This window comes from Natrix helvetica (genome assembly GCF_964273705.1).
Source record: "Natrix helvetica genome assembly, chromosome: 2".
Lineage (NCBI taxonomy): Eukaryota > Metazoa > Chordata > Lepidosauria > Squamata > Natricidae > Natrix > Natrix helvetica.
In genome coordinates, this window is record NC_138552.1 from 95,847,615 (window position 1) to 95,919,703 (window position 72,089).

Sequence of the window (72,089 nt, forward strand, 5' to 3'; positions counted from 1 at the left end):
TCCTGGAGATTTATTCCAGTCTCAGCAGAGTTGAAATTCTGAAGACCTTTTCATAAGGGTAAGATAAAGCCTCTTCCTAGCTGAGGTTGGGAAATGTTTATATTCTGCTCCTGGCAACCACAATCGTGAGTTGCCATTGCTAACTTATTTTAATATAAGAGGGGGGGGAAACATCCTAAAGGCAATCTATTCTATGAACATCATCACCATTATGGCTCTATTTTAGATGCGAAATAGCTGCCCCATTGGCCTCGCACAAGCCAGCATTGCGTATTTTCCACTACAAAATGCAGAAAAGCAATGTATATCAGAAAACATTTTGGTAAGGAAATAAAACCTGCTAGGTTACTGCAAAGCAATAGCTCGGCTACTTTGCAGTGAAAAATAATGAAATAAGAACACCCACCATAACCTACATTGTATTCAAGGTCAGGGTAACGCATGTGAGCAAAAATATACAAAACAGGGACTGCCATAGACTGATGCCTTCTACTCACATTTGCATAAAACAAACAGTCCTGAAAAATCAGGGTGAGGATTTTTGGCCCCACTTTAATTGCTGATGGGTTAGACGAAGTGAGGCAAGCAGAAGCTAAGAATAGTCAAAACAAGTTAAAAAAAAATAAGAACACAGTTTCATAGTACTTCTTTTAGTTCAATTAATTTGTTTTTGTTTTTCTGTAAGAAATGGCTTCATCTATAAAATGCAATTATGTGTTTTATATTTGTTGTTTCTTTGTAATTTTCCACTTTTTAAAATTTTGGATGAGGACGTAATAGTTTCACATTTTCTTTCTTTCCCCCCCCCCCTTTTAACATTGTTAAGCTTGAGGATAAGATGTTATGCTGAATATTTAGGAACAGATATAATGCCTCTCTAGGCAAACTGGCTTCTCTTCAATACAATTCTTAGTTTTAATGGCCAATTCGCCCCCACCAAAAGGAAGAAATGCTTTTAAAAACTAATATGTAAAAAAGTGAAGAAAAAGAGACATATTTTCGGAGTATAAGATGCACCTTCCCCTCCCTAAAAGAGGGTGAAAATTTGGGTGCCTGTTATACATTAAATGTAGCCCCACCCACCCACCGGCCCCCACCCTTTGGCCTCTGCCTCCCAGCAATTTACCTCCTTGCAGCAAATGGGGAAAATGGGGCCTGCGGAAGCAGCAATAGGTTATGGCAATTTCTGCAGCGTGAAACAGCTGATAATCGGGAGGCCCAGGTGGGAATTGAAAGTGAAACTTGATGTTTGCTGCATGAAGCAAATTGCTGGGAGGCAGAGGCAGATTTTTTTTTCTTGTGCTAATCAGGCTGCTGGCTGCAAGGAGGTAAGTCAAAAACTATAAATGCCTATAGAATGTTCAAATTATCGGACTTATTTTTTAAAACACTGGTTTATTATTGTTCTAGACAACTTAACAAAATGAAGAAGATTTTTAAAATTTTAGCTTGATCTGAAGAGGCCCAGTGCTACTGTATCTTCTTTTAAATAGCAGAGAATAATGTATACTTCCAGAAAGTCACATCAATTTTAACAGCTTCTGTACAAGTATAGTCTGAAATGTAACAGTGTCCTGATGTCTAATTAGACCCTGACTTAGTCATGTTTGGAGTAGACCTATTTAAATTATTGGGAGGAGTTAGTGTGACTACATTTAAGAAAACTTTCTGGCATTAATATACTGCCATAATGTACATTTCTCCAATTCTTTGCTATTTCTATGGGTCAGGCACACATGCATAGAAATACACAACAAACAGTGTATATTGTCTGTACTGCTCGCTGTTTGTTGCAAGGAAGCAAATTGCTGGGAGGCAGAGGCAGATTTTGTCCCCTTGTTTTCCTCCCCAAAAGCTAGGTGTGACTTATACTTTGGAGTGTCTTATACTCTTAAAAATACGATAGCTGAGTACGCCATCCAGTTATTTCCACCATCTTATTGAGTTATATCTTGACTGTGCTCCTTCAACATGGCTGTTGAAGAATTACTGGCAGGCAGGCAGGGAGAAATGTCAGTTATTCCACATTCCCTGAAACCCTTCATGTATATTTTTTTCAACTTTGGTGGTTTTAATCATCAGCAAATGGAAAATAATAAAAAAGGACTGACTTCTTTTTTTTTCAAAAGTTCATTGGCTGTCCTGTCAATACACCTTGAGTAAGAAAGATAAGAGATTTAAATTAGTTTGTCTTCTTTAAACACAGCAAGGCACAAATCTGTAAACCAGCAGGCTCCTGTCAGCAGCTACTGTTTTGAAGAAATACATCTTATTAACTTCTGATTGAGCAAAAGTAACCACAAGCAATTTACCAACAAGTATTTGCTCAGGTCAACAGAGGCATCAAAAGCCACTTCCCCCACGGCCCTCCGCTTATTTCCTTTGCAGCCAACTACAGCAAGACCCCCAAATCTCTATAAATTGAGCTCCACATCTCTTTGACTTGAAAATCCTCTCTGCTATTTAAAATTTTTAATCTGTTTTGCCCACCTGCCACTGCATGAATAAGGATTCCTTCCTTCCCTCCCTGTTTCCATTCCCACAACCGCGTTGATAAAAGAATATCATTATTACTGGAGCTAACATCCAGAATAAAACAGTATTTAAAAGAAATTGCCATGGGTTGATAAACAACAGAAGACAGAAGGGGGCAGGGAGATTGGATTTGGTACTTAATTTAAATTTCAAATCAGCTTTGCAAAGGAAGCTCGCTGAGAGGCAGTATCTCATTAGCCCAACTGTCAAGTGGGTTTGGAGTTTATCTCGATAAAGCACAGATTGATTTAGCAACATATATGAAGTGCAAGACTGCTTCTTCCTCAGCTGTTGAGATTCAATTCATTTTTCAGGTTCTGAAGCAAGCTGTCTTCTGAAGCCACAACGTCACTCTGTGGAAAACTGGTAGGATTTATTACTCAAGGGATGCCTGTGCCGTGAATAGGATATCTCACACGTTGCTTGATTGAAGGGGTGCCATTTTTTTAAAAATGTGGGGCATTTAGCCTGCAAGTTCCTGGCCTTCACTTTATCTAACTGAGGCCGAGAAAATGAAACAAGAAGGTAATCCCCCATTTCATTAATCCATGAACACTCTTCTGACCTGGCAGTCAGAAGACATGATGAAAAGTCTGGAATTTTACAACATCTAGACTGATTTAACCATGGTTTCAATTGGGAAAATGTGACAATCCTAGACTAGGCCAAGTCCAAAAATGCAGGGAATTTCTAGAAGCCTGGCACTCTGACAAATCAGCCATCTAGAGACATATAGACATTAACAACATCTATACAATATCCAAAAGACACACTCAACCAGCCCAAAACAGGAAAAAAAACACCTCTAGCACCTGTCCACCAGCAATCAGTAACCTGATCAGCATCCAAGGTTAACTTCTGACCAACAATCAACTAAACAATCAAGAAACTGCCAAACAGTGATCAGTAAACAGCCCAACCAAAGAATCTCTAAGACCACCCACACCCACAGAGATAGGCAAGACCCCAGAATATAAACTGACAGCAAACAGCACTCCTTACTAGCACTGAGGATGTTATCTAGTTTGGGAAAGGAAATGTCTGCAAGAAAACAAGCAAGCTCTGAGAGCACCAAGGGAACCCCCCCACCCCCCATTATATGAATGTTTATCTGGATCGGTACAGTAACATCAAGAACAGTTTGGGTTAAAGCAGGTTGAGAGTTCTGATCGAGGACACTATGCAGATGGCTTAGGTTGCCCAGTTGCTATGACCATTTTGAACTTCCTGGTGCCCTTGGTTTTAATGCTTTATTCTGGTTGCTGGATGGGCTCATGTTTATACATTTCATCCTCCTTTAAATCTTGCCTGATTGCAAATTCTTGGCCAGTTACTACTTCATCTCTATTTTATTTCCCTTATTAGGAAAGTTATTGATGAATGCTTTCTTCATGGATTCCTAAAATTTTTTAAATAAAAGTTTCTATCTAGGATGGCAGTAGCTCACAATCTCCAAAATGGCATCCTATTATTCAACACAATAAGATAATGTATTAAAGGAGTCCCTGCAGATTTTACTCCACTAGTGGTTGCTGATTATAGGATTGGTGCTATCTTCATTTCAAGGGCCAATGAGCTAGCCTTGTGAAAAGACATTTCCATGGTCATATGGCCAGCGTGATGTTAGAGAGCATTGTTGCCTTCCCACCAAAGTGGTACCTATTTATCTACTTGCATTTGCCTGTTTTCAAACTGCTAGGTTAGCAGGAGCTAGGGCTAGGATGGGAACTTACCCTGTGGCATGATGCTCAGGTCTCGAACCTGGGCTGTTGGCTTTTCAGCTGACAAGTCCAATGTCTTAATTGCTGAGCCATCACTGCCATCCAAGATAATGTATTGACTGTTTAAAAAAATCTCCTTTCTGGTATAGTTATAAAACCTACTTTAGTACACATCCTCAGGTAAGATTCACACATTGAGGAATGCTTATGGAAAGCTTCAACCTCCACCTCACACATTAGGTAGCTTGACAAATGCGGAGCAGCCAAGTGAACAAGCGGAGCTACAATAGTTGGCATTATAATATCTGAAGGCCCTTATTAACATCCTTCTTTGTGGCAGGATCACACGATGGGCTGAAAACAAAGGCCCCTTCCAGCTTTAAAGGCATTCATTTTGATACGTATGTGGAGACAGTTTCAGCTGCGTGCATGAAGTCAGCTTTCATTCAGCCTTTGGAAGTTGCCTGCCCATTTGCACATCAGACGTACTGTGTGTTTGCCTTGTCATTTTGGGCAAGGCTTCAAATAGGTGTTTTGTTTCAATGATGCTTTGAAATTCCTCTTTGAAGTATGTAAGACAGCCCTCTCCTCCTAAACAGTTGCATTGCTTAGCTCTGCATCTCTTCTTGTCATCCCTGTGAAGAAGTCCAGATAGGAAACACAGCCAGAAGAGTTAATTCGACTTTATTCTAAGGTTATATTAATAAAGTATTGTGCCATCTGAAAGTGCATTTGTTCTGCAGTCTCTTTGCAGACCATGAAACAAGGGAGGGGCCCTTCTTAGATTCTTGTGTTGCCCAAATTCCTTCTGCTAGCTAGGTTGCCATTTATCTGACCATTTCCCTGGCTGTGGAGATCATTTCCACATACCATTACAGATAGTCCTCAACTTACAACCACGATTGAGCCCAAGATTTCTATCGCTATGTGAGACAGTTGTTAAGTTTTGCCCCATTTGATGACCTTTTCTATCAAAGTTGTTATAGGGACGTGGTGGCTCTGAGACTAAGATGCTGAGCTTGTCGATCAGAAGGTCGGTGGTTCAGCGGTTCAAATCCCTAGCACCGCATAACTGAATGAGCTCCCGTTACTTATCCCAGCTTCTGCCAACCTAGCAGTTCGAAAGCATATAAAAATGCAAGTAGAAAAATGGCATCTTTGGTGGGAAAGTAATAGTGTTCCATGCATCTTTGGCGTTTAGTCATGCCGTCCACATGACCACAGAGACATCTTCGGACAGCGCTGGCTCTTCGGCTTTGAAATGGAGATGAGCACCACTCCCTAGAGTTGGGAACAACTAGCACATATGTGTGAGGGGGGGCTTTACCTTTTACCTTATCACAGTTAAGTGAATCACTGCATTTGTAGTAGCAATAGCACTTAGGTTTATGGCAATAGCAGACTTATACAGTGCTTTACAGCCCTCCCTAAGCAGTCTACAGACTCAGCATATTGCCCCCAACAATCTGGGTCCTCAGAAGGATGAAAGGATCAACCTTGAGCTGCTCAGAATTGAACTCCTGGAGTGAACAGTGAGTTAGCCCTGCAGTACTGCATTCTAACCATCACGCCACCACGGTTGATAAGTGAATCAGCTTCCCCATTGAGTTTCCTTGTCAGAAGGTTAGAAACGGGTATCACCTGACTGTGGGACCCTGCGACCGTCATAAATATAAGTCTGTTGCCAAGCATCTGAATTTTGGTCACAAGACCACGAGGATGCTGCAGCGATGTTAAGAGTGAAAAGTGGCCATAAATCATTTTTTCTCCCAGTGCCATTGTAACTTCAAACAGTCACTAAACAAACTGTCGTATATCAAGGACTACCTCTACACTTCTTCACGTAGTCCTGAAATCTATGGTGGCTATGGGAAGGGCCAGAAGAGACTCTATAAATGATGTCCAAGAGCTCGGTGGATTGACACTCATTATTGTGCATGGCCTCCCTCGTATGAAGTGCTTTTGGGAGCTGAAATATGGCTGTTTGTCCTATGCCTTGTCTGTGCTTCACAGAGTAATCTGGATGTTTTGCATTGAGCACAGGAGTGTCTGCAAGATGGCAGTAGGGGGGGGGTGTCAAAATAAGGCAAGATGACAGCTAGGAGAGTGCAACTAAAGCCTTGCTCTTTTTTTTAATTCACCCCCCCCCCCTTCAACTGATCCCACAGAGAGGCAGAAAAGTCACCAGTGTGACAGCGCTTCCCCTGTATATCCATCCCAAATGTACAAAAGCCTTTATCAACCTAAAACATACATTTTATGTTGTGTCCCCAGAATCCTGCAAAACAAATAAACAGAGGAAGATTTGACTGGCGCTACATTTAGAAGGGATTTGCCCTCTAGGCTGAACGGTGCCTTATAAGCTATAATTAAATTTAAATCAGAAGCCTAACATTGAGGGGCTTCTTCAGCATCGGATCGAGGCTGCTTTTCAATAAAGTTGCCCTTAACCAAATGCATAATAATCTGCATTCAGTTGCTGGGTTTTTCAACAGCATACTGCTAAATCTTTTTATCAGGCATCGGCTCACTTGAGCTTTCCGTATACAGCTGCAACATTCCCATGGAGAGAGCTCTGCTGTCGCCTCCACTTTCCAACCTAAGAAGTTGTGCTCTGGACTGCTTGCCACTGTAAGATTAAGCTCCACAGAAGTCTCTTTGGCACAACTGTTGTTGCGGCATTTGATTCTCAACATTCAAAAACCAGAGTGGTCAGTGGCAAAACTCTTTCTCCTGAAATTTTTAGAGAAGAAGCAAGTTCTGTCACCTTTGGGGCCGAGAACTCTAAATATGTATCCAAGAGAAGAATGATGAAAGTCAGAGGTTGGTGTCTGGCTGGCCAGAAGGCCCGTACAGCTCATTGAAGCGTATGAGGCCTAATCAAGCGTGCTTTACTTTATTTGAGGGTTAAAAGTTAACAGTTGAACCACATGGAGAAAAGTCAAAGGGTTTCTTTTGTTGGACAAATCTTATTATTGGAGGCAGAGTTGGACTTCTCCTGTGGGAATGCGGACTTAGGCAGATATTCATTTATGTGGGAAGAATGTATAAATTTACAATATATAACTATTAGAAATATTGTATAGAAATGATATGTTAACTACTCAGGTCTCCAATAAAGTTACTGATTTAACAGCCTCCAAAATTCTTTAGAGTTACAACAAACATATGAATTAATTAAACACTTATTTCAAATTGTAAACAGACACAAGCAAACACACAAAACTCAACTGACACAATGTAAACATAATTATAATGCTGACAGTTCAAACCAGGAGATTCAATCCACATCACTTGATTTAATGAACTCTTTCCCCAGGTCAACAAATACACATATCCATGCCCCTCACATGTTTCCTGGGTGACATCGGGCCAATCATTTTCTCTCTGCCCAACCTGCTTAATGGGTTGTTGTGGGGAAAAAGTAGGAATAGGTAGAATGATATGTACAATGCATCACCGTGATCTTCTAAGTAAGGGTGAGGCTCTGAAATAAGGAATAAATAAAGCATCATATTTTTTATTGATGCTTATAGTTGATTCTTCAGTGTTATTTTGGGGGGGGGGGCATCATCTTTGTATTGATGTCTGCAAAGGAGGGGGCAGGGAGGGAGGGAGGAAGAGAGAGAGGGGGGGAGCGGGGAGGGAGAAGTCATATGCATGTACGCACTCACAAAAGCTTCTGTGACATTTAATTCCCAGTGGCTCTGATTACTATGAAATTAAATTCATAACTCAAAGCGCTTCTTTTACTTTGGGGTGTTTGTTTTTTATTCAGAAGCACAAAACAAACCGTAAGAGCCTCTATTGTTTCTCATTCATTCTAGCCCTGCCAATTAGTATTTTCCCTCATCTATGAAAATTGCAAATTAATTAGCCCTTGGCCACATTGTTCTAAATATGTTTACTCAATAGCGAGTCTGATTCTTTTGTTCAGGCTTGATTTCTAGATGATCGGCAGAGGATTACAATCAGAGTTTACTATTCTATGCATGAAATCCGTTTGAATATTCAGCTGATTGTAACAACATTTAGATTTAGATTGTGTTCGTGTCTGTTGGTTCGCCTGGGGGGCTGGTGGGGGTGCTCTATATTAAAGGTTGCTAATAGAGAAGGTGTTACCACTGTAGTGATCTTGCTTTTTGCTTCTTGCCTTTGAATCTGATGTTTTGAATATTGCCCCCGACAATCTGGGTCCTCGTTTTATCAACATCAGAAGGATGGAAGTCTGAGTAAACATTGAGCCAGTCAGGATCGAACTGCTGGCAGTGAGCAGTGAGTTAGCGTGCAGTACTGCATTCTAACCACTGCTCCACCACGGCTCTTCTGTGCCATCAAGTCATTTTTTTACTCCTAGTAACCACATAGAGAGATTTTCTGTATGATGATCTGTCCTTAACTTGGTCTGTCAAGACTTCCAACAGTGGACCCATCACCACTATAGGTGAGTCCCACCACTTACGGCTGGCCATTGCTTCTCTTTCTTTCCACATTTCCCAGCACTAAAGTCTTTTCCATAGAACTAGGCCTTCATGCAATGACTCTGAAGTAAGATAAATAAATCAAGAGAGAGCTTAGAAGAATGTCTTCCTGCCTTCCTGCCTTCCTTCCTCTCTCTCTCCTTCCTTCCTTATTTATTTATTTATTTATTTATTTATTTATTTATTTATTTATTTATTTATTTATTTATTTATTTATTTATTTATTTATTTATTTATTTATTTATTTATTTCTCTATCTTTTCTTTCTTTCATTTTCTCCTTCCTACTTTCTTTCTCTTTCTCTCCTTCCTACTTTCTTTTTTCTCTCCCTCTCTCTCTCTCATCTTTCTTTCTCTCTCTCTTCTCTCTCTCCTTTCTCTCTCTCTCTCTCTCTCTCTCTTTCTTTCTTTCTTTCTTTCTTTCTTTCTTTCTTTCTTTCTTTCTTTCTTTCTTGATTTCAGGATATTTTACACAGGAAATAAAGTTGGAGAAAAGCAGGCTAGTAATGAGCTTGCACCTCATCACAGATTCTAAATTCAAATGTGGCTATCCGAGCTACAAAACTCCATTTTCTCACTCTCCTGTTCAAAGCAGTTGTTCGCATTAGTCATGTAGTCAATCTTCTCCAAAGTCGTGTCATGTCCCTGTGATATTTCCTGCATTTATAATGGCACATTTCTAGGCAGGCTGAACATGGATAAGAATTGCAGGGAGTCAAATGTTTCTATTGTGCTGAAGAAAAATAAAAAAATATAAAGGATGGTTGATACTTAAAAGAGGCAAAGGTTTTTGTTAGCAAACCAAGAAAATAATTTGAAGCAAGATTGGTTGCTTAGGTTACTAAAATGTAAAAAGACAAAACCTCCACCGTAAATGTTTCACAGATGATATTACAATAGTAATGTTCCTGAAAATTTGATTCAGTTCTGGTAAGAATTGAAGGAAGGTGAGGAATGATTTAAAGAGTAAAAATAAATGCAAAATGCCTCCTGTTCTCCAAAACAAAAATTTCTGACATTTTGCAAAACAAAACTACTGAGAGCAGGAATTTGAAAGTAATGCTTAAAAAAAATTACCTCCTCCATCTGGGGAAAAAAGTACTCTGTGGATGAGAAGTCCACCTTCTGTAAAAAGACAGACATAAAACCCCTCTAATCCCAAAAGTGAAAATTCTGGCAAAAAAGATTAAATTATGTATCTTGCAGAAAGGGTCAATGTGCACCCAACAAAGAACAGAACAGAACAGTGCCAATGTTTGCCCCATGATTAAGGAGCAAAAGAGGAGGCTGCATAGGAAGACATCATAAAATGGTAGCCACAGCTGCATGAGGGATGCCTTTTAAAAGCGCTGAACTAGTTATGTCATTGCAGCTTCCAACTGACTTTTTTGAACCCCACCCCACACTCAAGCAACCCCTGAATTCTGATGATATTAAGAGAAGTCTTTTTCAGGAAACACATTTTGAAAGATGAACGCAGCAGAGGACCGTCTTAATTCAAAACAACCAAATCCTTATGAAAAATAAGACAACATTCCATTCCTAAGGATTTCTTTTTCCCATTTGATACAATTCACCAAGCTGTCCTATGCAAAGCACATGTATGTCAGAAGGTTTCCTGATAAAATGGATTCAGAACTTAGAGAGGTTCATCTAGTTCTAGAACTAGAAATTCCAACTCCTAGAAGAATTCTAGAATTCTGGGAGTTGAAGTCCACACATCTTCTAGTTGCCAAGTGTGGAAAAAACACTGATTTAGTCTCTCTTCTGAGGTGGGTTGCTCCCAATTCAGCCTGGATCGGGCAAACCAGTAGTAGCGATGGCAGGAGGCTCCATATATATATATATATATATATCAACTAGGAGTTGACCGAAATGTTCAGGCTACAAAACTAGAAACTTTTTATCAGCATGAAGGATATGATTTTCATGAAGTCAATTCTATGTTCTGCAATCAATCATAATATTTTAGCTTTTCCTGCATCCACATGGATGTAGATTGTAGACACAAAGCTCTGCATGATTTCCATCTTTAAGTGATAAGATTTATTCTGCTGACATTCATAATTTCGTGCATATAAATGTAATAAATATCTATGCCTGTGTGGACCCCTAGGAGAATATCACAAATATTATGTATTACAAAGCTAGATTTTGAAATATTTCAAAGGGTGATGCATGTCAGTTTTGTAAAGAATATTGGCATGAATAGATGGACTGTTTCTATGGTAGTTATTTATTTGGGGGGGGGTGTAAAATCACATTTAACAACCAGAACAGTACAGAAGAAGATCAAATCTTTTTGTAGGTAATTTTATCTCAGGGTGGAAATACACACATTCAGAGATTAGAGTGGCCACTGAGAATTGGATCAATGGTAAGAATCATGCTATAAGTTCTGGTCATCTCTCCTCTCAGCTAATGTGCTTTTCTTGATGGATCTTTCGTTGAGCAAATCCAATATTGGGCTGTTTTCATCTCTAAGTATCCCAGGTCAAATGTCTTAAGAATGAAAGGCAGAGGTGAGAAATTGTTGGAACAGTTGTTGCCATATATGCCAATATGTACTATAGACAACTTTGGGACAGGAAATGCTGATTTCACACATTTCAGCATAATGTAGGAATAGCCAACACAAAGAGGTAGATCGATAAGGGATTAAGCAGGAGGCAGGTTAATCCCACCTTAGACACAAAGTCTACTGGATGACTTTGGAGATCTCTGTCTGTCTGTCTGTGTGTCTCTCTCTGTGTGTTTGTATATCTGTCTCTGTCTCTCTCCCCATCCCAAGAAGAAGAAGGTACTGTAAAACCACTTTTGAAATCTTTCTAAGAAAAGTGCAGGGCCTCATCCATTAATCTTAGACCCAAAGGCACCAATGGAATAAATCCAAGTAGTACTTTTTAAACTTGATCAGCCTTAACAGGAGTGATTTCAGCCGGAAGGGTTACTAGATATTTGCATAGCTCTGATAAAAGTTAAAACCCAAAACAGATGAAAAGAAAAAAAGAGAATAAGGCTAGAACTTTGAATTATTTGAGTAATTTAGATGAGGTTACTTGAGGAAACTGATAGACTCCATCTTGAATATCTGACAAGCCAGTAAGCTTTTCTGGAAAATCACAGCCTGGAATGAAATCCTAGGGTCAGCGTGACCTGCTCAGAAATAACCTAATAGCTTGGAACAGGGAGTAATAGGACATGTTTTGCAGGACGCCGGTAATGACCTTATTGTTTAGGTCTGGGAAAGTGAGGTCCTTTGGGGCTTCTGAACACATATACTTTCGGGATATTTGGAGAATTTCCATGTACTTTGCACTTGTATTTTGTGCACACAATTGTATTTTCTGTATCCATGTTATGACACATATGATACATCATTTTGTGTATTTAAGGTTTGCCTCTGCACCTTGTAGGGATTCTTGTTTCCTTGGGAATCCACCTGCACAGGTGCAATAAAATAGCTGCTTTCTGTTGCCATAGCCTCCTTGACCATTTTTTCGTATGAAGAAATTATATCTGGGATATTGTTCTCACAATATCCCAGATATAATTTCTGGGACAAATGTATGTGTGCAGTCAATTCATGCAGGTTGTGCACCAAAGTCTTAAGAATGTTTTCAATATTATAGGGAGAATGAAGTACTGTTCAAGTAGTAAATCGGTTATTATCAAAGAATGCTACTAACTTTTGGGGCAACCATGTCATTGGCAGGAGTCAATTACACCAAAATTTTGGGTATGACCCAGGGTGGATTCCTGCTGGTTCTAACTGGTTCGGTAGTAGAGGTTCCACAAATCTACCGTGCCATTTAGAACCAGTTCCACTGGTGGAACTGGCCCGCTTGCTCGCTCACCTCCGCCCACCTGGGCACTGCTCGTTAGCTCACTCCCCCCCACCTGTCCGCACCACACCTCTAAGACCCCTATAGAGAGCCCTTGGCTCTCTATTGCTGCCTGCCGAGGAGGTAAGCTCTTTGCTGGCACAGCGGCTTTTGGGACGAATGGGGTTTGGGTTTCCAGCGCGATAGCCCCCGCCGCTTCTGGATGTCTATTGCAGTCGCTAGGAGATGAGGAGAGCGCGGAGAAGAGCGTGAATGTTCTAGGCACTTCGGGAAGCCGCAAATGCGGCTGGGAGTGGCGCGTGGCTTGGTTTAGCCTCCCTGGACGTCGCAGAAGCGCCAAGCGTGCTGATCTCAGCATTTTTCGCATCGGGGTGTGCTGCAAGAGGGAATGAATACCTTTTCTGGATTGCTGGTCTGCGCTTTTGGGGCTAATGGGGCTTGGGTTTCCAGCCCGACAGCCCCCGTCGCTTCTGGATGTCTATTGCAGTCGCAAGGAGCCGAGGAGAGTGCAAGAGGGAGTGAAGACATTTTCCGGATTGCTGGTGGTGCAGGTGTGGGCCCGTCGCCCCGTGCTCAGCCCCATGCTCAGCAAAGCAAGTCCGGAGAAGTCCTTTGCGTGGGCCCTGCAGCGCAAGTTACCAGCCATCACCCCATGCTTTGTTGCGCAAGTCCAGAAGACATCCAGAAGCAGGGGGGCTGTCGGGCTGGAAACCCAAGCCCCATTAGCCCCCAAAAGCCGCTGCATCAGCAAAGAAGGCCTCCACGTGGCGGCTGGCTTAAAAACATGGCCACCGGAATGCCGACCCCACCTCCGGAGCCTCAGTCAGGGCCCTGCAGTGCACCCAACCCCCAGGCAGCTGGAAAAGCTGCAGCCACCGCCAGGGACTTACTCAAGGGTGGAGGAAGGGCCTCAGAATCTTTCTGGGGCCCTTTCTTGCCACACACCCCACCCACCCAGAAGGCCTTTCTTGCCACCACCACCGCACCCAGTCCCTAGCCTCGCCTGGCTGGCTGAGCCTGCCAGCCAGGCCACCTTACCTGCTGCCTGGTCGCCTGCCTGCTCCTTGCATCCATCACATAAGAGAGCTGCTGATTCTGCCTGCTGGTAAGTGACCCGTTTTTTTCCTTTATGCTTTTAATGTTTTTTTTAATTTAATTATTGTGTGTAGAATATTTTAATGGTTTTATTTTAATTTATTGTCTATAGAATATTTTAATGGTTTTATTTTAATTTATTGTGTATAGAATATTTTTAAATGGTTTTTGAGGATTTTTTTATTATTTATAGAATATCTTTTTTAAAAAAATATTTTTAGGGAATTTTTATTTATTTATTGTTTATAGAATATGTTTATTACAAGAAATGTTATTTTTTTGCAAATGTTTTATTTGTGATGCAATATGTTGCTTTTAAGTGTGCTGGTTGGTGCATGGTTTATGTGTCTCAAACTGCTTTTCTATGGACAGGTCAGGTTGGTGCAAGGCAGCTTTGCCAGATTTTGTGTGTTTCTGTCTGATACCTGGTTGTTTAGGTAATTATGAGGTGGTTGATGATTCTGTGAGCTTCCTGACACTGTCCTTTATAATTTCCCACAATGCCTTGATGGTTTTTATTCCAGTGGCTTTGTCTTTCCTGTCCTTAGGGTTAGGGAAAAAACTGGTTTCATCTGCAGTCTTTTGGGGGGAAATTGTTATTTTTTGGTGTTTTCCTGGCACTGTCATAGTTTGTGTGTGTGTGTGTGTGTGTGTGTGTGTGTGTGTGTGTGTAATGTCCCACAGTTATCGACACATTAATAATGATCAAGTACTGATAATATTTCCTTATACATTTTACTGACCTTTCCTTACATAATTGGTGTTTTCTTTCATACTTTTAGATTTCTAATTTCTGTTTCAGTTAGTTAGCAATTGATAAAACAAATCCCACGTGAAAAAGTATTCGAAGCCTTCTTGATTTTAATTGTCAATTTATTCATTCCTACACATTCTAATATTTATTCATTTTCATATCTTTGTTTTTCCACTGTTGTGCAAACACAATTCCAGCAGCTGTTAACATGTGTAAAATTAAATATGCATTGTATTCCCTTTAAAATATACAACAAAATATTACTGGTTTTAAATCCATATCTTGCTTTACCATTGCTTCTAACCACTAAGCCTTGAATAGCTACTTGGACCGACCTAAATACTGAACCTCATTCATATATTTCTGTTTTTTGAACTGAGGAATAAATTTTAGAAAAAGAAATATGTATTGCTTTGTGAATCTACCTATGACATTCATTCTTGATCTAACTTCTTAGATGAAAAACTATATATTTCCTGTTTGTTGGGGGACATCCTTCCTGAAAAGACTGTACATTGTTGGGTGAAAACAGAGGTCCCTTCTGTTACCTTTAGTGTAGTCCTCAGTTTACAACCACAATTGAGTCCAATATTGTTTTATTTCTTCTGCAGTTAGTATTAACAGGATGAAGAGGCAACAGAGTATGACCGCTAGGACAGTCATCCTTCCTCTGTAAGTAGCTATTTTATTGTTTTGTGTGCTTGTTTCACCCTAATGCAGTGCATTTCTGTGTCTCTTCTATGTGCAGGCCATTCATTGGAGTCAATGAAACTGAAGACTGACAAGGACAGTCGTCTTCCTTCTGTAAGTAGCTCTTTTATTGTTTTGTGTACTTATTTTAATCTTATTTAAGTAGTAAGTGCACCAAATAATAAATTTCCTTTTTTATATCTTCCTTTTGTAGATTATCCATTGGAGCAAAGAATTCAGTGACATCGTCTTGGCCACTCCCACCCAGTCACATGGCTGGCAAGCCACTCCCACTCGGTCACATGGCCAGCAAGCCACTTCCACCCGGTCACATGGCTGGCAAGCCGCTCCCGCAAAGCAGGCCACACTTACAGAAGAGGTTCCAAAAAATTTTGAAACCCATCACTGGTATGACCGGATGATTGAAACTCTTTTTGGCACATGTTGTATGCCTTACAGACATATAAAAAGGGACTGGACGTTGATCATCAGCCCCAGTTGTCGATTTCCCCTGCTGATGCCTGCATAGACAACTCAAGGATTCTCTTGGAACTTGAATACAGTGCTGCTACATTTATCCAGGGATGCTAATAATTTTAATTAATTAATTAATTAATTATCAATCTGATAATTAACTTGAACCACAAGACTTAAAAAGTCTGATATGAGATCAGGACATTTGCAACTCAGATCTAGGTCTTGTGCTCAGATGGGGAGAGAAGGAGGAGGAGAAGAAGGAGAAGGAGAAGGAGGAGAAGGATCTGATGAAAAAGCAGAGAAGTAGGTAGTCTGGAACTGATGGTCAGGTTTCCCTAGATATACAGACTTATTTCAAAGAGTAGCCTAATTTTTGAGGATAAACATTTTTCAAATTACTTGATGGCTGTTATTCATGTGAAAGATCCCCGGCCTTACAAGCTCTCCCTTCCTAGTGATCTGTGACATAATAATATCTATCTCTCTGTGATCTACATTTGTAGACTTACTAGATTTAACAACTGAAACACTGCCCCTTGATCGACAAATTATGCCCTGACAACCATCTTTGGACTGTTTTCCAGTTCCCTGAATATTGTCTAACTCCATGTATGAGCTTTTCTTCTCGGATGGAAATGAAATAGAATGGAAATTGGATAAAAACTATTATGATTACCATTTCCTAATTTTGAACATACTTTTGTTTTTTCCCCTAACAAGAATATTTTTGGCAGGCTAATAAATTAGCACTACATAAAATTGCCCTGCTATCTGCCAATTTCTAATGAAAGATGCATGTTTTCTCTCCAGCAACCGTATTCTCAAGGTTACTCTCAGAAGCTTCTAAATGTAGCAAAGGATATTGCTGGAGTGACATGAGTTTGTGCTGGGTAATTTGAAATCTTTTATAGGCTTATCTTACAAAAATTAATCTATTCTACATAGTAAAAGAGACCACAGAGAACAGCTGAAAGAAAAGCAATCTGAAGCCATTTGATTTGTAAAGGGAAGAGATGAAAGGCTGCATGCGCTTCATGAGATCTCCTGGAGACATTTAATGGTGGAGTTGGTGTTGAATTAAAAGTTCTCATGTGGGCACTATTCAAGGCACTGTTTTGAAATGAAGTCCTTGGTTGCTAGACGGTAGTTTTCAAAGAAGAAGGCTAAAATAGAAAATGAATAGGGGATTTGTTTTAATTTTAAATAAAACGAAGTCATTGGTTTGAGCCACTTTTCTAGAAATCCAAAATGACTGTATTCTTTAGCAAAGTCTGTATCTGCTTGATTATTTCAATAAAGGCTCCTTTTCATTTAAAATGTACATTGAAACAGATGTATTCTTCAAAAATCAGGCAGTACCTTGCTGAATTGAATAACCTTATCCAGCAAGCAACCTTATCCAACACGGTGGCTCAGTGGCTAAGACGCTTAGCTTGTCAATCAGATAGGTCAGCAGTTCGGTGGTTCGAATCCCTAGCACCACATAATGGAGTGAGCTCCCGTTACTTGTCCCAGCTTCTACCAACCTAGTAGTTCGAAAGCAAGTAAAAAATGCAAGTAGAAAAATAGGGACCATCTTTGGCGGGAAGGTAACAGCGTTCCGTGTGCCTTCGGCGTTTAGTCATGCCAGCCACATTACCACAGGGAAGTCTTTTGACAGCGCTGGCTCTTTGGCTTTGAAATGGAGATAAGCACTGCCCCCTAGAGTCAGGAATGACTAGCACATAGGTGCAAGGGGAATCTTTACCTTTTCTCCAGCAAGACTATTATAGTAAAGTCTCTCAGAAGTCCCTCATTGTTTCTGGAGAGAGAGGGAGACGGACAAGATAACATCTTGTTTTTGTGGTGCCACCGTACTTCTAAACTTCTCAATCCTGACATCCATAAAGATCCTTCTCTTACAATTTTTAGAAAATATTTTAAGGCAAATATTTCACTGGACTTTCAATGCATCAGGTTTACTGGTATCCATTTTCAATAAGGGATTGATCTTTGTTTTTGTTCTATTGTGACTATTGTTGTAATATTTTATTTTGCTGTTGTATTTAAGAGGTTGCAACTCACCTAGAGTCTTTTGAATTGAGTGGGTTGCAAAATTTATAATAATAGGGATTAAGAAATTAAAGAAATGTAGAGTGATGACCTTGATGGAAGATTCAGAGTTCATTGCCAAAGCAATAAGGGCTAAAAAATTTTTTTAAAGTCCAGAGCATTCAGATAATATTTGAAATTGGTGCAGACAGATTTCTCTTTGGTTCACAGGAATATGAGAGGAGAAGATACAGCAAAATCAGACCTGCAACATTCAGCCTTATAATGAATCTCAATAAAAATAGTTTGAGCCTTCCTCCGGAGTTGATTTTATGATCTGTTCTATCTAATGAGGCTGAGAGTAAGTAAAATGTTTTTTTAGTGTTTTTGATACATTAATTTGCCAAGAAAATATATGAAGTGTGTGTTTAGTAAATAACAGAATAACAGCATGACAGAGTTGGAAGGGATCTTGGAAGTCTTCTGGTCCAACCTTCTGTTCAAGCAGCTGACCCTATACCATTTTACATAAAACGACTGTCCAGTGTCTTCTCAATTGGTTGATTGTTCTTACTGTCCAGAAAGCTCTCCTTAGTTCTAGGTTGCTTCTCTCTTTGTTCAGCTTCCTTCCATTGCTTCTTGTCTTGCCTTCTGGTGCTTTGGAGAGTAGGTTGATCCCCTCTTCTTTATGGCAGCCCCTCAAATATGAAACACTGCTATCATGTCATCCCTAGTTCTTCTTTTCATTAAACGAGGCATATACAATTCCTGCAACCGTTCTTCATGTGTTTTAGCCTTCAGTCCAGGGGTGGGTTGCTGCCGGTTTGCTTTGCACATGCGCAGTTGACTATAAATTGTTCTGCGCATGTGCAGAACATGAAAAAAAATTACTAAAAAACATGCCAGCAGCGGCAACTTGGGAACCAGTTTGGGGGTGTGGCCAGCCTGGATCGCTGCTGGTTCTGTGACCCAGGCCAAAATACCACTACCGGTTCAGCCAAACCAGGCCAAACCGGGAGCAACCCACCTCTGCTTCAGCTTCCCAATTATATTTGTTGCTTTTCTCTGAACTGTTTCCAGAAACTCTTTCCAGGGTTTCAAAATCTTTGCAGCAATTACAACCTCTTCCCAACATCTTTAAAGCTTTACAACATTTTTACAACATCACATCTTTAAGGCTCTATAGCAGTTTAGTTTTGAGTCTAAAAAGATGGTCTGAAGTTTGCAGAAGTGTGAACAGAAGAGACTTCTTCAGCTTTTTAAGAAAGCTGCCTCTTTTTCCATTCAGAACCAACTTTATAGAATGCCACAAAGCAACTTTGGGGGAATTGAAACTGAAGCAGTTCAGAGCCTTGGACAATAACTAAATTTCACCTGCACACATTGAACAGAAAACATGTTGTTTTGTTTTACAAATGAACAAATATTGAGTTTGTCAAGAATCCCTAAACTTAAGTAGAATTACAATGTCCTTAGCGCTTCTAAATATCATTCTGAGCTGCACAAAAGGGTTTGGAGCCAAAGTTAAAGAAAATTAGAATGGTGGCACAAAATTACCGATCAGACCAACAGAAACATGTAATTGCAAAGCATGAAGAGGAAAAACCAGCAGGGTGTTGATTAAGAACATTCGTACAATTAAATATTGGCATTGCACATAAATGATTCCCCCCCCCCCTGCATTTTCAAGATGATGTTTCACAAAATCTTGATTTGCATGCATTTTAAAATACAGGAATAGTTATTCCTTGATTCAAATATGTGACAAACCAAATGGAGCCCGACATTTTTGCCATTTGTGATTCTACCTTTTTTTCCCTTTTTGCTGAGTTTCTCATCACACAAATCATAGCATTGTGGATATGAATACATCAGAAATATTTCTAGTGATTTTCATATAGTCACTTTATGTATACTTTATATACACAATAGGTACTTGTCCTATTGCCCCCTAGAATTACATTTTCTTGTTCAGATTTTATTCCATGTATTCATAGGAAAATGAGTAACTCCCCCCCCTCGCCAAATAATAAGCAAGAAAAGGACAATTTTACATCTTTTATTTATTAAAAATAGGACAGGTTGTTGTAAAGTGGAGCGAGGAAGAGGTCACAAGACTAAGCGCTGCAAAATGGAGTGCCTTTGAAGAGTAAAGAGAGGATCAGTTATTTTTTGGGAGGGTTTCTTGCCTGGTGAATTTAATCATTTTTATAATGAAACAGGACTCCTTTTTTCCCCTTCCTTTCTTCTCATCCATAGCCAGGTTTGTTCCTGACTCTTCTTTCCCTCTTTTCCCATCTTCTTCTTATCCCACCCTATTCTTACATTGCCTTTTTGCTATTCCTTCTGGAAAGAGGGAATGAGTATAGGTGTGGGTGTAGGTTTACTTGCATGTTTCTTTATGACTAAATAGCTGGTGTGTGTGAGAGAGAGTGCATGGTGTATTCAGATGGAAAGCATTGAATTTTATAAATGGGACCCCCTGTTTTTACTGGTGCTTCATAAAGCAATAGCACTTAGACTTATATGTTTTACTCTCTAAGTGGTTTATAGAGTCAGCATCTTGCCCCCAACAATCTAGGTTCTCATTTTACCCACCTCGGAAGGATGGAAGGCAAAGTCAACCTTGAGTCTGGTGCAGGGGTGGTATTCACTTATTTTCCTTACTGATTCACAAATGTGAGTGTGTGCTTTGTTCAGACGTGCCCCATCCATGCATGTGCTCAGCCTTCTGTGCAGGCACTTTGATCTTGTGTGTGGTTTGCATGCATGTGCATGGCCTGAAAATGTGCCTAAATAGGATGGTATAAACCCGGGGCGGGTGGGCAGGCCCACCCACGATTTCTACTATCTGTTAAAATGAACCGGTCCGAACCAGCTAAGTACCACCTCTGGCCTGATGAGATCTGAAATGCCAAATTGCAGGCAGCCAGCAGTCAACAGAAGTATCCTGCAGTGCTGCACTCTAATCACTACGCCAGCCAGGCTCATATAAATGTTTGTGTCAGGACCTTGTCATTTGTGAGGGTATTTCTGGGAGGAGGAAGAGGAGGGGACTCTGACGTACATCTCTCTCTCTCTCTCTCTCTCTCTCTCTCTCTCTCTCTCTCTCTCTCTCTCTCTCCCTCCCTCCCTCCCTCCCTCCCTCTCTCTCTCTCTCTGTGTGTGTCTGTCTCTTCTCTGTTTCTATGTTTCTCTCTCTCTCTCTCCCTTCGTCCCTCCGTCCCATATATACAGTTATTGAATGGGAAATCCTCTGGTGTATGGGAAGTAGTGAGGAAGTGGATTGCCAGGAGGAAGGGGTGCATTCCAGAAGACTAAGAGGCAACTCAGCTCAGATATTATGTGTGTGTGAGAAAAATGGTGAAAACAACCCCTCCCTAATAGTTCACAGAATATATGAGAGAAGCAGTTAATAGGATCTTCACTTTGGCAAGATTCTGTCTATAGGTATGAAACAATAAAGAACTGAACTTGGAAGGATCATCACATGTTATTCTTGGTTTTGGAGCTGTCATCAGGATTGTTTTAATTTGGAGCTGACCATCTTACGTTGACAAGATTTGTGTTGTTCCTGCATTAGGCAATAGTTATTTCTACGCTTATAATTTCTTTTCTTTTTTCCTAGCCCTCCTTTGGTGTTGTGACGGAGGTTACATTAAACATACACTTTTAAAGCTTTCGTTTCCCAAACTGCCTTTCTGAATATTATGTTCCAAAATCATCAAATTTATCTACACATTCTTTGGCACCAAGCATTTATCCGCCCCAGCAATTGCATTGCAAAATAATAAGGCAAAATGTCGACAACCAAGCATTCCAAATGGAAGCATAGCAGACTAGCTAACAGGAAGGAAAGATGGTTTTAATATAATCTTCGGACCACAATTTCACAGCATATAATGTGATAAAGTTACGTGTTTGATTTTTTTTTAAATGCCTGGAACTTACTAGAAACTTAGTGAAATCTGACAGTTTTAGTTATTGTTGCTCTTCTGGGAGAGCAAGCATCCCAGACTATTATCTATTTTAGTGTTATGGGATCCTATAGCCGTAAGCCGCTTATGTTTTTAATACATCTATTCAAATTTGTTTCACTTTTTGTGCTCAGTCGAAACATCTTCTAATCCCAGCTAATAAGGATTTATCTGGACTTCGGCAATGCATGCAGAATAAAAGCTTGGGGAAAGTAATCTCTGGCACCCATCCTCTTCGTTGATAATGGCTATGCCAACAAATCAGGAATAGAATGCTCCCTTCACCCCCAAATTTTAAATTGTAGCAAATACAGAAAAAAGATTTCAGTTGACACCAGCTTGGTAAAGTTTAGTTTTTAAACACACACACACACACACACACCCTAACCAAGCAATCTCTGTTTTATTCATGAGGTGGCATCGTGTTCTGTGTCAGAAATTGAGGAATTATATGTAAAGATGGCTTCTAGCCACAGGGCACTGATTTGGCAAAAAACAAAGGAAGAGTCCAAGGTAAAACTATCTCATAAACAGCCTGGGGAGCAATCCTAACTATTGTCCCAAAGGTGCTTTTTCAGGAAGCAACTGGACTTTCTTGTGTTTTTTTCTTTCTTTTGAAGACGTTTCACTTCTCAACCAAGATGCTTCTTTAGCTCTGACTAGGACAGTGAGGAATGGAAGGATGGTCCTGTCAGAGCTGAAGAAGCTTCTTGGATGAGAAGCGAAACATCTTCAAAAGGGGAAAAAAAACAAGAAAGACCAGTTGCCTCCTGGGAAAAAGCACCTTTGGGACAACCATGACCTGGATGACTGAGAATCTCTACAGAATCCTAACCATTGTGCACAACCTTGTGTCCCATCATCTGCAACCTCATGTAGACCTCATGCAAAAAATATTCTAGGTGCAATGCTCTAGAAAAGGCCTCTGTTCAAAAACCTAGAGTGAGCTAGATCAAGGGGGGGGGGGGAACCACTGGATGAAATATCCTCCAGATATTTGCGGTTGCAGTTTTCATAACTGGAACGAACATGCCTCACAGGAAGAGATTTTGATAATTCTACATTAAAAACATTCTGGAATTCCAAATTGTTGTAGAGAAATATTAGTTGATGTAAACCAATAATCTGATTCTGAGTAAGAGATAATTGCCCTTTTAGTCTTTGGAAGTAAGATTACAGAGAATACATGAGGATGCCCTTGATTTATGACAACTCTATGAAGAAATGCTCACCATCTCAATCTGCTTCCAGAGACAAACTCATAACTCTTGCAAGGACAGTTATTTCCTTGATACAGGCCATCCATTGTCTTCGCCCCTTCTATTACCTTCAGCCTTGCCAAGCATAGCCATTCTTTCAATCATGTGCTTGCCCAAAGTATGCGCCTTTCAGCTTGCCGTCCATCACCTCAAGGAAGCAGGCAGCCTTTATTATTGGCCATAATTTATCTTGTTCTCTCCATTATCCCTCTTATGTTAGCTATATGATCTTATGACCCTCTGCCTGATAAGAAATCTGCCTTTTGAAGAAGGAGAGCGGGGAGCCATTCTCCATATCCCATTTTTGAGAGAAAACACACAGTCTGCTTATTTGAACAGTGCTAAGGACAGACGGCAAGTTTGTGCCCACCGAAGGAAGGTACAAACAAACTTTACATGGTCGTCTAATAGATGCTGACCTATAATGATACCAAATGACAATCATAACACGGTTTCTCTGTTTGTTTTGAGATAACCAGAATAATAAAAATAGACATCATTATTAGCCAGTTTTTGCAATTAGTTATATTTCCCAGTTCCCATTTAAAAATACAGGATCTGTTTTAAAATAACTCATAAACCAACATTGGCCAATTCCTAAACAATGATCAGGAGGCATATTTGGGTACAGGGCCCTTGGTGGTCTGGAGGTTTGAGTTCGGGTATTTTTTTACTCCTTCACTTTCTCCACGTTTGACTATTCTTCTTTGCAAAACTTTCCTTGGATGAGATATTCATGCCATGGGCTTAGAAAAATATGCATTCTCTACCATCTCCTTCCTTTAGAATTGGGATATATGTACCAATCTTTTCCAATCTCAAAGCCCGGGCCTTATTTCATATTCATTGATACCGAGAGGTCTTGTCCTACTGCTTCGAACAGTTTAATGGGTAATTCATCTGCTTTCCTATTTGAGAGCTGGTTGATTGCTGGTCATACCTTCCTTTTGAATGAAATTGCTTCCTGAGCATATTCTCTCTGTGTGTATGTTCCGTCATGCATTAATAAAGAGTTTCAGTGCAGTATTTTCATTTGACTTTACGCTTTCACAATATCTCTTTATCACTTCCATAGCAACGTTGGTTCTTTAAAAAACCAGGGAAACCACATGAAACCGTTCCTTAAACTATAAAATCAGCATTAAGCCCTCCAGAGTAAATCTTGCTGGCATCAGCTACTGTCTTTGGATTTCTAAGCATAACTTGTTTGCTTAGTACAAATAATTCATGGTCCATTCCACTTGGAATTTTCTTGGCTGATTGCAATAGACTTCACCATCTCCTCTTTCCTAATATGTATTCAGTTTGATTCTAGTATTACACATAATGGCATTTATGATGCAGGTATTTGAAATAAACAAATAATTTTATTCACAAAACTCTATTAGGCTATCTTCTGCATTAATGCATTGATCCAAGCTATTTTTTTTTCTATAATTCTGAATTGCTCTATTCCTTCCATTTTTGTATTCCTGTCACTCATTAGGAGCAGCATTCTTTCTTGATACTGCATTTAGCAAGTACAAGTGGTCTTGTACCTATGATTAGAATTGAGCCCTAAATTTCTGTTGCTAAGTGAGACAGTTGTTATGTGAATTTGGCCCATTTTACGGCCTTTACAACCTTTCTTGCCACAGTTGTTAAGTGAATCACCGCAGTTGTTAAGTGAGTAACGTGGTTGTTAAGTGACTCTGGGTTCCCCATTGACTTTTGCTTGTCCGAAGTTCTTAAAAGGGGATCATGGACCCCCAGGACACTGTAACCGTCATAAATAGGAATCAGTTGCCAAGCATCCGGATTTTAATCACATGACCCCAGGGATGCTGCAATGGTCATAAGTGTGAAAAACAGTCATAGGTCACTTTTTCCAGTGATGTAACATTGAACAATCAGTAAATGAACTGTTGCAAGTTGAGGGCTTCTACCTGTATTGCAATTTGCCACAGAATTCTTCATTCCCCTTTTCCCTCAGGAAAAAGTATTGCCTTCTGACTTACATCGTGGCAGGCAGGGGTGGGATCCTACTGGTTTAACAACCAGTTCGTTGAATGTGTGCTTTGCGCGTGTGCACAGTTACAGAAAACTCACCTTCCACATTACTGCCGTGGAGGAAAACAGCTGTGGAGCCGATCAGCTGGGCTTTGGAAAAGGAAATATAGGTGAGTATAGCGGAGGGAAAAGCAGGTGGGCCCACTTCAAAGTCGGAGTGAACTAGTTTGTTCCGACCTGAACCAGTCCGAACCGGTAGAATGTCACCCGTGGTGGCAGATGAGGAGTCACATCACCTGCCCCTCCCTCCCCATTCCTCTGACTGCTTCCTATCCATAGATTTTTCCTTGGATAATACAGATGTAATTTGTCATTATCTTCTTCCAGATTCAGCTTCTTCCTCACAATTGCTGAGACGTCACCCCTGGCCCTATTCCCACTATAGGTTTTTCCTAGCATGTATACTCCCTCTACATTGGGTCTTACCAGCAGGTTTGGCCCTGTGAGACACTCCAACCTCATCAGCAGAATTCTTACTGTATGTTTTGAAACCACTGCCCTCCCACCACAACCCCTAAGAGAGAGCTCCATCAAATGACAGGTAATTTGTTCAGTCTCGTGGTACATACAAGGGTATTTATTGATTTAAAACACTGAAATGTTTGGCTGAGTATATTCAGAAGGAAAAACAGATGGGGTGGGAAATAGACCTGGCCTATAGAGTGAACTCAGCGTATGCTAGAACACACAATGTTCCCAGGGAGGTACACATTAAATTTCTTAGGAAAAGCACAAGAGATGAAATCCTGAATGCACAAAGGGGGCAAGCCTTGACATACAAAGATAAGGAGATAACCATTCTGAAACAGATCCCCAAGAAAGTGAGGGAGAAAAGAAAACTTTATTCGCAATTGGCGAATAAACTATACCAGAAGGGGGTGTGGTTTCGATGGTTACTGCCTGAAGGTATGCTAATATTCTGGGAGGAGACAAGAGTTAGAATTAATACACCCATAGAGGCGCAGGCCTTTATGGAAAAAAATAAACTACTCCTAGAAAAACCAGAAAACACTTCAGTAGATGTACAAGACACAGGAGGGGCCGGAGCACTGCCAGCTGGGGGAGATGGGGCGACATCAAGAAAGCTCAGATCACACAAATAAGTAAGAAAATCCTTGTGATATAAACTGACCAAAATTACCAATTGAATTTATCACACTGACTATATGCTATTATGTAATATTTGAATTCTATGCAAATGTACACTATGAGTTTGGAGGGGAGGGTACACCTACTGCATTTCGCGGCTGCCAAAATTTGTAACCTTTCCCATACCTTTTCCCTTTGTAAAATATTAAAAAAACGATAAAACTTTGTTTAAAAAAAACACTGAAATGTTAAGCCAAAGAATAAAAACAGTACAAACAAATAGTGAAGTGAAAGCTGTAACACCAGAAAGGGAAAGACAACATGCTAAGCTAAACTTTCTGATAAAACCCACAACACACTCTTTCTGTGATAATCTCACCTTATTATTTGTTTGTTTGTTTGTTTGTTTTCCCTCTTAATTTTTTTACAAATAATTCAAGGCATCGAGCATATCCAACACACCTTCCTCCTATTTTTCTCACAACAACAACCCTGCAAAGTGAGTTGAGCTGAGAGACCATGATTGGCTCAGATTCCCCCAGCTGGTTTTCATGGTTAAGGCAGGACTTGAATTCGCCGTCTCCCATTTTCCTAGCCTGTTGTCTTAACTACTAGACCAGAACTTGAGGTACAGGCATGTCTTAGGTGCTTTTTTGAAGGTTGAAAGGGTCGGGGTCTGCTCCATCTCAAGGAGAAAGCTGTTCCATAGGGCAGGGATGCAATGGAAGAGTCATGACTCCCAGATCCCATAAGATAGCAGCATGTAAGGCAGGGGTGTCAAACTCGATTTCATTGAGGGTTTGCGTTTGACCTTGGTAGGCCAGGGTGGGTATGGCCAGCTCAATGTGACTTTTGTCAGGGGGCCTGAGCATTCTGGCAGTGAAAACAGGCTCCCAAGCTCTGTTTCCAGCTGGGATGGCTTCCTGCAACTCTCTGCTAATGAAAATGGCGCTTGGGGAGGGCCACACATGGCCCTTACAAGCTCTGTTTTTGGCTGGGATGGCCTCTTGCAACCCTCTGTCAGAGAAAACAGAGTTTGGGAGGGCCGCAGGCGGGCCAGATCTAAACACCCCATGGGTCAGATCTGGCCTACGGACTTTGAATTTCACCCCCCTGATGTAAGGGAATGGACTTGAAGCATGCCTACCCTATACAATTTAGTGGGACAAGCGGATGTTTTTAGGGAATGATGGTTCTGCAAGAAGAATACTCGTGATCCCTCTAGAAAAATGAGTAACTCATTAACCCACTTCAGTTTAAGGCAGGGGTGTGTTAAATTGGTGGCCCGGGGCCAGATGCATCACATGCAGCCTGCTCCCACCCCATCTCCGTGAAGGGGAAAAAATGCCCTGATACATCATGTGACAGCAAAGTAATGCCACAAGTTTGATACCCGTGGTTTAAGACATTGCATGGAAAGTCCTGTGCTGTTATCTGTGTCTGTATCCACCATAAGCGAGAGACCCTTCCTTCCTGTCCCTAGCAGTTAGGGGGATTAGCAGTTAAAAGTGATGGAGGGAAGGAATTTCAGACTTGCAAGATTTTGTTAATGTAGCCGTACAATAAAGTCAATGTAGCTCATGTAGTGGTGTTTCCTGTTTTAGTTTCCCCAAGAAGATCAACATCAATTTTCCAAGTCTGAAAGTACAAACTTCCCTCTGCCACTTTTAAATAAACCCTTTTAAATGCTAAACCCATTAAGGCAGCTCCTTCCTATATTTCTTTCTTTGACTGTTAAATGAATTTGGACTCTTGCCTCTCTTGCCTAATGGTTTCATAAGCAGCATCTCCTCTCCCCTCTCCTCAAGCTTATCCGTGCATTCCATTAATTTTTCCTTCTTTTCTGAATGGAAGAGTAACTGAGAAACAATCTCTCTCCCTCTACTACCTTCCCCCTCCCTCATGTAACTGGGAAATCTTACTGGCAGCTCAAATCAGGGTTAGGAAATTTATATAGGTACAAACCAGTTGTGGGAATTTTTATTGCTACCGGTTCTGTGGGCATGGCTTTGTGGGCATGGTATAGCGTTGTGGGCGTGGCAGGGGAAGGTTACTTTAAAATCCCCATTCCCTCCCCACCCCACTAACCTGCTTTCCATCTCTGTTCTCCTGTTCAGGGCAACAAAAGAAGATCAGCTGGGAGTCTGGGAGGCAGCAGGGGCGGGGCCAGCCTACTGTATTTGCCGGTTCTCTGAACTACTCTAAATTTCCATTACTGGTTCTCCAGAACCTGTCAGAACTGGCTGAATACCACCTACAAACATATACACAAATGGAAGGGTCCTCACTCACACCCACCCACACAACTTCTCACATTTATTTATTTAGAGCATGGCAAATACATGGACTTGTAGTAGTTCAAATGTTAATATCCTGTCCACCCAGCCATTCAAGGACAGGGTAGTCTATATTGGAAAAAATCAGACATTGGGCTTTGATGGACATTCAACGCAGCCATCAGCAGTCTGAAGTCCAGCAAAGCACCAGGTTTTAATGGCATCTACCCTGAATTTCTACTTCATTCTGGGAGACTAACAAGGAATTGGCTTGGCAAATTCTTTTCAAACATACTTTCTAGCAGACACCTTCCACCAAAATTCAAAAAAGCCAAAGTAATATCACTTCTGAAACCTGGCAAACCACAAGACAGAGTAGAAAACTATTGCCCATTGCCTGTCTGAGTTCTGGTTACAAATGTCTGGACAAACTTATCTTAAACAGAATTGGACCCATAATAGATTCATTTCTGCCCATGGAACAAGCCAGTTTTTGTCATAACTTCTCACAGCCTTATGGGGACACAGGAATCAACTATCCATCCCCTTGCATTTTACAGTGCACACAGCATAGCCTCCTCCTAAAGTGAGGGTGGCTAAGAACACCCAGACTTGGTATATAAGAGCTGTGGTGGTGCAGTGGTTAGAATGCAGTACTGCATGCTAACTCTGTTCAGTCCCAGGAGTTTGATTTTGACTGGCACAAGGTTGACTTTGCCTTCCATTTTTCTGAGATCAGGAAAATGAGCACCCATATTGTTAGGGAAAATATTCTGACCCATAAACCGTTTAGAGAGGGCTGTAAAACACTATGAAGTGGTATATAAGTCTAAATTGCTGTTGCTGTTGCTATACAGGCAGGAACTTATCAATGGACAGAAACATACCACCATCAGCAAGAAACAGAGCAAGAAAAATAACAGACAGCAATTATCACCCTGTCATTCCCATTCCTCGTTTGCACTAATTCTTACTTAAGATTATTGTCAAATCCCTCATTCCCTATTATTCACTCCTGCTGAGTTAGATGGCAGGAATCCATGATCAATTCCCATGAGCAACTCACATAGATTCAGAACCAGAGCTCTGGACTCAATCCTGTAGCATACCCCCAACTATCTTGATCCCAGTCATATATCTCTAACTGAGCTCAGGATTGGAGAGTTAAAAAAGGACAAAGGCAGGGACCACAAACCTGAAAATGCATCTAACCTCAGATTTTTTGGCTTTCCAATACTACTCACTAGACCAGTTGTAAGAAAGTGCCCACTTAAATAAGAAATCAAAGTATTTGAAGATAAACACAACAAAGTATTTTTATTTGACATGTCCAACTACAATCACTGGGCTTCTCACCAAAGCAAAACAGAACAACCCTCAGCCCACAAAGTTATAGTTTATATATCCTCTGAAAATGATACATAGGAGTTACAAAAACAGGATAAATTATAATTTGGCCTACAACAAGAAGAGACCATTTGTATCAGATAATAAAAAGGAAGGGGGTATGATGGAATGTGCACCTAGAGAAGGAGGGGGGATCCTGGCAGGAGCATTGTGGTTTTCCAGGGAGGAGGGGTACATTCCAGAGAGAAGCCCAAATTAAGAGACTGCACAGTCTAGACCTGGATGTGGAAGGAGGAAGAAATTCAGGGTAACCACTCCGTAGAATATCTCAGAGTATATCTATTAGATTAGAAGGCTATATCTTTAGTCAGGCAAGAATCTTTCTATTAGGAATATTGTAAGCAAATAAAGAATTGGACTTGATTGTTTTTCACTGTCATCTTTGGGCTTGAGTCCTGACAGGACATAAGTGATGGAGGCTGTACCATTCTTGTGAGCGTGAGTTCATGGGGATGTTCTAAAAGGTGAAAATCTGTCCAGGGCAACAGTTAATGAAACAGGTTTGTTTTGTGATTAGGTTTAGGGGGGGGGACCACTACAGGGATAGGCAAAGCACAACATCTAGCTAACCACAGCTTTCCAGGAAGGGTTAAAGGCCAACATGATATGCTGTGTTTACTTGAGACCAACTATCTCAAATGAGCAATCTCTTGGAGAAAGAGTAGGCAGAGTAATAGATAAAGAGAGGGCACGGAATAAATCCTTACTTTCTGTACTCCAGTATTCCTCTGTATTCAGTAGGAGATTTTGTTCCATTTGTCATAGCCAGGAAATCAACAAAGGGAAATCAACAAAGTCTAAGTGCTATTGCTATTGCTATAGACTAGAGACAGAATGACCAAACAGAGCCTAGTCTCTATAGCAATAGCAATAGCACTTAGACTTATATACTGGTTCATAGTGCTTTTACAGCCCTCTCTAAGAAGTTTACAGAGTCAGTCCTCATTTTACCCACCTCGGAAGGATGAAAGTCTGAGTCAACCTTGAGCCGATGAGATTTGAACTGCCGAATTGCAGCTAGCAGTTAACTGAAGTAGCCTGCAGTATTGCATTCTAATCACTGCGCCAGCTAGGATCTACATGTGAGATAGTTTTTCAACCCCACAGTCACAATTCAGTGATGGTATTTTGTCCTACTTATAGAGGGCATCTGCATATATGGTTAGTGCAAATTCAGTTCAATGATGTCCATATAACAGAATAACAGACTTGGAAGGGACCTTGGAGGTCTTCTAGTCCAACCATCAGCTCAAGCAGGAGGCACTATACCATTTCAGACAAATGGTCATCTAATTTCTTCTTAAAATCTTCCAATGTTGGAGCACCCTCAATTTCTGGAGGCAAGTCTTTCCACTTATTGTTCTAATTGTCAGGACCTTTCTCCTTAGTTCTAGGTTGGTTCTCTCCTTGATTACTTTCCATCCATTGCTTCTTGTCCTGCTTTCAGATTGTTTGGACAATAGGTTGACCCCCTCTTCTTTGCGGCAGTCCCTTAGATATTGGAACACTGGTATCATGTCATCCAATGGTGGGTTTCACTTATTTTTACCACTGGTTCACCCCACACACTTGCGCACACACACTTACTTTGTGTCCATGCGTGCCTTCTGCGCATGCACCCAGCCTCAAAAACATGGCTAACTAGGATGGCATAGCATCAGGACTGGAGGGCAAGGGGAAGGGGAGGGCCCACCCCACCCGGGAGGGCCCACCCCACCCACGATCTCTGCTACTAGTTCACCTGAACCAGTTTGAACCGACTGAATACTACATCTGATGTCACCCCTATATTATATAGTGCTGGTCAGATCCAAATCTCTGTTTGCAAGGCAAACTTCAACATTATAGGAGGTAATATCCAATGTTCTTTCCACAGATTGTGTATGTGTTTATACATATGTTTATAATATTTCAGACCTTGTATTTCATATTTTGCATTTTTATCTCTTGCATTTTTACCAAAATGTGATGTGTATGTGCCACATGATAAATAATAAATAATAATAGTAGCCGATGTGGTGCTGAAAAGTCAACATCCTTGGATTTGGACCTCCAATTTTAAGCATCTTGTCTTCTCCATGGCTTTGTTATTCTACTCCTTTTTCTTTAAAAACAAAATGCCCTGCTTATATAAATCATATAGCAGATCCCTTTTGCATTTTATAATCCTTTCCTGATATCTTAATCTTCCATGGATTTTCAATTACTCTGAGAAACAGCAGCAGAGACGCAGTGAAATGCCAAACCACTCTTCTAATAATGCATGCTACTTCTAAAGTAAGGATGGAAAAGCGTGTAATTTCTTTTGCATATGGATGAGCGCAGTTAACAATGGGAGCAAAGCTAAACGACAACAAGGAATATTCTACCAATGCCCTAATGAATCATTTGGATCTTGAAATATTTTGTTTCATAGTAGTAAACTACAGACATTTGACTTGTGGTTAATTTAGTTTTAACCGGCTTTTTTAAATTGAAGAAGTAAGCCAATTGCCATTTTTTATTTACTATTTCCTTCCTAATTAACTTGCTGCATACACCATAAAGCCCATTGTCATAGACTATCTCGTGCTGATAGTAACAATGTCTGTTCAATTTTGCTGAAGGCTTCTCTTCTGCCTGGTGACATTGTCATTGTAGCACTACCACTGCTGAGAACAGAAGGGGCACTTCGAACATTTTTTTCCCAGAATACTGTATGTTTCCTTCAGTGACAGATGCTCTGGAAAGTGTAAGTTCTCGGAACTTTGCAGCAGTGCTGATTCAAAGGGCATCCTTGGAAAATTGCAGATCCCAGGGACTCTAATCACTCTCATAATGGTTTTGCCACCTTTAAAGGATTGTGAGAGAGAGCTACTATAGGAAAAGCGACTTTGACCATGTGTCTGAATGATTGCGTAATTGGCAACTCCAAATCTCGATTAATAAATGCTTTGTCCTACACATTGGCAAAAAAAAAAAAAAATCAGAACACCAAATACAAGTTGGATGGAAACACCTCATAGATGATTCCCACTCTGTCAAGGACCTAGGAGTACTCATCTCAAACAATCTAAGCCCCAGAGCCCACTGTAACAGCATTGCCAAAAAGGCATTAAGAGTTGTTAATCTAATTTTGCGAAGTTTCTTCTCCGGTAACATTGCACTACAAACTAGAGGATACAAAACCTTTGCCAGACCAATTCTTGAATACAGCTCATCTGCCTGGAATCCACACTGTACATCAGACATTAATACAATTGAGTGGGTCCAAAGGTACTTCACGAGAAGAGTACTCTACTTCTCTACTCACAATAGAATTCCCTATGCCACTAGACTTGAAATTTTGGGCTTGGACAATCTGGAACTGCGCCACCTGTGATATGATCTAAGCACAGTACACAAAATTGTCTGCTTCAATGTCTTACCTGTCAATGACTTCTTCAGCTTCAACCTCAATAATACAAAGGCAATCAATACAAACTCAAGGTAAACTGTTCCAAACTCAATTGCAGAAAATATGACTTCAGCAACAGAGTGGTCAACGCCTGGAATGTTCTACCTGACTCTGTTATTACATCCTCTAACCTTCACAGCTTCAACCTTAAACTGTCTACCGTGGACCTTAACCTATTCCTAAGAAGTCCTCAAAGCAGGCATGCATAAGTGCACCAGCATACCTAATGTCCCTGTCCTACTGTCGCCATCCATTTCTATTCATTTATTTCATTTATATCCATGTTTATATTTATACCTGCTATCTTGTACATGTTTGACAAACTAATAAATACAAATACAAAATACAGAATGCCCTTAGCACCACTTCCGTTTCCTAGCCAGATACTCAAGGAGCTGGATCTAGTTCAATTCTAACCAAACTTTCAATAAGAGGATAGTGTTGTGATTTTTTTTTTTTAAGTTTGAGGTAATCCAATAATTTCCTTCCTGATTTCCTTCTTAAACCAGGCCTCTGGACTAGAAGACTAGATGGAGCTAAATATATATTGAATGATGAAAATTGTTTATATATACAGATTAGATTTCCCTACCAACTTGTTATGGTTAATCTTTTCAACTCTAAATATGCTTTTGAGTCATTTATATATGCTTAGTAGATTGTAAACAATTGTCACTACTACAGATCCTCTAATGATTGACAGCCTCTGATTACATCACCTAGTGACCGGTTCAAATTCCATACTATAATAATGATGGACTAACAAAGTTAAGCGTTTATAAAATCTTGAATCCCACAGCAACTTTATTCATTAATGCTTTTTCCCAGATGAGAAGTGTCCATTCTACTTGATCAAATAAAATATATGAACCAAACAAATGCAGTTTATGTTGCCAATGATTTCAAGGATGTCTCACTGTTCCTTTCCTCCAACCATTTAGTTCTAGAAATTTAGTGCTTGGTTTGATATCAAGTAAATGGTTCATTCAGGAAAATGTCAGGAAGAGGTCAAGCAGGTATAATCAAGGTTGATGATTCCCTCAAAAGAGGAGCCAAATGCTACTATAGTGAAATGCTACCAGTTCTGACCGGTTCACTAGAACTGACACTTACCTATGCTGCACAATGATCAGAACCTTTTTTCCCACTTTCTAAAAGCTGTTTTTTACTACTGGTTCCGGCGAATAGGTAGTAAAATGCTTTCAAAAGTGGGGGGGGGAGGTTCCGATGATCGCACAGCACAGCTGATTGTCATGGAACTTTTTTTTCACTTTTAAAGCATTTTTTACTACCTATTCGCTGGAACCAGTAGTAAAAAAAATGCTTTAAAAAGTGGGAAAAAATGGTTCTAAAAATCCCACGGATCAGCTGTGAGTTGCATGGTTGTCGGACCCACTTTATCTCACTTTTTAAAGCATTTTTACTACCTATTCACCTGAAAAAAAATGCTTTAAAAGTGAAATAAAGAGGGTCCAACAATCATGTAGTTCACACTGATCCGTGCGAACGTCGGAACCTTCCCCCAACCCCACTTTTTAAAGCGTTTTTAAATATCTATTCGCCTGAACTGTCAGGGGAAAAAAATGCTTTAAAAAGTGGGGAAAAGTTGGCCATGCCCACCCGGTCATGTAACCACCACCAAGCCATGCCTACAGAACTGGTGGCAAAAAAAACTTAGATTTCCCCACTGGGCCAAATCCTTTGCCATTACTCTGGTGTTGAGGAGAACATGGTCAGAGACTCTGCAGAGATTCTCAGTCATCCAGGTCATGGTTGAATTAAAAAAAAGCGTCTTTGGGACGTGGTCAGAGACTGCTGCTTAGAAAAATCAGCCATGGGAATTCTCAGTCCATGTGAACTGCTCCTCTGAATCAACTCTGTATGTTGATTCAGAGGAGCTAAGCCTCTGCCGTGGCCGTCTAAGTACTGGTAAGAGCAGACAAGAAGTCAGGCCAAGGATCTTCCACTGTGTAGATGGAGAAATTGTTCCTCTATTTTTTAACATTTAAGAGAGGATCCAAGGACCACTGGTGAAATATATGGAATGGGAAAACTCAATCAGTCAGAATAGAGCTGGAGGTCTTCTAGTCCAATCCCTTGCTTAAGCCCCTATATCGTTTCAGAAAGGTGGCTCTCCAGTCTTTTCTTAAAACCCTCCACGGAAGAAGCTGCTACAACTTCTGAAGGCAATCTGTTCCATGGGTTAATTGTCCTCACTGTTAGGAAGTTTCTCCTTAATTCCAGGTTGCTTCTCTCCTTGATTAGTCTCGATCCATTGTTTCTTGTCTTGCCTTCTGGTGCTTTGGAAAATAAATTGACCCCTTCTTCTTTGTGGTAGCCCTTCAAATACTGGAATACTGCTGCCATGTCACCCCTAGTCCTTCTTCTCTCTAGCCTGGCCATACCTAATTCCTGCAACCGTTCTTCCTTTTTTTAAACCTTTTTTTTCCTCTAGGCCTTTAACTACCTTAGTTGCTCTTCTTTGCACTTTTCCCAAAGTCTCAGCATCTTTTTTTTTTGTAATGTAGTGACCAAAACTGTAAGCAATATTTCAGGAGTGGCCTTACTAAGGCTTTATAAAGCAGTACTAATCCTTCACATGATTTTGATCCTATGCATCTGTTTATACAACCAAGGATTGGATTAGGTTTTTTGCCTCCTGCCGCACACTGCTGGCTCATGTATAAGTGATTGTACATTGGGACTTCTAGGTCCCTCTCGCAGTTACTGTTTTTGAGCAAGGTTTCATCCTGTCCCTCCCCCAAAAATCCTCACTATGATTGACTCAACATGACCTACTCACCCTGGTTGACTCACCTGGCTGTCTTGTCCCAGCTGATTCACCTCGGTCGATTCACCCTGGTCATCGAACTGCAGGACAACTCACCTTAATCAACTTGCCACAGGGCAATTCAACATGGGGTAACTCAAGAGAGGGAGAAGTAGAATTGCAGCTCACCCCTCCTTTGAGGAGTTCTAACTTGAAAAAGTTCAAACCTACAGCAAGACAAGGCCAGCTGTCATTCATTTGTCCCTCTTTTGAGTTATCCTGCATTGAATTGTTCCACACTAAGTTGGCTAGGACAAGTCAGCCGTGGCAAGACGACCAGGGTAAGTTGGCAATGGTGCGTTATCCTAGACCCTGAAATGTATACTTTGTGTGTGGAAGGCCCTACATTCAAACTCCACAAGGTTGAGTTAGAGCAGGAAAAACGTCCTCCCCAAATCCTCGGAGAGCCATTGCTTGCCAGCATCATCATTCTGATTAGATGTACCAATGGTCTGATGTTAGTTAACAGAGCCTGTTAGCATGTTCTGCAAAATGTTCTGCAGAAACCTGCAGAAAGATCTGTAAGAGATATTCAGTGAAGCTGCAGTGGCTCACTGGAGGGTCATTTGACTTCCATGCTAGGAAGAACAATTTATGGTTTTTGAAAGCTGGAGCTGAAGTGCTATCTTATCTTGGGACTCTGGGCTAAAGTCAATTCAATAGCAGTTCAATAGCATAAATCTAATGGTACAGTCATTAATAAAGTCTAAGTTCAGAAGGAATAGACTTCCCACCAATACCCATAATTCATGGGTGCACAGTAGTATTTGTAAATTTGCATGGTTGAAAGCAAGGAACAAGGAGAGGAGAGATACCTGCAAAAATAAACCTCTTTACCATTTTTTCTGTATATACTTCTACCAAGATAGTTGTCAGTTGCACAAATCCATGAGTGAATTACTCTCCTTTTCAGGTTTTCCATTGCAAACTTAAACATTTTGAAGAGTTTAAGGTTTTAAGAGGGCAGATTTGGAACAGATCCATATTTTGTATTTGTGCTTTCACCAATACTAGCCATCCATCATTTTTGTGCAGAGGATCATGACATTGTTTACCCACTCTTAGCCCATGGCTAATGCACCTCCCCTCCCTGCTTGGAAGCTTCACAAATGCTATTTTTATCCTAAGACATTTTATGTCCTTCTGAATGGATGGTTTGCAGCATTTTCTTCTGATCTAATGACAGGCCCTGTTCCAACTGGCTTGAGTACCTACTATTCCCTTCCTTTCTTTTCCTGGTTGCTGCCCCGTGCAGCCGTTTCACCCTGGATTAACGGTTTTCCATGTTGCCTGCTAGTCAGCAGTTGCCTTTCTTTTTTCTTTTTTTAATAAATAATTTTTATTAAATGTTTTGATCTTTAAAAACAATAGGGAAGACACAGCAAAGAAAAAAAACACAATAAGACAAAACAAAACACAGAACATACATAACAATATAGAATAATTTTACAGCTTTCTCTATCGGCTTTCCTTCTTAGCTTTTATAATTCTCCCTTCTGCATTGCCTTCCTCTCACTATAACCTTGTCCTATGATTTAACAAACATAGTATTACTACTTTTAATAGTATTCATTATTTATATCCATATATTTGTATTCTCTATTTTCTGTCTTGGCTTCTGTTTTCTGTTTTCTGTTCAGCAGTTGCCTTTCATTTGCTATCTTGCAGTTGATCCAACAATTCTCCATTAATTTGATTATGATATAATGTATGGAAGATGAGAAACAATCTGTGTTGTATCGCATCATAGAAATTGGAAAAGGGGGTATGAAGGCATACATGTAAGTAAACTTCTGGGAAAGCAAAGGAAAAAAATCAGATATTACTGTAGAGGGTGCAGTCCCTATCTGGAAACAACAGATGGGAGATCTGCCCACATAGGGATCAGCTATTATGACTTGGCTGATGGGAAGAAAAAGAAACAAGACGTGATCATTCAGGGCTTGCAGAGGCCATAATATGGACTGAGGATCAACCCAGTCTTCTGCAAACTCACCTGCAAAGTAAACTGGAGTTTTAAAACTCTGCCCATCTTTCCTCTTCCATCATATCCCCACAATGTGAGAAAAGATCTCAGTTAAATTGTGTACCAAGCAATCCATAGATTAGCTCTTAATTGAACATATAATCTTCTTCTCTGTTAGGGAAGACTGCAAATGCTTCTATTTTCAGCATAGCCTAAACAATACAGATTGTTGTGAGATTTGCTGAGACAATATCAATGAAAATCTCTTGGAGGGTAAATAGTCGTACAATGTACCTTCAGATATTATGTTCCTTGACATGTCAAAAGATAGCACGTTTGGCTTCCAATGATATTTCTGTGAACTGTCAAGCAAGATCTTTGCTTTATAGCCTCCATCAACTGCTCAATTCATGCCTTTTCACAATTTTATTCTTTCATCCAGGGATTGTTCAGTAGCACCCATATCTTTCAAAGCATTCATGGTTAGCCAGCATGGCTCTCTCAAAATGCCATCTCCAAGACTGCATTAAACTCTTGTGTGGAGCAAAGTGTCTTGTAAAGTGAGGCTGCAAACCTCTAAAATAGACACATAAAGGCAACTAAAAATCCCAAAGCCAAAATCCAGTTTTTAAACATGCCCCCGAGGAAACTTTGCAGTCATGACGATTTCTTGCTAATTGTCTTGCTTTTCTAAAATTATCTTTTCCCCAGTTTGTGTGCAGTTCAGGGAAAGAGTGTCTTGCAGAGAGCAGCAAACTGCTTAGCCTGAATCCAAATTGGAGAGAAATTTAAGGTAAAGAGGAATAGAAGTTAATTCATATGGAGCACACGAACAGAGCCAGTCCCTTTCTTCTGGTCAATGTCTCTGTATCACAACAGACTGTAACACTGATAAATCCAATCCTTGGGGTGATGAGTGACATCATTATGTGTTAGGTCACCTGATACGGTGGGTGGGAGATCATCTTTTTCATTAATCAGAACTCAAACAAGTAGGTGGGATCTGAACTGTTCAAATAGATCTAAGACATGATTTTTTTTCAGTTGTAAAATGGTTTTGAGCTTCATCAAGTTTGGACAATATTATTAGAAACTGTTACCAAAAAACCATCTATTGAAGGAATAACGTGCAGCCACAAGTATTCTCACTTTGCTCCCTTCCCTATGTCTTTTAAGGGTCCCTCCCTTTTCTTTTGCAACAAGCTAGTCCTTTAAAAAGGATTCACCTGAAGAGAAAGTTGTAGGGGCAACAAAGAAGAGGTGTTATAAATGATCCAAGATACCATTTGTGACCATGGGAAAGCAAGCATCAATTTAGACCAATAGAAGATCAATCATTCTAAGACAGTGAGAAATGGGAAAGAGTCTATTTGGGTAAGTATCTGGAAATAACTTAACATCAGGATTCCCTTGGAAAAGGGAATATGCACTCAAGAACAAATTGCCTGACAGTAAATTCCACCATAGAAGGATTTATTTGGAGGCAAAATCTGTGAAATGGTGCAGGCCAAGTTGGAAGATAAAAGGAAGATGGAATCAAAAGAGTCACTGGAAGACTTCTGAACTGGATCATCCATCTCCAAAAACCCTAACCTGTGCCCATCAGCATGGGTTGAAGTATGATGTATAAGAGTAAGTGAATGAGAATAAATGGGAATTGATTATTGAAATAGCTTTAAAAAAACCAATTAATATTATTTAAATTGTGCGCCGATGAACTTGTGATGACCTAAGGCACAGCACGAAAGCAACACAGCAGTGGTGGATTGCCAATTTTTTTACTACTGGTTCGGGTGCGATCTTGCACGCAAGATGCTTCTGCACATGCTCAGAAGCATTCAGGTGGGCGGGCGAATCCTCCCGCTGCCGCTACTACCAGTTTGCCTGATCTGAGCCGAACTGGGAGCAACCGACTTCTGCAACACAGGCAGAGAACAGTCTAACTTTGCTTTATTGCTCCAACTTTGCACCCAAACACCCCTGCGTTTACAAGTCCTGGAGCAAACCTCTCACACACACCTTCAGCAGCCTCTGGTTGCAAGTAGTCTAGTAAGCAAAGTTATCCAAACAGTAATCAGAGCAAGAAATCCAATAAGCCAGGTTAGCCAAACAGTGATCAGAGCAAGAAGTTCAGCGAAGCAGGCAAATTGGGCAAGCCCCACAAGTCAGAGCACAGTAATCTCCAGGCATTGTCAAGTGCACAGGAGGCGCCAAAGATTCAATGCTTGTTCCCGACAAATGCCCCTCCCACTGGTACCTCATTACATCTCAGTCCCCAGGTGTGCCTTGTGAAAGGGGGTGGGGCACTCTCCTTCCTTGTAGCTGGCTCAGTCTGCGTTGGTCTCGCCTTCTCTCTTCTCCCCGTGCTCTAGGATCAGGAGGAGGTGGTCCTTGCTCTTTGCCTGAGCTCTGTCTTTCCTGCTCCTCCTTGTCAGCAAGCCTTTCTAATCCTGAAAATCCTTGCTCAGACTGACTCTGCCCTTCCCCAGGTTCCTTCAAGCCAATAGAGCAGCCCTCTTGATCTCTGTTGGCTCTTGTTCCAGCTCATCTTCCCCCACAAATTCAGAGTCCGGCAGGGACATGACAGATCTCCAATTTATTGTTGTATAAGATCCCAAATCTTTCAGCTTTGTTCCTGGGAGCAGCTGTCTTCTAAAGTAAAAAGCAAGGATGCCAGATTAAGACTCCAGAAATTCTGTAACAAAAATGAGTGGAAGAAGGGGAAAAAAGAGGAAACAAAGGTGGAAATGGAAGAACATTCAAATCAAGCGGTGCATGGGAGAGTTGAAAATGTAATACAAGAACACTTTGATGGTGATGTGACATGAAACATTAATAGTGATCAACGTCTGTGGCATACTTGAACCACAGGTCTTGGTAGAATGGAAACTTGCATAGATTTAGGGTCACCTGAGGAGCAGAAGTGAGATAGGACAGAAAGAATGTGGACTCAGAAGGTCAACGTTAGTCAGCAAGTCTCTTCCAACAAGCCATCTAGATAATGACAAATCATAACACCCAGATAATGCCCAAATTATTGGCAAGGTGGCCTGGTCCAAAATGTTGGAAGCCACTGCAAAAATTCTACCACAGACTAATGCAGCAGTCCTATAACAATGACACCTTGCCAAACCCAACCTTAGCTGAAAGAACCACCCAAGTGGTGGTGGAGCAATGTGGGCTGGAGAGGATTAGATATAAAAGATGGTGATGCAGATACAGATGGAGATGTATGTATGTATGAATGGATGAGTGGTGGGTTTCAATTATTTTTACTACCGGTTCGTTCGTGTGTGCGCGTGTGCTTGCACATGCATGCAATGCTTCTGCGCATGCACAGAAGCATCCGGGTGGATGGGCGGAGCCTCCTGCCACCACCACTACCAGTTCACCCAATCCAGGCTGAACCGGGAGCAACCCACCTATGGCATGTATATATGTACAGTAGCAGAAGAATACAAGAAAATGGAACTATAAGAGATGGAAAAAAGTATTGAGTGTACATCCATAAAATTAAACTTAAGATTCAGAAGAAAAAAATGGGTAGCTTTGAAGAATAAAGCAAAAGAAATTAAATCCTTTGTGTTGTAAGAAAATGGTTGCATTGAAGTTTCTAATAAAAATCATTTTGGAATGGTAACATTATTCTATCAGCCTGATTCCATGTGGATTCCATCACAGGGTAAATGAAAATTACAACATTCAATGAAGAACAAAGTTCAAGTCAGAAAACCAGGAATTTTAATAAAACACCTAAGAGGAATTCCACAAATATCCAGGTCAACATGGTCACTGCAGTGTGATTATATCAGTGGTGGGTTTCAAATTTTTTTAGAACCACTTCTGTAGATGTGGCTTGCTTTGTGGGAGTGGCTTGCCGGCCAAGTGACCGGGTGGGAGTGGCTTGCCTGCCATGTGACTGCGTGGGCATGGACAAATTGTAAAATGTGGAGAAACTCACTTAACAATGCTCTTGCTTAGCAATCAAAATGTCGGCTCAGAAACTATGGCATTTGAAGCACGTAAGTCTTAAAGCTGTCAATTTACAAGACCCTTGCACCCCTAACCCTTTAGGAAAAAAAAACCCAGGGGTGTTCAAACTTGACAGCTTTAAGACTTGTGGACTTCAACTCCCAGAATTCCTCCTCTCGCTCTTCATCTTGATGATGTGCGGACGGACAGGGGGAGGGAGCTGGAACCGGTTCTAAACAGCACTGTAGATTTATGGAACCTCTTCTATAGAAGAGGTTAGAACTGGCAGGAACCCACCCTTGGATTATATGCACAAAGATGGAAAGGTTCTGAAACACCTACGATAGAGGAATGGTCGGTAAAAATGACAGAATTGCACAAATGGCAAAACTGATTTGTTTGATTAGGGAGAAGACAATACTTGCTAGTGATTGGAAACCCTTTATGGACTTTTTGCTAAAAATGGAAAAAAAGAACTTTTGATTTATGGGTTAGATGATTAGAAATGGTAGCAAACTAAAAGAAGGAGCCATAATGTAACCATAAAGTAACATCTGAAGAGAGAATAAAATATAAATATAAATGCATTTATAACTGCTGTAAAAATGATTGAAAGCCACTTTTTAACATATTTTTCTTTTTTTCTCTTTCATTCTTATCATTTTTTACTTTAAATTTTCCTTTTTCTTTAAATTTGTGTTGTTTTTACTTTGTAAAAAATTACTTTAGTAAAAATATATAAACCAATAATGCTTTGCACAATTGAGATTGAATCTCCTGAAATGTACCTCTAAATATTCTTGGAAAATAAACAAAAAATATAGCTGTTTCCAAAACTGGAAGATCATCTTTCAAGTCACCATCAACATTTAAAAACTTGGCAAACTTGCTTATTTGATGCAGGGTTTGGCTATGAATCAAGAAAACAATATGAAAAAATGAAGGAAAAAAGATTTATATTCTGAGTGCATCATCTTCCAGTCTCAATTAAATCCATACCTCCCGTTTGTTTTATTAATAGATATTTTAAATAACATATTGACTTCTGCCATTCCATTGAGTTGCTTTCAGTTTATTAGATATTATGCAATTACATGGAGAAAATTGAGTCAGGCTGCGTTGACATTTACTATGTATACAAGAAAAGGTGGAAGTGTGTAAGCCCTCACATCACTGTAAATCACAAAAGCAGAACTACTGAACAGTGAACAAATTAGATTTTAATGCAGCGGATTAGTTAAGGGGAGATCAAATCTTCCATGAGAGATGAATTACCAGTCTTTCTGGGATAAAAAGAAGCAGAGTGACAGAGTGAAGGATGAACAGTAAATATACGGAAAACAATGGAATGAGAAACAAGAAGGCATTGAACCCTAGACATTTATGTGGCTTGATGGCAGCTTCTTTCTTGTTCCTGTTTTGCTTGTTAGGTAACATCAGAGTATTGAGAGAACAGGAAGGCCTAGATCAACCTCTTCTCTGAAAGTGTCGCCTTTCCTGAGGGCATTAATATCAATCATGGCTAAATATCTCTTGGTTAAGTCAGTACTAATTGGACTTGTCTAATAAATGTTCCCCTGTTAGTGCTTGAGCTAGCTTCTTTTATAATGGTTTTAGGAGCTGTAATCTCTGATTCTAATAGCAGTGCTATTTTCAGGGCTCATCAAGGTCGATATTTATATGTGACAACAACGGCACTAGCCACAGACAGGGAGGAGGTATCAGCAAAATAACAAACAAGCCAACAAAAATACTGCAACAGAACTTCGTCAAAAGGCAAAGAAAGGAAATTAAAAGCGGAATGCTTCCCAGCCCCCTAGTGAGGACTGTACATGATGACAGAACATAAAAATGAAGTATTGAGGAAGATGGAGATCCCTATTCATCTAGGGCAGAGGTGTTAAACTCAATTTCATTGAGGGCCGTATCAGGGTTGTGTTTTATTTTGGGGTGGGGCAGGATGGGCATGGCCAGGGGTATGTCACTTGTGTTGGGGACGCCTGTGGTGGCCCAAGCGCTCTGCCAGTGAAAAAGGGCTCCCGAGCTCTGTTTTCAGCTGTGATAGCTTCCTGCAACCCTCTGCCAGTGAAAACTGAGCTTGGGAGGCCATCCACGGCCCTCCCAAGCTCCGTTTTTGGCTGCGACTGCTTCCTGCAACTCTCTGTCAGCAAAAACAGAGCTTGGGAGGGCCACAGGCAGCCCTCCCGTGCTCTGTTTTTGCTGGCAGAGGCACTGTGGGCCGGTCCTTTGCTCTTTCTAGGGTGGCCCCGTGGGCCAGATCTAAGCACCTCATGGACCGGATCTGGGCCCTGGGCCTTGAGTTTGACACCCCTGATCTAGTGGAATGATGTACAATCTACGTACCAATTTCTGGATTACTACAGAGTCCTTTAGGCAGTTGCAAGTAGGTTTCACACCCATTTGCACTACTCAGATGACCCTGAGGGCACAGATATACCTCCAAGTGATCTCAATGACTCTCAGAAAGAGAGCTAATGACCAGATGACTGCAAGGAACATAAATCCTTCCAATCCCCACCATTCAGTCAGAACTGAAGAAGTTTATTGAATGAGAATTAAAATGTCTTCAAGGAAAAACAAAGTCCTGTTGCCTTTTGGAAAAAGCACCTTGGGGACAACTATGATCTGGAAGACTGAGTATCTTCATAGACATTTAAATCTATCCATTAAAGTATCAACAACACCAAGCCTTATAACTGCATATTCATACAATTAAAATGCATAATATAAATTAATGCCAAAATGAACATTCCATCTGAATTATTTTTGTTTATTATTCGGTTTAATTTCATGGGACAAGTTCTTTTTCCTTCCTTCCTTCCTTCCTTCCTTCCTTCCTTCCTTCCTTCCTTCCTTCCTTCCTTCCTTCCCTCCCTCCCTCCCTCTCTCCTTTCTTTCTTTCTTTCTTTCTTTCTTTCTTTCTTTTCTTTCTCATTTATATGTATAGGTCCTAGTCAGTGGTGAAATTCATTTTTTTTTACTACTGGTTCTGTGGACGTGGCTTGGTGAGCGTGTCAGGGGAAGGATACTGCAAAATCTCCATTCCCACTCCAGGGGAAGGGTACTGCAAAATCCCCATACCCTCCCTCTCTGGGGAGGCCAGTCAGAGGATGGTATTTGCCAGTTCTCCAAACTACTCAAAATTTCTGCTACCAGTTCTCCAGAACCTGTCAGAACCTGCTGAATTTCACTTCTGGTCCTAGTGTTCCAAGCAAGAAGGAAAATTCAGTGAAATCCTCATATCTGGCATAGTAGGATCTTATTCTAACCTTGGTCATGCGATGGCTCAGGGTTGTGTGAGTACTTTTTAATTATCTAGTCATCTCTTGGCAATTCTTTTTCAGTTGGACTCTTTGTTGGAGCCACAAATATTCTCCTCAGTCAGCAAAGAGAACCGTACACTTAAAAAAGAAACTTTATCCATTTTTCATGAGAGGAATATTGCAAATATGTATATTTAAATATATTCAAAAGAGATTATGTTTCCACTGATTTATTTGCACAGCCAGCTCTCATATGCCCATTCCAATTTGAAGTTGTAATAATATCTTAAATGAAAAACAAGGAATGGAGAATCAGTGGATCTCAGAGTAATATTCAGTGTGAAAAGAAATATCACACTGAGGTAGGCTGGGCGCCGCAATCTTAATTTTTCCTAAATTCAGTAGTTTGATAGGAGTGAGCACCATATGAAAATAATTAAAAATTATATGACAGTATCTATTTTGTGTATTATGTTTAGGTATTAACAAATTATGGATTATGAACCAAATCCAATATTGCTTAGGATAAAATGAAGTATATTTCAACTACAGAATTCTGGATGAGCACTAAAAGGCTACATAAAGTTCTAATTCTTTGTTACTGCTGAGCAGTGATGGGTTGCAATTTATTTTACTACTGGTTCGCTCATGTGCGCACGCAATTGCATGATGTGTCCAGACAGGTGGGTGTGCAGCCTCCCATCGCCACCACTACCAGTTCACCTGATCTGGGGCGAACTGGTAGCAACCCACCTCTGCTACTGAGTGATACTTTTGCAGCCTGAGAGCTCTATGCTCTCATATTTACACTCAAATGATACAACTTTTTCCTTCTGATCTTCCTTTGCTAACCTGCTGAATGATTCACAATCTCCTTTGAAGATGATTCTCAGATGTTGAGGATACAGACGGACGTAATACCAAAAGAAAAGGCCTTTTCGAAGTTATAGTGATTGAAATAGAAGATGATAAAAGTCCATCCTCGCATACCCCAGTTGGTTATGTCCGAAGTGCTCAAAACGACCCTCTGAGCAAACCGGAAGTCACTTCCTGTTTGCTCGGAGGATCATTCTGAGCAGTGGTGGGTTTCAGAGTTTTTTAGAACCTCTTCTGTAGGTGTGCCCTGCTTTGTGGGAGTGGCTTGCTGGCCATGTGATTGGGTGGGAGTGGTTTGGCAGTCATGTGACTAGGTGGGCATGGCCAACTTGTAAAATGTGGTGAAACTCACTTAACAACGCTCTTGCTTAGCAACCAAAATGTTGGCTCAGAAACTCTGGCATTTGAAGCACCCAAGTCTTAACGATATCAAGTTACAAGACCCCTGCACCCCTAACCCTTTAGAAAAAAAACCCCCAGGGGTGTTCAAACTTGACAGCTTTAAGACTTGTGGACTTGAACTCCCAGCATTCCTCCTCTCGCTCTTCATCTTGATGATGTGCGGATGGGTGGGGGGAGGGAGCTGGAACCGGTTCTAAACAGCATTGTAGATTTGTGGAACCTCTTCTATAGAATAGGTTAGAACTGGCAGGAACCCACCCCTGATTCTGAGCGTTCCGAAGGCTTCAGGGACTGTCCGGAGGCTTCCCTGAAGCCTTCAGAACGCTTAAAACGACCCTCCGAGCAAACCGGAAGTGACTTCCAGTTTGCTCAGAGGGTCGTTTTGAGCGCTCCGAAGGCTTCAGGGACCGTCTGGAGGCTTCCCTGACGCCTCCGGAGGGCGTCCAGGGGGGTGGGGGAGGCTGTTTTCGCCCTCCCCAAGCTCCTATAAAGCCTCTGGAGCCTGGGGAGGGCGAAAAAAGCATGTAAAAATGGGGGGAGCGCCTGTAGTGTGTCCATGCGCACTGGGGGGGTCGCGCATTGCATTATGGGTGCGGCACGCCAACACACGACCCCCCTGAGCTCCCCCCACTTATGGCACGTGAGCCAAAAAAGGTTCGCCATCGCTGACATAGGCTATTGAAGCAAGGTTGCTGTGGTTGGGTCACTGATAATGACAGGAGTAGGAGACGAAGGAATTTTATTACCTCCAAAAACTCTGCCTATGAGATCATTTGAGAAACAATTCCCTTTGGTTTGACCCTTGCTCTTCGGTTAGAATCATACTTTCATGAGTTAATCTGAGACCATTTACTTGCTGTTAAAATACCAAACTACATAAAATATCTTACTGGAGTATGATGTATATACAATAGAGTTAACCCACATCCTGTACTTATACATTTTTCATAACATATTTTAATCCTTCTTTATAATATATATATTGTTGTACAAAATGCCTAATGTAGCTGAATAGAAAAACAATGCACAAATCTATTATAATGTCAAAATTGCCCTTATTAAAAAAAAAAAACATATTGTAATAAAATGTCTTCACTGTATGTAGATTAAGTTAAGTGTAGTTGGATACCTTTAATATGTTTCATATGTTTCATAGTATCCATTTTTCTACACAGGAAGTCCTTGACTTATGACCATAATGGAACCCGAAATTGTGGCCATAAATTGTGCTGGTTTTAACCAGCACACATCAGAGATGGTATTCAGCCAGCTCGGACCGGTTAGCAAAAATCGTGGGTGGGCCTGCCACCCGCCCCGGCTTTATGCCGTCCTATTTAGGCACATTTTTAAGGCCGGTCACATGCGCAAAAGGTGCACGCAAGAGCAAAGAGTGTGCACGGAAGGCTGGGCGCATGTATGGAAGGGGCGCGTAGGCCCGCAAAGCCACAGCTGCTTCACATGATAGCAATAGCAATAGCACTTAGACATATATACCGCTTCACTGTGCTTTGCAGTCCACTCTAAGCCGTTTATAGAGTCAGCATGTTGCCCCCTACAATCTGGGTCCTTATTTTACTAACCTTGGAAGGCTGAGTCAACCGTGAGCCTGGTGAGATTTGAACTGCCGAATTGCAGTCAGCCAGAAGTCAGCAGAAGTAGCCTGCATTCTAACCACTGCACTACTGACTGCTTTTATGACATTTTTTTCTGCTGGTCATTAAACGAACATGATAGACATAAAACAATCCTTAAGGAAACCCATAGTTCATAATGGGCATTAGAAATAAATACTGGTAACTGGCTAAAAAGTATTACAATACAATAGTAGAGTTGGAAGGGACCTTGGAGGTCTTCTAGTCCAACCCCCTGCCTAGGCAGGAAACCCTATACCGTTTCAGACAAATGGCTATCCAACATCTTCTTAAAGACTTCCAGTGTTGGGGCAGTCACAACTTCTGAAGGAAAGCTGTTCCACTGATTAATTGTTCTAACTGTCAGGAAGTTTCTCCTCAGTTCTAAGATGCTTCTCTCCGTGATTAGTTTCCACCCATTGCTTCTTGTTCTACCCTCAGGTGCCTTGGAAAATTGTTTGACTTCCTCTTCTTTATGGCAACCTCTGAGATATTGGAACATTGCTATCATGTCTCCCCTAGTCCTTCTTTCTATTAAACTAGATATACCCAGTTCCTGCAACCGTTCTTCATATGTTTTAGCCTCCAGTCCCCTAATCATCTTTGTTGCTCTTCTCTGCAATGTTTCTAGAGTCTCCACATCTTTTCTACATCATGGCGACCAAAACTGAATGCAGTATTCCAAGTGTGGCCTTACCAAGGCATTAAAAAGTGGTATTAACACTTCACGTGATCTTGATTCTATCCCTCTGTTGTAGCAGCCTAGAACTGTGTTGGCTTTTTTGGCAGCTGCAAGACCCTGCTGGCTCCTATTTAAATGTCCACTAGGACTCCAGGATCCCTCTCACAGTTACTACTGTTGAGCAAGGTACCACCTATACTGTACCTATGCATTTTGTTTTTGTTGCCTAAATGTAGAACCTTACTCTTTTCACAATTGAATTTCATTTTATTAGATAATGCCCAATGTTCAAGTTTGTCAAGATCCATCTGTATCTTCTGTATTAAATTACAGTCAAATGATTACGGGATACTGAAGGCCCAAAATGTGATCACATGACATTGGGGAACCAGGGGGCATTGAAACTTCAAATTCAGGTTATTAGTATCTTTTGGGGGGGAATCTGTCTTAACTTTGAATGGTTGCTAAGCAACCAGTCATGTCGAGACTAACCACACTCATTTTTCCTTTCCTATCATATGCACAAACATTACACACACATATATTTATTTATTTTATTAAATTTGTTAGCCGCTCCCTCTCCACAAAGGGACTCGGGGCGGCGTACAATAAATAAAAACACATATTATAAAATTACACATTGTACGGAGGAGGTATAAAACACAATACAATCATTATAATAACATAGAAATATTAAAATAAGTTAAAATTAAAACCCCAATGGAAATTACAAGTTTAGAAATTGCCAGGAGGAATAAAATGGAGCTATGGTTGAGCCAGGCCTGCTAGTTGAAAAAGGTGGGTCTTGAGTTTTGAACAGAAGGAGCGGAGGTCAGTGGTAATCCTAATATCCGGGGGGAGGTCGTTCCAGATATATATCCCTCTAGAAAGCGAGAGATCATGAGTCCAAATCCCTCCTTCGCTGTGAAAGACACCTGGGAGACTTTGGGCCAATCATTCTTTCTCAGGCCCACCCCCCTCACAGAGTTGTGAGAAAAATATGAGGAGGGAAGTGTGATGAATATGTTCATCACTTTGAGTTATTTGTAAAATAATAATAAAAAGGCTGGATACCAATAAATAAATACATAAACATCCCAGATGTATGCAGATACATGAACTAATCCAAGAGAGACTATAAGGCTGAGGTAGAAAGTGAAGATCGATTACCATTAACACTGTAGATCAGGGGTGTCCAAAGTCCACAAGTCCACAAGTCTTAAAGTTCCCAAGTTTGGACACCCCGGCTGTAGATGGATGTCTAGAGTTCAATTATTCAATTATTATACAGTTCAATTATTCTTATGGAACAATTCATTAACTCGAAACAAGCTCAGTACTTTAAAAAAAATCCTGAATCATGGGTTTTAAAAAAATATTTTGTACTTATATCCCAAAATTCTAATTTCCTCCTGGCACATAGCAAAACTGTCAAGCGATCATCGCCAACACGTACAAATGTTGCTCAATCGAAGCCTGGAAAAGTTCCAATGTGTCTTTGGAAATATTGAGATTGTGGGAAATTTTATCCACCAATGCCAGATTACCAGCCTGCACAAAAGTCACACATCATATGCGGAACACGTCGGCTTGTGCTGACTCACGGCTAGTGATCTATTTTGTTAAACTAAAATGCTGATGGCATGACAGTTGGCCGTCGTGCTCTGCATATTAAGGTTGAAATCACAGTGAGGAAAATTCAGCCTCCGAGGCCAGGTTCCTCTCTCCTGGAGTTCTGCTGTGGGTTGGAAAAGCACCAGCTACTTGTTCAGAAAGTGCTGAGGCAGTTTCCCCCCTCTTCAAAATCATAAGTCACCCATAGAAATGCAGCTTTCCAATAAAAAAACATGAGCTCATGCATTCAGAATTGTTTCATTCTTTAAAAAGGGGAGGGGTATAGAGTCATCCTCTGGGGAGAAAAAAATGCAATTCTGCAGGCCTGTATTCCTTGGAATCACTCCACCACCACTGTGATTAAAAGAATCTTCTTGACTCAAGAGTAAAATCAAAGTCACCTTTCACTTGCAATTTAATCAGTAGCCATCTCCCTGCTTTCGTGTCTTATCACCTTACAAAAAGAATTTATCTTCATCACACTCTTACCTCCTTTCACCCTTTTGTCAAGCAATGGTTGTGCCTCTTTGTTTTCTCTAGTTGGGTTTAGCTTCATGAGATTTAGTTGATCTTCTTCAGAAATTAGAAGGATACTGACTGAATAACTTTTCATCATCTAATGGCTTCTGTGGGAACACCTAGTCCAAGCATGACCTGCAATTAGAGAGTCTGTAGTTGATACCTATAAGACGTAGGAAATCAATGTGTCTACAAGTACCAGGAGACATCAATCTCTGGTTCAACGAGACAGCGGTGTCAAGCTGGTGGCCCATGGGCCAGAGGCGTCATGCACAGGCCACATCCACCCCAGCTCTGCTATTGGGCAAAATATCATGAAATGTCATGTGACGGCAACGTGACTCAGAAAGTTTGACACCCATGAACTAGACAATAATACAGGTAGTCCTTGAACTAAAACCACAATTGAGCCCAAAATTGATGTTGCTAAGTGAGACATTTATTGAATTTTGCCCCATTTTACGAGCTTTCTTGCCATAGTTGTTAAGTAAATCACTGCAGTTGTTAGTAACACGGTTATTAATTATTAATGGTTGTTAAGTGAATCTGGTTTTCCCATTGACTTTGCTTGTCAGAAAGTCACAAAAGATGATCACATGACCCCGGGACACTGCAACTGTCATAAATATGAGTCAATTGCCAAGCATCTGAATTTTGATCTTGTGACCATGGGGATGCTGCAATGGTAATAAGTGTGAAAAATGGTTGTAAGTCACGATCTCTAAATGATCTCTTGTAAGTCAGGGACTACTTGTAGTTTAAGCAATCACTTTGTTGCATATTTTACCAACCGTGTTACTTCTAAGGAAGGAACGACTGTAATTCTAAAACTTAGATTTGCTACTATTTCAGGGCATACATTGATTTTATTAGATATCCTTTGCAATGTTTTTGTCATTTATGTTGTAGCCATTTTCTGATTCAGGAAATATTAAGTAACTATATAAAATAAGGAAAGAGTCACAGAAGCTCTCCTGAGATGGAGCCAGAGGAATAAGTGAAAGAGGGTGGTGGGTTTTTTTTAAGTCAATGTGACACTTAGAGCCCTATCCCATCATTCATGCAACACTGACAATTCTACAAAAGAGTTTGGGTTTTAATTGTGTTTCCATAATCACTGAAAGATAACTACATGACCACTGATCCATAAAACATTATCCTAGGTGCTTGCAAGATACTTAGTGACTCCCAATTTAGATGGAGAGCGACCAGCAGAGGTTCCATTTGGTACCATCTGTGGAAATCATACTTTGGTAATGGCATTAAGTAGGTTCAGAATGGTGCCTCCTTAATGGCAGTTTCTTGATTATAAATTTCTCCTAGGAGGAAACATTGTAGGCCCATATATTACCCAGTTTTAGAAAGCAATAATAATATTTTTCTTCACCCAGACATTAATGAGATACTGTAACATTTGGTCCTAGGCCTAAATGCTCATTAGCACAATACCTACTGCATAATTTTCAGCAGAAGTGAATGAGTTCTTATTGTTTTCTTGGTGCGTCTTTAATACTCAGTAAGAAATTTGCTCATAGCAAGACTCTCTGTGAACTTTCTATTCCGGTTGCACAAAAGGGAATATGCCAGGGTTCCAAATAGCATCCAAAAGTAAATCAGAGTCCAAGGCAAAGTATTGCTCAAAGTTCCAATTTATTAAGAGCGCTTGAAGCACGTCCCTGAGCAAAGCAGCAGTAACAGAAGCCCGAACCCACCCTGGTCCAATCTTCCACTGACATGCTGGCAGTTCTACCCATCCAGTTCTGGTCAGGTGCAGAGGTGGAAAGACAAAGGATGACCTTGGCTTTCTAGAAAGAATGCTGTTATGGCTACATAGCATCTACCTCTGTACAATCCCACCTCCCATTTTCCCACAATAGAAAATGCATAGTAAAATAATAGAAAGTGTGGCAGGCCAAAGATCCAAAAGAAAAGATGGCTGCTGGCCTGACAGAATGGAGACTTCTGCAGCATCAATCTTACTGCCCTCCAATATACATTAATGACTGTTTGGAGAAAGTCTCAGTAGGAATGAGAAGACAACAGTAGGAGAGATTATTTTGGAATGTTAAAATCAAAGTGCATCAAATTATCAAATTTACTTGGTGAGCGGAAGGCAAAACACCATATTCTTCCTCCGAGCTTAGTGAATGGCCGAATCATTTATTTATTTTATTTTATTACACAGATTTATGTGGCCATCCATCTTGCAGTCAGCTCTGACAATGAATGACCACAAAATCACATAATAAGTAAATAAAAGGGAAAAAATTTATAACAAGGAGCTAGGCAAAGGAAGAAATATCCTAAGGGCTTTCCTGTGTACAGTGGATAAATATCTTCCACAACTTCATACAATGGGACCTCGGGTGCCAACCGTAGTCCATTCCAGGACTTTGGTCGGCATCCAATTTGGTCATGATCAGAAGCAAGACTGACTGTGCATGCGCTTACACAAAAAAATGGTGCGGCAGAGGAAATTGTCACAGTTGTGTTTATTCAGCACCCGAGGATGTGTTTGTGACATGAATGAAACATTTAGCAGATTTTTTGGTCAGCACCCAAATTGTTCATGGTCTGAGCTGTTTGGGACCAGAGATCCTACTGTACATAGTTACCCATCCTCCAATTTTATATATGCTTTCCCCAGCTGCAATGTCTCATAAACACAGGACAATCAAGGCTGTATCCAATGAGAAGAATAAATGGAAATCAGAAATCAGGTAATAATTTCAAAACAGTAGGGATCATTTCTATTCCCAGAGACATATTATTTTTCACCTAGAGGGAAAAAAGTAAGACTGATTGGAATGCAGGAGAGTAAAAATTCATTTGAAAAACTAGGCCTTTTTTACTGAACCAGTGATCAGAGCTTATCACATTGTAGTTTTCTTGCTTTCACCCTCTCCTTCTCTCTTCCGTCTTGCCAAAGCAATTATTTGTGTAAGCATATTCCTTTCTCAGGGCAATAAAACTCATTAGATAATTTATTTACTGGCCAGTAAATCAACACCGGGTCTTTCTGAGGAAGCTTTTTGTATCAAAGCTGTTAAAAGGAGAGTCTTCAGCAACGAAGATTGCTTGAATATTCCTGCAATTTTGCCTTCAATGTACAAAACAATTATATTTCTTTCTACCATTCCCATTTCTCTTTCTCCATTCCAGCCACAAATAACTACTAACACATGAAAGGCTCTCTTGGGATTTTCATCCAAGTGTTTGGTGCAAAACAGGCAGAGATCCATGAAAGCTTACTGTATTTCCCCAAAATTAAGACAGGGTCTTATTTTCTTTTGACCCCCGAAATAAGCTCCTGGCTTTAATTTTGGGGAGGTCTTATTATTTTTGAGGTGCAGGAAGCAACAAATGTGGTCCTCTCATGGCTGCTGCTGTGTTGCAATATTTTCAGGGAGGGTTTATTTTCAGGGGAGGGTTTATTTTAGCGCATGCGCTCAAAAGCCCAATTGGGCTTATTATCCGTGGAGGTCTTATTTTCAGGGAAACAGGGTATGTAATCAGCTAGTCTTTCCCATGTATCCTTTCTCCTTGTCCTTCTCTTCAGATTATTATACCTAACTTTATAAAAACATCTGTCAGTCCAATTGCTAAACCAATGAACCAGTAGAGAATAACACTCTTCATATTGCTTATAGCCAATAAGATGCCAGATGAATCTGATGTCAGGCCTGCAAGCCATCTTTTCATTTTTGGACTTCAGGCCTGCCACACTTTCTATTATTCTGCTATGCATATTCTATTGTGGGAAAATGTGGAGGGAAGATTATACAGTGTTGTGTGATATGTAGCCATAACAAAATTCTTTCTGAAAAACCAAGTTCATCCCTTTCTTTGCACCTGACTGGAACTGGATGGGTGGAAGCTGCCAGCATGGCAGTAGAAGATTGCACCATGTGATGGACTTGTGGGTGTGGGGGCAAGATCTTGAACTTTCAACTGGGTGGGAAAACCAGGAAGCTTTCACATTCGGGTTTTCCCAGATGTGCCAACATGGCTCTCTTAATAAATTGAAACATTGAGGAATACTTCACCTCAGACTCTGAAGTACTTTTGGATGCTGTTTTTGGATACTTGACACTTGATAGGTAATATGGTGGGCTCTATTTAGGTTTCTCAAATGCACCTTTTTATATGTTCAGTATTTCTCTCTCTACTTTGAAAATAATGAGCTGCCTTTTTTTTTTTACATGTGACTATCAAGAAAAACGGGAAACTATTACATTTGACTATGTTACTCATTTCTACCATCCAACAAAGGGTTTCGAAATGTCCATCAGCAACATGCAAATAAACTCACTAGAAATGGACAAATCAATCACCGGACGAATTAATCTACACCTTGTCTGTTGTATTCACGTGTATTGACTGTCCAATAATAAACATTACATTTTACATTTAACACATTTTTGATGCTTGCAAATTTGAATGCAATCATTGAACAGCATCTCCTGATTTGAAAAAGAACACAATCTGAAACTTAAGGGTGTTTCTGTCTGCATATTAGTTGCAGAAGAGGTGTGAATCAAATAGTCTGGCTTCAAAATCAAGACCGCTTCTTGATCCGACTGATTTTCTTAGTGATTACAAGATTTTTCTGCTCCATATTTAATAGCTGGCACACCATATTGAAAAGATAATGCTTTTCTGAACTTTGAAGGAAACATATGCTAGTACCTTTGGAAATCTAAAGTATACAGTAAGTGTATATTATATGTTATATATATATATATATATATATATATATATATATATATATATATATATATATATATATATATATATATATATATATATATATATATATATAATGTGTGTGTTGTATTTGTGCTGATAAAATAAAGGGAGACTAGTATAGATCCATTTCGAGCTATTTAGCTCTCATCAGCTAGCCATACCCTTACTGGGATTCGAACCTGGGCTGTATTATACACTAGGCAAGAGTTTTAGCCACTATGCCACAGGCTTCTCCTCCTTTATCAGTTGAGCCACACACTGATCATATATATATATCAGTACAGCCTCCTTTAGCCTGTATATAAATCTGTGATTGCTAATGGTTATTGCAGCTTCATAATGGCATTTGTTTAATCATGCTATTGGTCATTTACTTTCATATCTTCACTCTTCGAAATCTACTGCAAGAAAACATCATTCATGCTAAATGAGTGAAAAAGATCTTAAATTATTTAATAATAACCATGACTATATTTGGAAAGAAAGGTTTATACTTCATGAAGGGTTCACTTCCCTATTGTTGATTAATTGTTTTTTTCAGACATCTAAATCTCTTCATTTGAAGCCTGTCAGTCTCATACCTCAGACCAATATCCCACAATTAAGATTAATCACACTTTAGCTTTTTGATAGTATAACATCAAAAGTATACTTTTTTTTTCTTCAAATCAAACCTTGGCTCCCACTGACTACATATATAAGTTACCTCAGTTTTCTTGGCAATATGAGAAGATAAGAAATGAATTGCCATTGCCTTTTTCCTAGGGCTGAAAGAGACCGACTGGTCTAAAGTCACCCAGCTGTGTTGGGTGTATGGCTGTATGGCTAAGAGAGGACTAGAACTCACTAGTCTGCTGATTTGTAACTTGGTTCCATAACCACTACCTCAAACTAGCTCTCAATAATAAACTACTTAATTTAAAAATGTAAGTAGTTTTCCCTCTTCCCGTGATTCAAGAGCAGGGGTGGGATTCATCCAGTTCGGGCGAACTGGTATCTCTGACAATCAACTGAGGAGCGAACCACTTCTCTCTGATGATCAGATGGGCCCGTCCGCTCCGGCCTTTACTGACCTATTTCCGCTCAGCTGATTCCCACTGCAGAACGGATTGCCGTTCCTCAGCTGTGTTACTCCCCAGAAGCAACATGGAAGGCAAGTTTTGTTAAAACCGTGCAGGCGCACAAAGCACCCATGGAGTATGCACACGCGAAGCACATGATCACGCAACTGGTTGTTAAACCGGCAGCATCCCACCACTGTTCAAGAGCATTTGTAAAGAGTGCTTAAGTCTACGGTTTCTGGACTCATTTTTCCAGGTGCGATTTAAAGTGCTAATTGTCACTTTTAAAGCCCTTCATGGTTGAGGACTTAGATATCTGTAGAATCCCTTAACACTTGCCCACCTGATAAAATAAAAAAAGGATTGGCTTTCCAGTCCTTTCATCCATTCAGAAATATGCCTTCTCTGTCAGTACCTTTGGAATAGGAAATGCACATACTCTTCTTTCTTGTCGTTAAATAATTCTATTATGTCCATTTAAACAAGCCCCAAATGGTTTGTTTTTTCCCTCCAATGGTCGGAAGTTGTTAATTGTGCTTTGCTGATTGAGTTTATTTCCAGGTTTGCAGAGATTATTTTACTGATTATATTTGCATATTGTTTTTTAATCATTACTAATGAAAGGACAATTTTATCTCGCTTGCTTCTGATTAAAATGGCCTACAAGCCCCCTGTAAATAAATAAATAGATTCTTACTTCAGTAAATTATGGGGAGAAGACACCTGAATGCAATCATAGGAAGCTGCTGTACATGTTCATGATCCAGAGTTCTGTTTCAAGTTCAAATCTTGAATTGTTTTTTCCTCTGGTTTTTTATAATCCGCCATGTAAATAGCAAGAGCACTTAGACTTATATATCACCCCATAGTGCTTTACAGTACTCTCTGAGGGGTTTACAGAGTCAGTATATTTCCTCCAACCATCTGGGTTCTCATTTTACTAACCGACCTCAGAGGGATGGAAAGCTGAGTCAACCTTGAGGGGGTCAGGATCGAACTCATGGCAGTGAACTGAATTAGCCTGCAATAGTGCATTCTAACCACTGGGACACCATAGCTTAGTAGTAATAGTAATGCTACTACTAGTAATAGTAGTAGCAGCAGCAGCAGCTCCCACAGCAACACTTTGAATACATAGGCCCAGGGGTATGATTGAAAAATTTTAGCAACCGTTTGTCCATCCGGTGGCTGGGTGGGCGTGGCAGTTAGGAAAGCTCCCCGTTGGGAGAGCGAGTGCGTTCAGAGAAGCGTTGTGAGAGTTGTGTTGGAGAACACACAAACCAGCATACAGAGACACTGCAGTTTAAAAAGGTTTTTACTTTCGTGGAAATAGATGTATCAGAGTCCATCAAACAGTCCAAGTCATACACGGATAAGACAGTCAGTCATCAACGTCTTTCAATTAAGAGATAATCCAAATAACACAGTCCATAATCAAACAGTCCGGTACACAAACTTACAATAGCCCACGCTGATCACTATAAGGCACTTCTAACAGCCAGCTTCCAAAACCCTCAGAGCAAATCAGAGTCTAACAGTGATTCTGGCTCCATCTTATGGCCGACTGAGGAAACAGCAGCCAATCACATTTACAGCATGATTTAAAGAAACAGGCACAGCATTGTTATATGATGTATATATTGCCAATCCAACCGTTAGATTATATTCCTAACAGTGGCCATGATGGGTGTGGCCTACTCAGCATCCTGCACCATTGGAAGGGGGAGTTTTCACCCCCCCCCAGGTTTTGGAGGTTTTTCTCAAGCCTCCGAGAGGGTGAAAACAGTCTCTCCCAGGCTCTGGAGGAAATGGGCCCGTTTCCAGACTTCTGGAACTTCTGAAAAGCCCATTTTTTACCCTCCCCAGGTTCTGGAGGCTTTCTTCAAGCATCCTGGTGGGCGAAAACATCGTCCCCTGGGCTTCCAGGAGGCCTGTTTTTCACTCTCCCAGAGCCTCTGCATGGGCCCTGCACTTACCTGACATCCAAAACGGGTTGCGTGGAGACTCCTGGGAGGGGCAGAGCGGGGTGGACAAGGCCAGCCAGTTCTTTCAACTACCGGCAAACCAGATGTAAAATTAGCATCCAGTTCGTCCAAAGCAGTCTGAATCGGCTGAATCCCACCCTTTCATAGGCCCATTTTGAAAGAGAAAAATGTAAAGTACAGTGTAGCCTTGAGTGATCACATATCTCTATAAAATGCAAATAACGTCCTTGAGAATAGCTGCCTTTGAGGAAACAAAAGGTTTGTGGAAGGCTGTACTCAAAACTATCCTTCACATATGACGGGGGGAAAAACAACATATTATTCCTAGTGTCATGTAAAATATAAGTCTATTAAAAATGAAACCGTGCCATGTAGTCTACTATAGTGGGATTTTGTTGTAGCTTCTTCAGAGCTTTTTCCTATGTTTAAGTCCATGGGAAAAGGTCACGATGTCAAAAGAAGAATGATTAATTGCTTAATGATTAATGGTTTCAAAATTTTTTAGAACCTCTTCTGTAGGTGTGGCCTGCTTTGTGGGAGTGGTTTTCTGGCCATGTGACTGGGAGGGAGTGGCTTGCCGGCCATGTGACCGGGTGGGAGTGGCTTGCCGGCCATGTGACTGGGTGGGCATGGCCAACTTGTAAAAAGGGTGAAACTCACTTAACAACGCTCTTGATTAGCAACCAAAATGTTGGCTCAGAAACTCTGGCATTTGAAGCACGCAAGTCTTAAAGCTGTCAAGTTACAAGGCCCTGGCACCCCTAACCCTTTAGAAAAAAAACCCAGGGGTGTTCAAACTTGACAGCTTTAAGACTTGTGGACTTCAACTCCCAGAATTCCTCCTCTCGCTCTTCATCTTGATGATGTGTGGACGGGCGGGGGAAGGGAGATGGAACCGGTTCTAAACGGCACTGTAGATTTGTGGAACCTCTTCTATAGAAGAGGTTAGAACTGGCAGGAGCTCACCCCTGTTCGGACTATTGCAGCATTCCTGTAATAGCAATAGCACTTAGACTTACATACCGCTTCACAGTGCTTTGTAGCACCCTCTGTGTGGTTTACAAATGCCAACTTATTGCCCCCAGCAATCTGGGTCTTCATTTTAGTAACCCCGGAAGGATGGCAGGTGGAGTCAACCTTGAGCCAGTCAGGATCAAACTCTAGGTTGTAGACAAAATTAGCCTGCAATATTGCATTCTAACCACTGTGCCACCACAATTTAATCACGTGATCAAAATTCAGATGCTTGGAAACTGACATGTATTTCTGACAGTAGTAGTGTTCCAGGATCCCCTTTGACGAACTTCCTCAAGTCAGTGAGGAAGCCAGATTCACTTAACAACCGGGTTGCTAACTTAATAATCTTCAGTGATTCGGTTAACAACTATGGCAAGTAAGGTCACAAAATGAAGCAAAACTCACATAACAACTGACTTCCCTAAGAATATGTATTTTTGGATTCAGTTGCGGTCATAAATTGAGGACAACCTGTACAAGGAATGGAGGGAAAGCCACTGTGAGTAATCTACATGCAAAGAGGGAATTGAGTATTTCCTTTCAAAAAGAACAACTTATAAAGGCATTTTTCTGCCCGACTTATTCATATCATTTTCAGTTGCACTGCTACTTATTCATTTAGGTGAAAATCTATACATTAAGGAATGTGGAAGGAACATTTGAAAACAGTCACTTCAGTAGCTTTCTGATTCGACTTGATGCTCTGATTCACCTTGATGCTCTGTTCTTCTGTAGTCTATTAAAGCAAGAACACTGTTTAAAAGCTTTTCTGCTTTTAAGCCGAGTAGGACGAAACATGCTAATCAAGTCAGCAGTTTTCAAGCAATATTTATTTAAAAGCTGGGACATATATTTTCAAAGTGCCTGTAACTTTGTTGTTTTGAAATAGAGAGTGATGACATTTGCTGCAAGAATAGCCCAAAGAGTATGAAACCAGCCAGGAAATTGAAGATAGACATAGAATAATAGAATTGGAAGGGACCTTGGAGGTCTTCTAGTCCAACCCCCTGCTCAAGCAAGAGACCCTACACCATTTCAGACAAGTGGCTGTTAAAAAGTCTCTTCTTAAAGCACCCACAACTTCTGGAGGCAAACGTTCCACTAGTTGATTCTTATGTCGGGAAGTTTCTCCTTAGTTCTAGGTTGCTTCTCTCCTCGATTAGTTTCCATCCATTAGTTCTTGTTCTACCCTCAGGTGCTTTGGAAAATAATTTGACTCTCTCATCTTTGTGGCAGCCCCTCAAATATTGGAACACTGCTATCATGTCTCCCCTAGTTCTTCTTTTCACCAGATTAGACATACCCAATTACTGTAGCCGTTCTTGCTATGACTTAGCCTCCAGCCCCCTAATCATCCCTGCTGCTCTTCTCTGCACTCTTTCCAGAGTCTCGACATCTTTTCTATATTGTAGTGATCAAAACTGGATGCAGTATTCCAAGTGTGGTCTTACCAAGCCTTTGTAAAATGGTACATTTTGCAACCTTTGCTGCAAAAAATGATTATTCCCTTTACTGAATTAAAAAGAAGTTAGGTTTTCTTTGGGGCGGGGGGAGAGGAATTTGCTAGACTTTTCTATGAATGCAATTTAAAAATTAAGTAGGTAAATTATCTAATGCAATTCAAAAAATTGCCATCACATAGCAAGAGATAAGAGATAGTTTTTTTAAAAAAAAAAGTTACTCATAAACTTCATTCTCAAGACTTCACTATTTGTGAAGACACTGTGATTAGTGCAACCAAAGCTGGTCAGAATACATGGGCTACCAATCTGAAGTTAGAACTTTTGGTCACCGGATCCAATTTTCCCTCTGTCTTCTGTCACAATACCCTAATCATGAAACAAGAAAAGGAGGACTTTATGTTGTTAGAAAGAACCCCAAAAGAGTAGACACATCAGTAATAGGGAATCCTATTAAGAAGATGAATGTAAGTTAGAGAATAGATACAGTAAGAGGACTGTAAAGTAGGGAGAAGGAGAGGGAGGAGGCAGAAAGGAGAAAGGAGAGGGAAAGGGAAAGGGAGAAAGGGGAAATGAGAAAGGAGAAGGAGAGGGAGAAGGAGAGGGAGAAGGAGAGGGAAGAGACAGAAAGAAGAAAGGAGAAGGAGAGGGTTAAGCTTGGAATGTAAAGAAGAAAATAAGAAGGATTATAAAGAGGGTTGTAACAACAGGAGGAAAAGCAGTTACACTGCCACTTAGAGGCTGGAGGCTGGATACATTGTTTTTTCTTCTTTCTCTTTGATCACTTGAGATTCAAAGTTCTTTCAGCTTGTTTACTGTCAGTGATAGTAGGAAGAGCACAAGTTGTTTATACAGATGCTTTTTGGAAGTTCTATCCCTAGCTATTGGAGGGAAGACAACGTTTTGACTTGAAAGATAATAAATGAACCTGTTTGAAGTTTATTAAAATAGCCTTGAACCCTATAGTGGCAGTATCTGCAAAATTGAAAGAATGGCCCAGCAGGAAAAAGAAACTGTAACATTGCAAATGATTGTGTTTGAAATTCAAAATCTATTAGTTGTGACAGAGAGAATTAAAGAGATTGGAGAATATGGAATAAAAAACAGAAAAATCTGATGGAGAAACTGAGGATGTTTACCAAATGAAGAAAGTGGAGAACAGAGTTCAAAGGATGGAAGAAAAAAATGAGCAAAGAGATAAGAAAACTGTGGATACTGACAACAAAGTGAGCGTGGTTGGTAATGGCAAGAGCGGAATATGGAAAGGGGAGATGGATGGATTGGAACTCTACCCCAGACTTCAAAGCACAGAAGAAGAAAAGAGAGAAAAATTGATGGAAATAAGGAGAGAAATCTTGATAGAAGCACTAGTGATAACCAAAGATAAGCTGATGGAAAGAGCAGATGTTGGGTTTCAAGCTTTTGTGAAATACGAAAGGAACAGCATGTTGCCAAGGGAGGTTCATACAAGATTTATTAAGAAAGTAACTAGAACATTAATGCTACAAATGGCAAGGGAGATAAGACCCTACTATTGCTGGAGGGATACAGGTTGATGCAATGAAAATGTATAATAAAAATTAAATTAAATTTAGTTTACTAGTGTATATATAAAATGAAGCGACAATAGCTATAGTTAAATAATGATTAATAATGATAACAATACATATAGATATATTAGTTTGATAATATGAAATTTTATATAAACAATATATGGAGATTATGAGGGGAGGTTTAAAAGCTTTATCTAGAATATGTTATAAAGATGTAGTGTGACTGGATGATTTTAGGATGATTTAATGGAATGTTATCATATAATCCTATTTTAGATTTTGAATATTATATATAAAAGGATGTAAACAATTATAGTCAAATTAATGTTGAGATATAATAATTGTGATATATATGAATATAGGTGAATTTAAACTGCGATTTGATATGAAAAGCAGGTGGTGACTAAGGAAGAGATGCATGGAAATACTGTAACCAACTGACACATTTTCTACAATTTGTAATGGAAAATTGGTTTTTTTAATTTTAATTTTTATGTTTGTTTGTCCTTGTTCAAAAACAAGTAAAATTGTTTTTTTAAAAAGGAGAGGGAGAGGGAGAAGGGAGAAGGGGAAAGGGAGAAAGGGGAAAGGAGAAGGAGAGGGAGAAAGGAGAGGGAGAGGGAGAAGGGAGAAGGGGAAAGGGAGAAAGGAGAAAGGAGAAGGAGAGGGAGAAAGGAGAAGAGAGAAAGGGGAAAAAAGAAAGGAGAAGGAGAGGGAGAAGGGAGGAGAAGGATAGGGAGTTGGAGACAGAAACAGAGGCAGACTCTCTGTATCTAACTTATATTAGTTTAACTGAAGGCCTTGGGGTATTTTCTAAAAAAAAAGAACCAAACTCCTAAGCATAGTGTTTGATATAAAGTACATGTTTTCTCTCCCTTCTTGCTGCTATGTACATCTTTTGTAGTACATGAGCTCTGAGTCAACAGACTAAGATTCCAACAGGCCAAGTTCTATAAGGCAACAGTCAAACAAGATTTGATTGTTCTAATCCAGCGGTTCTCAAATAGTGGGGCGCACCCCCCTGGGGGGGCGCGAGGCTCCGTAAAGGGGGGCGCGAAGGCTCCCTTTCCATCTGGGTGCAACGGCGGCGAAGGCGTGGGCGAGGCATAATATATCCCGCCTGGAAGTGGCAGCACTTCGGACTGTGGATTTTCATTGGAGCCCCGGGCTGGAGCTGTGCAAGAAGCCTGCTCAGGCGGGGGTGGGAGGGAGGGAAGCATGGGACCGCCCGTCTTCGCCACCGCGTAGCTCGCCTCCCCGCCAGCAGCTCCACCGCTAGCATTCCGTCTGGAAGCTCCACCGCAACAGCCGCTGTTGGGGAAGGGACAAAGGGGCGGCGGTCGCCCGATCTTGCCACCGCCACCCCTTCGCCCCTGGTAACGGCGACTGTTGTGCTGCTGCTTCCAGCTGGGATGCTGGAGGAGCTGCTGGCAGGGAGGGAGGGAAGAAGGGCAGAAGGGAGGTGGAAGGAAGGAAAGAAAAGCAGACACGCCAGAGGGAAAGAGGAAAGAAGGCAAGCAGGCAGGAAGGAGGCAGAAGGAAGGAGGGAAGAATGGAACTGGAAGGGAGGCGGGGAAGGAGGGAGGGAGAAAGGAAGGATAGGAGGATAGGGAAAGAGGAAAGAAGGCAGGCAGGCAGAAGGGAGGGAGGTGCAAGGAAGGAAGAAAGCATAGATAAGCAGGAGGGAAAGAAGGCAGGCAGGCAGGAGGAAAGAGGAAGGAGGGAACTGGAAGGGAGGCAGGGAAGGAGGGAGGGAGAAAGGAAGGATAGGAGGATAGGGAAAGAGGAAAGAAGGCAGGCAGGCAGAAGGGAGGGAGGTGCAAGGAAGGAAGGAAGCATAGATAAGCAGGAGGGAAAGAAGGCAGGCAGGCAGGAGGAAAGAGGAAGGAGGGAACTGGAAGGGAGGCAGGGAAGGAGGGAGGGAGAAAGGAAGGATAGGAGGATAGGGAAAGAGGAAAGAAGGCAGGCAAGCAGAAGGGAGGGAGGTGCAAGGAAGGAAGAAAGCATAGATAAGCAGGAGGGAAAGAAGGCAGGCAGGCAGGAGGAAAGAGGAAGGAGGGAACTGGAAGGGAGGCAGGGAAGGAGGGAGGCAGAAAGGAAGGATAGGAGGATAGGGAAAGAGGAAAGAAGGCAGGCAGGCAGAAGGGAGGGAGGTGCAAGGAAGGAAGAAAGCATAGATAAGCAGGAGGGAAAGAAGGCAGGCAGGCAGGGGGAAAGAGGAAGGAGGGAACTGGAAGGGAGGCAGGAAGGAAGGGAAGGAGGAAGGGAGGGTGGAAGGAAGGATAGACAAGTAAGAGGGAAAGAGGAAAGAAAGCATGTGACTACGGTGGGAGACGAGGAAAGACCGGTGTGCTATGTTATGCAGAGGTGTACTTATAACAATTTTATAGACAAATGATACTATTTACAGTCGTGCGGGGGGGGGGGGCGAAATGTTTTCTTCTTCCTAGGGGGGGCATGACAGAAAATAATTGAGAAGCACTGTTCTAAATCTAATCTAATCTAAGAAATTGGCAACTCTTTTTGATCAACCTGCTTGATCTGGGAATCTGGAGTTCAGCCAATACATAGCCCAAATAAATACACCTTTATTTTCGTGTTTATAGCTGAAATATGAAAATAGTATCTAAGAAAGTAACCAACCCAATGTACACACTACTTGGATCTTTCAGTGGGTTTTGATTAATAAAGCATTATTTCGGTATTTTACTTTATTTTTTACTTTTTTGCCTGCATCTTTAGTATGAGTCAATACTTTACATATCATCTGACTTGATGGGATTTATGAAAGTTAGTTTCTAGATCAGAGATCTTAACACGCACAAAATGCAATGAGCATGCTTGCGCTTTAGTTATATTTTTGATATATTGTCCCAAATGTGTCAAAATTGACATACTATTCTTAGTATTATGGGACGCGGTGGCTCAGTACCTAAGACGCTGAGCTTGTTGATCAGAAAGGTCAGGAGTTTGGTGGTTCGAATTCTAGTGCCACATAACAGAGTGAACTCCTGTTACTTGTCCCAGCTTCTGCCAACCTAGCAGTTCGAAAGGACGTAAAAATGCAAGTAGAAAAATAGGGACCACTTTGGTGGGAAGGTAACCGTTTTCCATGCACCTTCGGCGTTTAGTCATGCTGGCCACATGACCACGGAGATGTCTTCGGACAGCACTGGCTCTTAAAACGGAGATGAGCACCGCCCCCTAGAGTCGGGAATGACTAGCACATATGTGCAAGGGGAATCTTTATCTTTACCTATTCTTAGTATTACCAGAGAATAGTACACGTGAGACAAATACAGCTAGTCAATGAGTCCTCCTTATTGTGATATTACTAAGAAGCAGAAAGTTTTGATTGAAGAAAAGAATGATTTTGGACAGAGATCAGTATTTATGGGCCCAGGTAGTGACCATCAATGGAAGATTACAACTTAGAAAGTAAAATGAATATAGTGTAAATTGATGAATGAAATGAAAAGAATATAGTATACTTGTTGTGCAAAATTAAGTGAATGATATAATAGATCTGAATACAGGTGGTCTGATTTCAGGGAATTGTGTTTGTAAATATATGAAGGAATGGGAAGATGCAGGTTTGATTATTAATATGTATGTCAGAAAGTATAAACTGATATCTTTTAGGTTGCCATGGGTGCTTTTAGAAGTAGGACTCCATAGTTTGGGAAAAGTTTCATGTTAGAATTCAGTGAATGATCTTAATAGGAAAAAAAAGAGGAAAAAGCATACAACATTCTGAATGAAAACTTCATTCATATTTTATAGAGGAATGCCACTATTGCAGTGGTGAAATTCAATTTTTTTTTTACTACTGGTTCCTTGGGCGTGGCTTGGTGGGCATGGCAGGGGAAGGATATTGCAAAATCTTCACTCCCACCCCACTCTGGGGCAGTTAGAGGTGGTATTTGCTGGTTCTCTGAACTACTCAAAATTTCCATTACGACAACCTGCTGAATTTCACTCCTACACTATTGCTCCCTTTTACAAATAGGTAGGTAGCAAGAGTGAAAGCAAGAACTAAAAAGGATTTCTTTTTTCAAGTGCAGCCAGGAAAGTGCTTGCCAGAATTCTGATCAAAGGCATCTGAGATGTGACAATAAGCAATATTTGATAGCTGTGGTTTTGGGCTACTGGGAAAGTTTGTAGATTAGAAATAACTGAATGAAAGACCTGTTTTTGTATGTTATTTTATTTTAAAGGAGCAGCATCTCAAGATGAATAGGGTGGGCAATTAATTTTCCCAAGGGACCACATGTGAAAATGGGACTGTTCTGGAGGGCTGAACCAATAGGCTGCTATTGATCAAGCTGCTACTTGCTGCCCCCATCCCACTGTAGTGACTTTTGCCACCACCATCCTTGCCGCCATAGCCCAGTACAGGGCACCACTATTGGTACTGCCACCCATTGCCACAGGATGGACAGGAATGGCCAAACAGCCAGCTGTGGCCCACGGGCCATAGAATGCCTAAGGAATAGATAGATTGACATCACTGTTCTATTGGTTTTTTTCCTTCATTCCTTTCTGTTTTCTCTAGCTATTGTTTGGTTTTTCCTCTTTTTTAAAATTAAAGGCAAATAGGTGAATTGAACAACAGCATGTCTTCTTTGAACCTGAAGGACTACCATATAGAATCCCGTCTAATTGTATCAAAACAATATATCCTATTAAAAGTTACCAAAAAAACCCTTCATAAATGGTTTGCAAAGATTAATGGTCCAGTACGAAAACATATGATGAATAGTTTCAGTATGAACTAGATTTAGATATTTTTGTAAATGTCTACTATTTCTTTCTTTCTTTCTTTCTTTCTTTCTTTCTTTCTTTCTTTCTTTCTTTCTTTCTTTTTTTTTTTTTGATTTTGCATGATGTTGTTTATGTGGATGGATAAGAAAAAAGTTTAAAAATGGGAGAATGAATTGATAGGTTTAGTAATAATTTCCAATCTGATCCCAACAAAATACTAACAATCCACCTGATCCTTTCAATCAGTGGAATGGGGTTTGGAGACTGATCTCTTATTTTAATTATCTACCAATTACGTGGCTTTGCTAACAACCAATTAAACAGTTGACTCCAATAGCTTTGTTATCCATCTGATGAAGGCAGATTTCAAGGGGAAATCAAATGCAAGAAAGCAACAGCTGCGGTTAGCAGTCCTTTAGGGGCAAATTAGCAGATTTATGTATCCAAAATGTGATATAAACTTCCCTTTTTAATTCAGATCTGGCAAATTTCACATTAATTTGTGTTTTTGTTTTCTGGAAGAGCTCCGGAACATTTTGATGGATAATTTAGCCTGGCATATCTAAATCTCAGTGATTGTAAGCTCCCCATCTTGAACAAACAATGGTGCCAGTTTACCACTCCATTGATTGGCTTCATAGACCACAAACCAGTAATGTTATGGTGGCTTGATTTTGAATAGATTTTTGGAGCCCCGTAAAAAGATTAAAAATGCATGTGGCTCTCACCAAACAGCTTTCAAATGAAATACATTCTGTCTTTTAGGGAAGCCAAGTATAATTAGGACAGGGGTAATGGGAAACGCTAAATGGAACATTTTCTTTTTGTTTCAGTTGTAGTCAGACAGCAGGGCCACGATGGCCAACTTAAATATCAAGGTCATAGTTACCGAAGCACACAGTAAATTATCTTAATTATAATTATTACTATGTGAAAATGGTTAATGCAAGTTGCTTTCCTTTCAGAGTGGGTTCTTTCTTCTTCTTCTTCTTCTTCTTTCAAATTCTCTAAGATTTTCTCTTTAAAAATAAATAAAATCTGAAACAGCATCTGTCTTTGGAATGCAAAGTGAATGCAACCCTGACTCTTAATCTACAATATAAAGCAATTTCAGCTATTGAGAATGGTCTCTTCTAAATTTCTAGCTGCTGTCAGAAGCATACAACAAACATTTGCATAGAGTCATTAGTGTGCTACTTAATGCATAGAACCATTACTAAAGTTCTGTATTCAGTCCTGAAAGCTGAATATTTTGGGACTCCTTGTCGTAATGTGCCTTGAATAACAAGGTCAAGGCAGCGTGGGCAAATTGAAGAAAGTTTTGCAATGTTATTCCCTTCAAATGTGGCTAAGTGCTTTGCTATAGCTGAACGTTTTGAGGCTCTTTATTCTGTTAGAATAAAAGTAATAAACAAAGCAGTCGCATTATGTTACAAAAACTTCCCTTTGCTTTAAATAGGTTTCAGGTATCCTACTTTTTCCTGGAGTCAAACTAGAATTTAAATTAAACATTTTTTTCGTGAGGATTTTAGCTATGTTGATCTTTTGACATGACATTATGTCATGTCATTTCCTGTTGACCTGCAAACACTTTAATTCAGATGAGCCTTCCCCCTCCCCCAAAAGAGTAACAACATCAGTAACATGACAAAATGTAAAAAGAATAATTCTTCTTTGAAAGGGGACCCTGCAAATGCATCTTCCGTCATCTTCCATAATTAGATGACAGGCAAGTATTGTTGGAAAGTGGCTTATATGTCTAATTTAGTACTATCAACTCCCCAAAAGCTGGCTCATGAGGTTACCTGTCAATAAAACTTGGGCATATAAAATAAAAGAAACTAACAGTCAGCCATAAGTTGTCTTGTGGATTTTGAGCAACACTCATGACCATTTTATTCTAGGCCAGAGTGGAGAACTATGACCCTTTTATGACTAGTGGACTTCAACTCCCAGAATTCCTGAGCCAACCATGCTGGCTCAGAAATTCTGGGAGTTGAAGTTCACAAGTCATGAAGGGACCATAGTCCTCCACCTCTGTTCTAAGCAATAGTTCCTAGATGTCCAGCGTAGCAGATGGATTGAAATTTAAATCAATCAATCGTATTTTCTAAAACTCTTCTTGACAGGTTAAAGATGATTTTTGTACCTTTTAAAAATTATTTTCACTTTTAGGTCTTTTTTACAAATTTGTCTAAGCCTCAAGCACATTTAGATGTTTAGCTCAAGAATGGCCGAAGGTTCGCTTGCTTCATTCCATCCAATATGTCTTTCTTGCCATTTTTTAAAAAAAATCCTTTCATTGATGTTATTGTAATTTCTTTGATTTGGTTATTGAGAAGCACCCAGAGTCCTTGGGAGTCAGGCAGCATATAAGCTTAATAAATTGTCATTGCTGTTAGTCTCCAGTACCATGCCATATTTTCCAAGCTCTGCTCTGGAATTTTAGACAGGCTATTTTATTTCCTTAAGCTTCCTTATTTTGTCTGATTTGTTTTCCCATATTCACACTGAAGTGAAAATGTCCACGACCACTATTTCTGACCACTATCTGTAATCGAGGTTATCTATTATTTCTTTATGTATGGAAAAAGGTAAAGGTTCCCCTCGCACGTATGTGCTAGTTGTTCCCGACTCTAGGGGACTGTGCTCATCTCCGTTTCAAAGCCAAAGAACCAGTGCTGTCCAAAGTCATCTCCGTAGTCATGTGGCCGGCAAGATTAAATGCCGAAGGGGTATGGAGCGCTGTTACCTTCCCAACAAAGGGGGTCCCTATTTTTCTACTTGCATTTTTACATGCTTTTGAACTGCTAGGTTGGCAGAAGCTGGGACAAGTAACAGGAGCTCACTCTGCTATGCAGCCCTTAGGGATTCAAACTGCTCAACTGCCGACATTCTGATCGACAAGCTCAGTGTCTTAGCCACTGAGTCACCATGTCCTTGCTTTATGTATTTTTATTTATGTATTTCTTTATGTATTTACTGAGGCTTATATACTCACAAATCTAAGGGGCCTACCTCTCAAATCCAATAATTCAGAACAAACCAATGAAGATAATTAGCCATGATATGCCTACAACATTGTTTTCCTCTGAAAGGAAAATTTTAAGGGAGAAAGAGATGAAAAGCATAGACGCACCCAAGCCTGATAAATAACAAAACACTTCAACCGAATTTACAAAGTGTTGAATCACCGGAGTTCCACATAGAGCAAATAAATTTCCCACTCTTCAGTCGCTTGTTGATGTTTGTTTGAATTTTAATGCAGAACAACATTCATTGTCAGATGTAAAGATTACTATCAGCAGATTTGTAATTGCTCCTATCGTTTGTGTATGTAAAACAATGCAAAGAAAGCCAAAGGAAAGCAAGAGCCGGACTGTTGCGAAGAAAGAAAAAATCAGAATGAACCAAGAATAAAACAAAAGTTAAGAGTAACAGCGACACCAAGTGGTGGACTTGTTTTTGTTGCAGAAATGTCAGCGATAATAAGTTATTGATTTTACATCATCTCATCTGCTTCAAAGAAATGGACATTTACTTTTTGGATTTCTATTTTTTTATGTACCTTTCTATTATAAGATGTGTTTTCATTTCTTGCTTCTTAACATCTTTCACCAAATAAAAAATGGTTAGGGTAACAGTAGCTGTGGTCTAAAGAGAGCTAGTAACTTGAATGTGTTTCTAATCTTCTCATCAGATGCTTGAATTTAGGGGAACACAACTTACCATGATGATTCCCAATTCAGTTAACTCTGAAGAATGCAAGAATACGTTCATGGAGAAAAAAAACACTATTATTATTGGTCCTGATAATAAAAGGACCTCCAGGACTGGTGTCACTTTAAATCATAGTTGCTGAGGATCAAAAATACCCTCCCTCCCTTAAAAAAAAGCAATTCTTTGTTGTGGGTAGAGGTTTCCAACAGGCCATTGAACATCCCAACGTGGCATACAAGAAAGACCATACTAAATGTATTGAAATCTAGCACAGCTCTCACATTCCAATCCTGTTACAATATGTCCCTTAGAGAGGCAGATGAAATCTACCATCTTGGGGGGAACAGATATGCACATTAAATAATGCACTACACAAGTGTCTCAGCAGTAACAGTCCTATGCTGGAGCCATATAATTGCACATAAACCTGTACAAGCCAGCACTGCAACCAAAGCAGCAGGAAAAACAGAATTTGTTCTGGAAAATAACATTTGCTAACTTGGTTTTCATGTACCTGTAATTCTATGGTAGCAACAGAGAATTTGTTCAACTACTGTGCTGTACTAATAGCTTTTAGCTTGAAAGCTGCATCAGATGATAACCGTTGGCAATTTCCAGACATGGTGATTACCAGAAATGTGTACAGAGAAAGCGGGGAAACTGCAAACTTTCATGTCATCATTTAAAGCCCATATTTTTTTAAAAAAACAAACATAAACCAAATCCAATTTTTAGGGTATATTATGGAGCCAAAAATTCTCAGCTCCGATGAAGGTAAATTTGGTACAAATTGCTTTATTTTGGTCAGGATATGTCCAAATTACAACATGTGAGTAATCCTCTCCAGCTTAAGAATCACTGATATATGCAACATTTTCCAACA